Source organism: Gossypium raimondii, chromosome 1 (genome assembly GCF_025698545.1).
Source record: "Gossypium raimondii isolate GPD5lz chromosome 1, ASM2569854v1, whole genome shotgun sequence".
Classification (NCBI taxonomy): Eukaryota; Viridiplantae; Streptophyta; class Magnoliopsida; order Malvales; family Malvaceae; genus Gossypium; species Gossypium raimondii.
Genome location: NC_068565.1, coordinates 14048422 through 14120510, shown reverse-complemented (window position 1 = coordinate 14120510; position 72089 = coordinate 14048422). Strand labels below are relative to the sequence as shown.

General features: G+C 33.6%; 4 protein-coding genes and 2 long non-coding RNA genes across 11 annotated transcripts; 2 read left to right on the top strand and 4 right to left on the bottom strand.

The window, feature by feature from the left end:
• Positions 1-18786: 18786 nt before the first annotated feature.
• LOC105783349 (RING-H2 finger protein ATL80) lies at positions 18787-19670 on the top strand. The gene has a single exon (XM_012608756.2). The coding sequence runs from the start codon at positions 18887-18889 to the stop codon at positions 19454-19456; it is 570 nt and encodes a 189-aa protein (XP_012464210.1). The 5' UTR covers positions 18787-18886; the 3' UTR covers positions 19457-19670.
• A 1369-nt stretch (positions 19671-21039) lies between these two features.
• Positions 21040-25304, bottom strand: LOC105783324 (monosaccharide-sensing protein 2). 5 transcript variants are annotated; one of them, XM_052632009.1, is made up of 6 exons: positions 25286-25304; positions 24413-24532; positions 23735-24295; positions 22120-23066; positions 21729-21916; positions 21040-21635 (listed from the first exon to the last, which is right to left on the bottom strand). In XM_052632009.1, exons 2-6 carry the CDS (start codon positions 24489-24491, stop codon positions 21191-21193), a joined length of 2220 nt encoding a protein of 739 aa, XP_052487969.1. In that variant the 5' UTR covers positions 24492-24532; positions 25286-25304; the 3' UTR covers positions 21040-21190. The 5 variants fall into 5 exon arrangements, with proteins under 5 accessions (XP_052487969.1, XP_012464166.1, XP_012464183.1 ...); XM_012608712.2 differs by lacking the exon at positions 25286-25304 and adding an exon at positions 24751-25184; XM_012608729.2 differs by lacking the exon at positions 25286-25304 and adding an exon at positions 24862-25184.
• Positions 25305-36620: 11316 nt separating this feature from the next.
• Positions 36621-38497, top strand: LOC105783313 (uncharacterized). Its single transcript, XR_001130046.2, has 2 exons — positions 36621-36937; positions 38238-38497. It is a non-coding gene; the product is annotated as an uncharacterized LOC105783313 (long non-coding RNA).
• Positions 38498-41262: 2765 nt separating this feature from the next.
• Positions 41263-43199, bottom strand: LOC105783296 (protein CUP-SHAPED COTYLEDON 3). Its single transcript, XM_012608690.2, has 3 exons — positions 42810-43199; positions 42424-42698; positions 41263-42120 (listed from the first exon to the last, which is right to left on the bottom strand). The coding sequence occupies exons 1-3, from the start codon at positions 43060-43062 to the stop codon at positions 41548-41550; spliced, it is 1101 nt and encodes a 366-aa protein (XP_012464144.2). The 5' UTR covers positions 43063-43199; the 3' UTR covers positions 41263-41547.
• Positions 43200-53269: 10070 nt separating this feature from the next.
• On the bottom strand, positions 53270-55877 carry LOC128041695 (uncharacterized). The gene is made up of 3 exons (XR_008196629.1): positions 54867-55877; positions 53899-54775; positions 53270-53789 (listed from the first exon to the last, which is right to left on the bottom strand). It is a non-coding gene; the product is annotated as an uncharacterized LOC128041695 (long non-coding RNA).
• Positions 55878-56350: 473 nt separating this feature from the next.
• LOC105783274 (increased DNA methylation 3) lies at positions 56351-58789 on the bottom strand. Of its 2 annotated transcripts, none has more exons than XM_012608636.2 (3): positions 58636-58789; positions 57164-57372; positions 56351-56947 (listed from the first exon to the last, which is right to left on the bottom strand). In XM_012608636.2, exons 2-3 carry the CDS (start codon positions 57327-57329, stop codon positions 56670-56672), a joined length of 444 nt encoding a protein of 147 aa, XP_012464090.1. In that variant the 5' UTR covers positions 57330-57372; positions 58636-58789; the 3' UTR covers positions 56351-56669. The 2 variants fall into 2 exon arrangements, with proteins under 2 accessions (XP_012464090.1, XP_012464098.1); XM_012608644.2 differs by having other exon boundaries at positions 57164-57399; positions 58636-58775.
• Between the last annotated feature and the right edge of the window lie 13300 nt (positions 58790-72089).

The window sequence follows — 72089 nt, the reverse complement described above, 5'->3', positions numbered from 1 at the left end:
GAATTAATTGAAATTGGAGATCATATGAGAAAGTAGTATGCAATTATAACTAAAATTGGATGTTTTGTTTATGATAATTGTAGTGAAATTAGATGTTTTGTTTATAATTAAAATTGGAGATCAAATGTTGATCTCATGCACTTGCTATGAAACCAAGCAACCATGAATGGAAACAAAATCCTTGGAAAAGTTTTCAATAACATGGGCCATTGACTCGTTTATAAACAAGTAAGAACCAATAATGTTAATTAGGACTGATATTGACCCCTTAATTATAAAGAATCAAGAAGCAAATCAAAATTCACAACATTTCACCTTTGGAATTGCTAAATTCATCAAAGGCGAAGTTGATAAAATCCTCTCAAATGGATTTTAATCCAAATTCAAAGTTGTTCAAAGTTACAAAACAAGGCCACATGCCTTTTTAAAAGAAAAATATGGATACAAGCCTAACTTAATAAAACATAAGTAAACTAAAGATTTTTAATTAAAAATAATAATATAATTGAAATATTGGTCTCACTAAAGCAAACATCTTATTCTAATGTACTGATAATTTGTAACACCCCTAACCCGTATCCGTCGCCGGAATGGGTTACGAGGCATTAACGGACAATACACATCTTTCATACATTTCACTAATCACCTTATAAAATTTGAATATTACATTATAATCCTGCATTTATTACCATTTAATATAGCATATATCAAAACACATTGATTAATAGTATAAGCGGCAAAGATGCTAGAAAACATGGTCTATTAAATAGCATTACTCACTGTATATATTAATACCTCAAAACATAATTACCAATTTCCTTAACTTGCTTGCAAAATAATAATACTAAATAAAAACATTACATGTCATTAAATAATAAATCAAACACATCACCATAATATCATACGATTTGACCGAATATAAGCATGTACTCAAATTACTCATTATCAATAATTAACATATGTTACTATTCATTTGGTAATTTTCCCAAAGCTTGAGCCAAATGCAAGTGTATTTAATATTTATGCTTTAACAATGTCCACTATCAACTTAACTCAAACATTTAAGAAGCCAAAACATTTTAAAGAACCAAACCCATATATCAAACATAATTTGCCTTTCTCATTAACTCATCACAAATGTACATATAAGCATAATACAAAACAACCATGTTGATTAACACTTTAACTAGCCAAAATCGAATCCATAAATGATAATATTGCCTATAATGAACTATAAAACAAAGGTCATATAGAAGACTAATTCAATGATTTCATATTCGACTATTACATAATTAAACATATAACCAAATTTTTATCAATTCCTTCTATTAAATTTTTAAATTCAAATACTACATTTCAATCAATTTATATTTTATTTAACCATGCTAAACACGAACCACCTAACAAACCATTTATCAAACTCATAAATACCTATGCGAATCACAACTAGCTCATAACCACCACACATAAATTATTTATCCAAATCATTTATTACAACACATTTATTTATTACATTATATTCACTTATATCATTTAATACTCTTATCAAAATGAACATCAACTAAGTCAACAAAATAAATCTTAAGGATTTCCAAAACATATCATGCACATATCATTAATATAGACCATGACCGAATAATTCAAAGTCATTGACAATTACATTAAACACTTCAAGCATGCTTACCAATACTAAACTATCATAACTTAAACATTATAATCCACACATCAAAATAATAAGCCATTTTCGCATGGCATATTATATACACAACATTCAAACATAAATCCAAAAGGTAGTATAGCCTATACATGCCATAGCTTCGAAATTTAACTTTTTATAGTACCGATAAGCAAACGATAGTGTAATAGACTTCACTGAAGATTCCTGATCCCGTAACTAGCTTCCAAAATCTATAATACATAGGCAAACCATATACACACAGTAAGCTACCATAGCTTAGTAAATCATAAGCAAATAAACACTTCAATAACATAAACAAATTTAATTAACCAAACCAATTTATACTATTTTAATCACATTTAAATTCAAGCTTATAGTTTCATAACTCACATATTTCATTCATATGTAAACTTTAACTTGTCCAATATACCTATATACTTTATCAATTTATCATCAAATTCGAAAGTCATACTATCATATATATATATATATATATATATATATATATATATATATATATATATATAATATACAAATGCCTTCATTTACCTATACTCATTAATCAAGCTTAATCTCACATATTTATACATATCATAAGGCCGAATATACTTCTCATAAACACATACATTTTCAATAGTATCATGAATATTTTTTATCACATATTAATAAAGCAAATTTACATTATTACCAATTAGGTAAACCACTATCACATACCTGATCATTTTAGCTCGTTTAACATATTTGATCACAACTTATCATTTCTCGTTGAATCATTCAGAATTAAATAGAGTGCTTGAATAATCACATTTATCGTACAATGCCAACGTCCCACACGTGGTCTTACACGTATTCACGTAGTGATGCCACTGTCCCACACAGGATCTTATTTGCAATTACAAACCGATTGCCACTGTCCCACATAGGGTCACAGGGTCTTACTCGAAAACACTTATCGAAATTCCTTTGGTTCGTACAGGACTTTCATACGTCGTATTTCAGTCGAATCAAACTTATACATATTGTTTCCATATACATATACATTCGGCTATTTCATATTTATATGCACATAAATTCAATTCAACATTTCAGATTCACAAATATTTAAATTTAACAACATTTATGTGCTTATAGACTTACCTCGAACGAAGACGAACGAACCAGGACTAGTATTCAACAACTTGAGATTTCTCCCGATCCAATTCCGTTTTCCCCTTTTCTTGATCTAAATTAGTAACATTTAAACTTATTTAATCACATATTCAATTAAATTCATCCAAAAATACATATATAGGCAAATTACACTTTTTCCCCTAACATTTCATATTTTCACAAATTAGTCCCTATTTCACAAAATACAAAATAAACAAAATTTCATCACACCATACTTGGCGAATATTCACTAGGCTTATATAAGTCCTCACATTTCATTTATTTCACATTTTAGTCCCTCAATTTATTATTTTTACAATTTAACCTAAATTACTCAAATTTGCAAAATATTCAAATACAAAACATATTAATCTAACAACATATATTTATTTATTTTCTATCATCAAACACAAGATTCGTCAAGCTTTCAACAATTGCAAAACACAAAATAATTATCAAATTCAAAATTTGAAACATGGGCTTGCTAGTTTACATAACAACGATCTCAAAAACGTAAAAATCATCAAAAACCGAGCTAATTACATACCTTAATTGAACTTAGATAAGGCCGAACCTAATAACTCTCTTTTCTTTTCTTTTTCTTTCAACATTCGGCTAAGATGAACACAATTGCATGGCTATTTTATGTTTGTTTTTATTTAATTACATATTATTATATTTTTTACCATTTTAACCTTATTAACATAATATAAAATTCACCTAACCTTGTCCAGTATTGTCCGCCACTAATAGAAATGGTATAATTGACATGCAAGTGCCCCACATTTTCATTTAGTAGCCATTAAACACCTTTAACAATTAGAAAGCCATTTTTACATTTTATGCGATTTAATTCTTTTATTAAATCGGGCATCCAACCGATGAAATTTTTAAACGAAAATTTAACAAACACAAATTCACACAGTAAAAACCCAAAAAATAATTTTAAAATATTTTTCTGACTCGGATTCGTGATCCCGAAACTACCATTGCGAATAGGGTCAAAATCGGGTTGTTACATAATTAAAATGTCGGATCGCTATAGTGGAGATCTGTAACACCCCTCACCCGACCTAATCATCGAGTCCGAGCTACAAGATGCAATATTCGTTGTCGGAGCAAATACAGTTAATTACACAGTAAATCAATCATTCAAACATACAATTATATGTTAAACACATTTACATTATGATACACAAGCAAATCTGAGTCTTAATTGAGCTCACGAAAGCTTTTTTGTTGACCCAAGCACAAAATTGCAAAGTTTCAAAATCTCAAGACCGATGTCGTAATGTCACTTCTTCCACATCGTGACGTAGCCAAACAATTTATCACATCGTGACCTCAAGCCACTCGATATTACAACGTAACTCACTGTCGGTCCATATTACAATGAGGAAGATTGCTCGTCAGGACGTCGACTCTATTTTTGGTAAAATTTGAGCCATTTGGTATTTATTTCAAAATTACCATATAACCTTCACATTTTGAGCTCAATTGGCTAGTTTTCCTACATTCAAACATTCCTTACACATGCCGGAACAAGTACACATAGCCACATTCACCCTCACATCACTTTATAACATCTAAACAACCTTTAGACATATCATTCCTTTATCAAGATATACATATTAAACCATTAGCCAAATACCATCTTTATTACTATAAATTCATATCAACAATACATTTCAATTTTCATAAACATAGATAAAACCATTTACCAAAAGCATACCATCTCAATAAGCATTACCATTATTCATAGTTATGCATAAAATTTCAAGCTATGTCATCATTCAAGATTAACAAGTACATAACACCTATATACATGCCAAAAAATCAAGTTCTAAAACAATTGAAAAACTACCAAACAAATAACGAGATAGTGAGAGCTTCTCGGTGATCCGCTTGACACGTTCCGTAAGTTGGCAATCTATAAGGAAAAAGGAAGGCAATAGAGTAAGCATATTGAGCGTTTAGTAAGTCAATATAAAATTTACTTAACTTACCTTGAAAATTTAAATAAGTAAATATTTAACACCTAACAATCAATTTGGCATCCTTTAGCCTATGTTAAGATAACTATCAAACAACATCATGTATATACATCATAAATCAATTAGTTCATAACTTTGCATATCATGATCATTAAAAAGAAATCATATTCAAATAGGAAACATATATATAGTTCAATTCAGATTCAATCCATTCCAATAATTCCATTTCCATTAAGTTACATTTTCTCCCGAAAGAACCTTAGTAAATCAAACTTGGATACATGAGACTATATTGCTCACACAAGTTGATATTTATAAATTTGCTCACACAAGTTGACATCGTATTGAGGTTACCAGTCTAGGCTAAACCAATGATACATATAGATTGAGAATCCGTAACAAATGTTAGATCTCATATAACCATGTAAATCCCTAATTGTTTTCATATTTGACCCTAACGATATGCCATACATATCCTAACCATTTCCTAAGTTCACACGGGCATTATTACTGTAATCATATCATTTTAATCCCTATAAAAACATATACATGTTATACCAATCTTATAAACATTTCATTTCCATTTTGGTACCTTGTGCGTACTCATAAATATCATATTTTCATACTTTGAAATTTTGTCCAATTGATGCCAAAAATCACCAAATCACATTTATACAAACTAATAAGCAAAATAAATACAATTCAATCATAACATGAAATAAAATAGAAATTTTAATATGAACTTACGGAAAAACAAAAAACGAACAAGTATTTAAGGACTAATCAATAATTTTGCCTTTTCCTTGATTATCTTCGTTAGGTTCAATTCTCGATTTATACAATAATTTGGTTCAATTTATCAAGTCCAAACATTTTATAACATCCTATTATATGTATGAATCAATTCAACATCATTTTCCAAATGCCCTTAAAGTTTTGCATTTTATTTAATTTATTCAGAAACCGAAATTGCTATAACTTTCAATTTTGAGCTTCAATTTTGAAATCGATTTCAATCACATCCTTCTATGACCCTCTATTATCTATTATTATAGAAATTTTATATAAAATTCAAAATTTATACATATTAGACCCTTTGAACAAAACTAACAATTAAAATTTATAATCTAGTCCTTTTCACTTCTAAGCTTAAAATATATCAATTTAACACCAATTTCTTTAAAAATTCATTAATGGAAACTTTCACAAACTTTAAAAGTTTTGAAAATTGGTACATGGGCTAACTAAATCAAGCTCTCATTACCTCAAAAACATAACCATTACAAGAAAATGACTTAATTGAACATACCAATTCGTTGCCAAAATTTTGAAAACTTTAAACCCTATTTTATTATTTTAGAATTAGTTAAGATGAATAGAAGAAAATGTGATTTGTTTTTCTTTAGTTTTTGTTTATATACTTTAATTATAACTTAATTAACCATAATTAATTAATTAAAACTATAATTAATTAATCTTAATCAAGATTAACCAAATTAGTGAATTTTCACTAACATCCACCACCATTTGAAGCAATTAAAATGGTTCAATTGCTCATGTATTCCTTCAGTCATTTAAAAACCTATAGTGATTAACTTTTACAATTTAGTCCATGTACATTAATTAACTATCAATTCAACAAAATTTATGGACCAAACTTTAATATTTACAAACTCAGACTACAGAAATGGGGTTCCCAAACTGTTATTTTCGACACCATTGAAAATCGGGTTGTTACAACTCTCTCTTTCTTACGAAATTTTGTCCTCAAAATTTACCTGAAAAAAAGATGTGAGTATTGAGATCTCATTGTTTCTTCCGGATCCCATGTAGCTTCTTATGTACCATGTCTATATCACATCATTTTCACTGAAGTCAGCCGTTTGTTTCTTAACTTTTTTACTTCCCACGCTACAATCTTTACTGGTTCTTCACTATACGTCAAACCTGGTTGTAATTCTATTCATCAGGAGATATCATGTAAGAATGATCGATTTTATATCGACGTAATAGTGACACATGAAAAATGCTGTGAATATTTTCAAGTTTCAGAGGTTGAGCTAATCAATAGGCTATTGAACCAATCTTTTCAAGAATCTTATATGGTTCTATAAATCTCAAGTTGAGCTTTCTTTTTCTACCGAAATGCAGAACTTTCTTCCAATGTGAAACTTTCAAAAATACATTATCACCGATTTGAAATTCATTGTCTTTTCTTTTTAAATCAGCAGAATATTTTTATTGATCTAAGGCACCTTTCAAACAATCTCGTATAACTCAAACTTTTCATTTGGTTTCACGAATTAAATCTGTCCCTGCCAGTTTTCTTTTTCTCAACTCTTACCATCATAGAGGAGTTCTGTATTTACGTTTGTATGGTGCAATTTTGATACTTGACTGGTAGCTGTTGTTATTATACGCAAACTCAACTAACAATAGAAATTTCTCCCAACTAACTTCACATTAAATGACACATCACAACATGTCTTAAAGTTTTTGAATCACCTATTCTAGTTGTCTGCCAATTTGAGGATGGAATCTTGTACTGAAATTTAGTTTCGTGCCCAGACCTTCGTGTAATTTACCTCAAAATCTGGAGGAAAATCTGAGATATCGATATGATATGATAGAAAATGGTATGTCATGTAATGCCATAATCTTGGAAATGTACATCTCAACTAATTTCTCAAGTGAATAATCAATTCCCACAGGAACGAAGTATGCTGATTTAGTTAATCTGTCAACTATTACCCATATCGCATCTTTCTTTTTCGGTGACAAAGGCACTTAATACGAAATCCATAGTAAATAATACTCATTTCCATTTCAGAATCATTATAGCTATAACAAGCTTGATAGATCTTGATATTCTGCTATATCTTGCTGGCATACCAGACACTTTTCCACATAACCAGTGATCTCTCCTTTCATTCTCAGCCACCAGTATACCTGTTTCAAGTCATTATACATTTTATTACTGCCTAAATGTATCGTTTACGCGCTATTGTGAGCCTTGTGTAAAATGTCTCATCTAAACTCTGAATCTTTCAATACATATAAACGATTGTGAATATAGAAACTCTCATTATCATCAACACTGAACTTAGAAGTTTGATCATTTTCAACAAGTTTCTGTTTCGTTTGCAACTCAAGATCATCATTCTGCAATACCTTGATTCTTTGAGGAAAATAGTTTTAGCTCTCAACTCGGCTAAAATAGAACCATCACACTTTAGAGTTAAATGAGTATTTATTGCTTTCATAACAAACAAAGATTTCAGACTTAGGGTGTCAGCTACCACATTAGCTTTACTTGGATGATAGTCGATAATTAGATCATGATATTTTAGCAATTCAAGCCATCTACATTGTCTCATATTCAACTTTTTTTTGTGTCAATAAGTATTTTAGGCTTTTATAATTTGTGAAGATATGACATTTCTCCTCGAATAAATAATGTCTCCAAATCTTTAGGGCAAAAACTACTGAACCAATTCTAGATCATGCATAGGGTAATTCTTCTCGTATGGCTTAGGCTAACGACAAGCATAGACAATTGCTTTTCCTTCATGCATCAATACACAACCTAGACCATTAAGCGAAACATCACTGAGAACAACAAATTCCTTTCCTGATTCATATTGAGTCAAAATCGGAGCTTCTGTTAACATTGCTTCCAACGATTCGAAACTCTATTGGCATTTATCTGACCAAATAAAGTTGACATTCTTCTGTAGCAATTTTGTTAACGACAAAGCTATCATCAAGAAGCCTTTTACAAACCGTCGATAATATTCATCAAGTCCCAAAAAAATTTTCACCTCTATGATATTTTTTTTGGAGGTTTCCAGTTCACAATCACTGAGATTTTATTTAGATCAACTCACATACCTTTAGCCAATATTAGGTGGCACAAAAATCCCACTTCTCGTAGCTAGAACTCACATTTGTGAAATTTTGAAAACAATTATTTTTCTTGCAAGGTTTGTAGTAAAATTCTCAGATGTTAATCATGATCATTTTCATTTTTCGAGTAGATCAATAGATCATCTATGAAAACAACAACAAACCAATCCAGATATAAATTAAAAATTATGTTCATCAGATCCATAAAAGTAGATGGGGAGTTGGTTAGTCCAAATGATATTACTAGAAACTCATAGTGTCGATGTTGATGATGATCATTTTCATTTTTTGAGTAGATCAATATATCATCTATGAACACAACAAATTCCTACAAATATAAATGAAAATTTATGTTCATCAGATCCATAAAAGCAGATGGGGCATTGGTTAGCCCAAACGACATTACTAGAAACTCGTAGTGTCTGTGTCAATTTTGAAAAGTGATTTTTGACACATTTGGCTCTTTGACTCTAAGTTGATAAAACCTTATTGGAGATCAATTTTCAAAAACATGGTAGCTCCTTTCAACTGATCAAATAAATCATTGATATTAGGAAATGAATACTTGTTCTTTATATTCAATTTATTCAGCTACCGATAGTTGATACACAATCTCATATTTTCGTATTTCTTTCTCACAAATAACACTGGCGCACCCCAAGGTGACAAGCTCAGTCGAATAAATCCCCAGTCGAACAATTCTTGCAACTAAGCCTTCAATTCTTTCAATTCCATAATAGTCGTTCTATACGGTGCTATAGAGATAAGAGTAGCTCCCAGTACTACTTCAATAACAAATTCAACCTTTCTCTTAGGCAGTAACCTTAGAAATTCTTCAAGAAACATATCAATGACTTCTTAAGCTATCGAAACGTGTTCTACTTTGATTCTGACACTCTAGTATCTAAAATGTAGGCTAGATATGCTTCAGAACCTTTTCTAATTAGTTCTCGAGTAGATATTGTTGAAATAATATTGGCTGAACAATCAGATTTGTTTGCCACAACATTTATCAATTAACCATCCTAACATCTTAGTAATATTTTTTCTATCTACAATTGACTAAAGAATCATGCAGAGTTAACTGATCTACCATAGTTTGATATGGCAAATTAGGCTTTCCCAGTATACTTAAGGAGCTTATTCTCAAGCAAAGTAGTGTCTTTTCTGTGGTTTTTTGTAATTTTTAGATTTTAGGTTAATAAGTTTAAATGCCTTATTTTTACTCATTTTGAGACCCAAATTGGCCAATAGTGTAATTGGGGGCCTTAACGCATGGTTGAGTGATGTAGGGAAGTGTTGGATGTTAAAATTGAGCGAGAACGTCACCAAAGGAGAGGGTATTGCGATATCCAAACCTTGGAATCACAATACCTCCAACAGAGTTGAAATTGGAGGCCACCCTTCATTGGTATCACGATAGCCACTTTGGGTATCGTGACCCACAAGTTCAAAATTATTCGAGGTATCGCGATATCTTCTTCCTTAGTATCGTGATACCGATATCATGAGGGGACAAAATTGGATAAAAAGAATAGCCTTTGCCCACTCGAAGAGCCCATTAAAGGGTATTTTGGGTATACAAATTGGGCCATAATAAATGTTATATTAGCCAAAATTTGGCTAAAAGAAAAGAGGAAGTCACATTACCTTACTTTAGGCTTAGTTTTTCTTAGGTTTTCTTATTTTCATTTCCTTAGTTGTAGATTTTACATTTCCCTACAATTTTTCTTCTTGTTTTAGTTGTTCTTAAAGTTAGTTATCACTAAAGCTTGGATTTATTTGTACTTTTAACCCATGTACCTTGGTTGTAAGACATTTTTAGATTTAGTTTAATGCATTTCAGTTTCTTTTACTTTGATTTTGTTAAAGTTTGTTCCTTTTATGCTTCTTGCTTTTGATTTTCTTGTTAAGTGCTTCTTTTTGCCTGTCCTTTTAGTTTTCTTGCATAAAAATCTCAACTTTTATATATTTTTCTCAAGCTTTGCTTTAATGGTTTCTTTCATTTTCATTTTTATGGTTGTTAGTTTTATTTCCAGCATCAGTAGCTAAACTTTTAAGAGGGTTGGTTGATAGAGATGTGGTGAGCTGACTTTTGGATGAATGACTAAATTGTAATAAATTGGAATAAATTGAATGAACTTAAGGACTTAAGATTGATGACCCTAAGGAAATATTTTGGCAAGTGATACCAAGAGGAGATCTTGTTAGGAACCAATTCATTAGTCCTGGGTTAATCGATGATATCAAGAGATAATCCGAATTAATTTGTCAAACTTAGTAAAATGGAGACTAAAAGGTAAAATAGAGCCATTTTGGGAGTTTAAGCGATTCAAAAACCTAATTCAAGGATTAGTGAACCATATCAATGTCAACCAACCACCATTTGTTTTTTAATTGTTAGTTTTACAACTTTGCATGTTTTACAATTTAGTCATTTCTAGTTAGATAGTAAATTAGATTAATTTATCTTGATTTCATGATTTTCCGTAATATAATTTTTGCAATTAGTTGGTTAGACTCTTTATTTTACATGTTTATTTAAAAATTGTTCAATCCATGATTCTCTTGGGTTTGATCCTTGGAATACTTCAATATTTCATTGTAACACTACAAGTATTATAACTGACATGTTACACTTGCAGTAAAGTCGTAATTTTTATATTGTTTTTTAATTCCCGAGTGTCAATTTTCTACTCTTTTCCGTCGTTCGCGAGATCAATGGAGATAGGTGGTCATTAACAAGTCCATATCAAGAATAATATCAAACTTGTCAAACGTCAATAACATTAGATTAGCTTGAAACTCACGAGCTTGAATACTCAGTGGACAGCATATTTTATTAACAGTGACACACTGACCTAACGAGTTTGATACTCTAACATCAAATTCAGTCAACTCTACAAACATATTTCTTTTGATTACTAATGTAGTGTAAATATATGAATATGTTGACCCAGGGTCAATCAAAGCATGTACGGTAACATCGAAAAAAGAAAAAGCACCAGCTATGGCGTTAGGAGCTATAACCTCTTCTTTGGCTCATATGGCATAAGCTATGGCAAGTGCACGAGCTTTAAATTTCGTCATTGTATCTCTAGTTCTGCCTCAATTAGCTCAACCATTACTACCAGTTCCTGGGCTTCCACTCCACTGCGAGACCAACAGATGAAGTCGATAGTGAAGTTCAAGGAATTCTCGGACAAGTCCGATAGCACAATGTAGATTTTAAACCATCGAACTTAATTGATTTGTAAATATTATATATTAGTTTGTTTTTTATTTTCTAGAATTAGGAATTTAATTTGTTATTTTATGTTAGAATTAGAAGGAAATAAGTTTTCTATGGTAATAGAGGAGCTAGACATTAGTAGGGTGCATGTACAAACAATCGAAGGCCTTTTACAAGTCTCGAAGAAGCCAAATCGAAGCCATGTCATCCCATAACAATCTCATGGCAAGACAAAACCTTTGTGAACTTGAAAACGCAAGACGTTGTCATCATAGCGCGACATAGAAACTCTATGGCATGGCACACCTTCATTGGAAGCAAGAACAAGGGTAAAATATGTGTCATGTTGCACCATGCCCTCTCTAAGGTTTGACGCGATCTTCAGAGATATTCACCAAGTTTTTACAGCAAGTAAAGCCCTAGATAGCTTTTATATGTGGCCATTACCAGCTGCTACACCTTTCAAGCCACTCAAACCCAGGTTCTCTTGTATTGACAACAATATCCATGCCAATCAAGCTAAAATTCAATTGATTTGCTTACTTCTAGTTTTATTATAATAAGGTTATATTTATTTAAACTAGGTTTTAAAATACTTCTATTTTTATTAAAAGGTTATATTTATTTAAAATAATATTTTTACTAAATTTTAACAAAACCTGGCTATATATTTATTAACATATATTTTAAAATTATAACAAAATTTTTAACAAAATTTGATAGAAATATGATAAACTTTAAAATTTTTATCTAGTTTAGCGTTTCTCAATTTAAAATGTAATAACCTCAAAACATACAATATTAATTAATTATTAATGTAACTTTTAAAAATATTAACCTAATTTAGCATTAAATAGATAAATATATATTTTGGAAAGTTAAATTGATAAAAGAATATATATAATTTCTTAATAAGGTACTAATTAAAAGTAATTTTGCAAAGATATTACAATCAATCTTTTTTTTTCCAAATAAGTGCTAATTTCTTTTTATATATACTAAAAGGAGAAAAAGTCGATTAGGTGAACACCACCTCGGCTTGCAATCGTAATTATTACTAATTTCTATTCTTAAAATGTAATAATTATTTTTACTAAATAGGTGAATATAAAATCAAAATAATAAACATCTTTAAACTTTTATTATTAATAAATCTTTATTTTTTCCTATGTCAAATTTATTAATATTAAACAACAGTTTAATAAATAGAATAAACCCACGAGATAAAAGAAATTATATTTTATAAATAGAATAAACCCACGACATAAAACAATTTAATAATTAGTTGAACAGCTCTACTAGATGATACATCATTAATAGGTTTAAAAGAAACTCTTTTATGCTTACCCTCAATACATGCATGACAAACTTTATCTAGTTCAAAATCAATTTTAGGCAAACCTCTTACTAAGTCATTTTAGCTCATTTACACAATATGCTCATGCTAGCATGTCCTAGTTTATATGTCATAACAAAGAGTTATTCTCATTTTTAGCAACAAGGCATAAGTTAGAGTTATGCATATCATCTAAATGCACATATATATATATATATATATATATATATATATATATTCTATCCTATGTCCTACAAGCACAATCTTATTAGAGGCAATGTCAATAAATTTACAACATTTAGACTCAAATATGACATTGAAACCTTTATCACATAATTGACTAATACTTAGAAGATTATGCTTAAGACCGTTGACATATAAGACATTCTCAATAATAGTTGAAGAGTTTTTACCAATAGAGTTTATTCTTTCAATTTGTTTTGTAGAGTTGTCACCAAACGTAACTTCTCTTCCACTTTTTTTGCTTCAAATTGATAAAGTGACTCTTGTCATCGATCATGTGTCTTGAGCATCCACTATTGAGGTACTATAAGTTTTTCCTTGAATAATTCATCTCAAATAAATGCTCCTTTACAAATATAGAATTAAAGTTTGATTTTTGGTACCCAAATTCTTTTGGGTCCATAAGCATTAGTTCCTATAATTTTAGTCCTTTTAGGTATCCATTTTGAAATCAAGTTCTTATCTTGTGAAGTTTTAAGTCCTTTAGGGACTCATATACTTTTAATGATTTTTCTATTGTAAAAGTTTTAGGAACCTCTATATTTATAGAAATTAAAATTATTTTTAACAAAGTTTTGTTTTGAATTTTCTCCTTTTCTAAAACTTTGTTAGAGTGAGCTATTCCACTCTTAAGCAACTCAAGTTGCTTTTGATGACCATTATGAACTTTAGAAAATAAATTATGCAAGTCTAAATTCTTTTCTCAAGCACATTAATTATTTCTTGCATCTTGTTTACTTTCTCTTCAAGTTTATGATTGGTTTTGGAAAGCAATTCATTTTCATTTTTCAAATTTGAAATATTTTTATTATGTTTTGAATTCATGACTTCAAATTCCAAACCCAATTCATCATAATCATCTTACAACTCATCAAAAGAATAATAATTTGAAATAGATGAGTTAGAAGTTACCTTAGAATCATCGATGACCATGAGACACAAGTTGGATACTTCTTGAGTTTCTTCATTGGATGAGTCATCATCACTCCAAGTAGCAACATTGGCCTTGTGTTTTTGTTTGTTAGACCCCTTCTTTTTCCATAGAGAACAATCAAACTTGATGTGTCCTGGTTTCTTGAACTCATAACAAATGATGGGATCTTTCTCCTTGGTTGATTTAATTTTGAGTCCTTCCTTCTTTTAAAATTGTTTTCCTTTATTGGACCTCATGAACCTTTTGAATTTTCTTGCAACCATTGTCATCTCTACATCATCATCATAATTACTAAAGTCTTTATCATTCTCACAAGTTGTTGATTTGAAGGCAACTCCTACTTTCTTTGGAGCTTCTTTGATTTCTTGTGCATTATGGTTGATCTTCATTTCATATGTCAACAAGAAACCAATGAGCTCATCAAGGTAGAGTGAGTTGAGATATTTTGATTATTCTATTGCCATCATTTTAGCTTCCCAATACATTGGGAGACTATTCAACATCTTATTCACCATCTCATTGTTGGGATAGGTCTTCCCAAGGGTTTTGAGACTATTGATGATGTGGGTAAATTGATCAGACATCTCCTTGATTCTTTTTTTCAAGTTTTGCCTTAAACAACTCATAATCAATGGTGAGAAGACTTATCTTGGACTCCTTGACTCTACTTATCCGTTCATGGGTGACTTCAAGCTTGTCCCAATATTTCTTTTGCATTGTCACATAATGAGACTCTATTGTACTAATTTGAACCAAGAGCACAAAATAGAGTGTGCATAGCTTTTGCATTTAATTGTACCTTATTGATATCATTATCATCACATTCACTCTCTTCCTTTGAGACAATAACACCTCTAACCCTCTTTATTGGAATGGATGACCCATTAGTAGTTATCCTCCAAACTTCATTGACATTAGCTTAGATGAATATCTTCATTCTTATTCTCCAATATGAGTAGTTAGTGTCATTGAATAAAAAAGGCCTTATGGTGGAATGCCCTTCGCCCAATATGGCGGAATTTTGCTCCAATGTCATGAAGTAAATTTCTTTACTTGTGGCTTCTATCTTGGATATCTTAAGGATCTTCTCTCTTGGTTGTAAAACTATCTCTAGAGTTCTAACTCTGATACCAATTGTTAGCTCGATGAAACAAACTGAAAATGCCAAGAGAGGGTGAATTGGCCTTCAAAAATTTTGGCGAAAGCAAAGACAAAAATGAAACAATGAACACAAAGAATTTAGAGTGGTTTGCCCCCAATTGCCTACTCCACTACATTAGCTTTTCACTACTAAAGATTTTTCCAAACTCACTAATTTGTTCAACCTTTGAGGACGATTTTTAACCTTACAACTCCTTAAGATTTCTACCCCAAATCTTAAGTTACAAACCCTCTCAAAGAGATACAAATAATAAGAAAACAAAGAAACGATTCTTACAAAATTAAGTTGTTTACAAAATGAAGCTCAAATACAATAAAATACACTTGAGAAAGAGAATAGAGATAAAGCTCACAAGTGTATGTAAGAAGAATGTGAAAGCATTAAACTCTAAGGTTGTTTGATTGATGATTTTTGCTTGAAAGTGATTTTCTTGATGTTGTAAGTCTTTAGAGGATAGTATTTATACCCTCTAATAGATTTCCAACCATTGAGGTTGTTGGTGTAGTGAATATGACCATTGGGGATTTAAAACCAAAGTATTTATTTCACCTGCAACTACGAGTATTGATACCAAAAAATATTTTATCGATACTTTTAGAAATAGGTATCAACATCGAATCAATACTTTGTAGGGTTTATAAGAAAAAAATGTTATTTTAGAATCGTTTTTAAGAAAGGTATCGATTATTTTCAGAAATTATCGATATCGGTAAAACGGTATTGATAACTTTTAAGGTTCCTGAAAAAAATGCATGTTTGGTCTCGATTTTTCCTAGGGTATCGATAATTCCAAAAATATTGATACTTTGCCAAATGATATCGATACTTTTTGGCCTGGAGCAATTCTGGCTTGTTTGAAAATCATTTTGATGTGTTAAAATGATTTTAACTTGATGGAAATCATTTTGACTTGGTTAAAATCATTTTCACTTAATTTTAAAATTGTTTCAAAATTTTCTAGAAGTTTAATATAAATATTCAAAGTTTTGTTTCTTTGACTTCAAGTTTAAAAATCATTTTGTCAATTTTAACTTATATTAAAAAAATACTTTAATTTGTTATATCAAAATCTTTTATCAAATAAAGTTTGGTTTAACAATAGTAACTAACTATAGTTGAGGACAAACAGTTGGACTATGACCATAACTTTAATAATAGAAATATTTTTGATAACACTGGACAGCACACTCACACTTATGAGATAGCTTAAATGGTACACACTCATTTTACAAACTATTAAGGCATTAGTTATTTTTTTTTTAGTATTTTCAATCAAACATTCGCATTGTTGTAGGATAGACTCCAACAAGGAATGATCAATTTTCCCCTTTCCTACTTTGTCTCGATATGATGCAAATCTATAAAAATACCAAACTCCGAAGCGATTTTGGTTCCAATCCTACCAAGCTTTCTTTTTTCCCTTCTCTTTTCTTTCTTTTACATGATGGTTTGTTTGTTTTTTGGTCTGAACAAAAATCAAAACACTAAAATAAGACAAAAATGAATAAGGACTCACGAAGATATTCAAATACACTTAAATAAACTTTAAAAAAGAACAAAAGCAAAATGTGAATGCTAAAATGAATAACAACAATGAAGACAAGAATAAAAGTGAAGAACATTAAGACGTAACAACACAAACAAAATAAAAAATGCAATTGACACCAAAATTACAATAATAGGTTATCTTAAATTGGGAAAAAAACTCTAAAGCTTTAATACCAAATGGTGTGAACATCACACAATTGCCATGAAATCCAACAACAATAAATGGAAATAGAATCCCTAAATTGTCAAAGAACGTGTTTTTAATAACATATACTATTAATTTGTTTATAGAGAAGCAAGAGCCAATATTATTAGTTGAAATGGAATATTAACTCGTTGATTATATTAAATTAGGAATCAATATTATGTTGCAATTAGGATTCACAGTATCTCGTCTTTAAAATTGTTGGAAGTCATCGAGTAGATCCTCTCAATTTGATTTGTATACAAATTCAAAAAGATTCAAGATTACAAAGAGAGACTTTATGCCTATTTTTTAAAAAAAATTAGGGTTTCACCTAAAAGTTCTCCAAGCCTAACTTAAAAACAAATTAAAAACATCAACAATGCTAGAGCAGAGATCTTAATCCACTTCACTATGCAACAAAAATAATAAACGTTTTTGGCTTACTGGACCATATATACTTTTATCTCTAAGAATCCGTAACATTAAGTTAGAAATTGCTTCTTATACCTTCCTAGCTTGTACTTTCGTATTTGAACTCATTGGCACACAAGTTCTTTTTTTATCATTATCGCTTAATTGTATGGGATGTTTTATTGATGACGAAATTGTTTATATCACCAAATATACTTTTATTCTAGATTTTAAGTTTTACCATAAAACTCGTATATTCTATGAAACATATTCTATGGATAATTACATACTCGATTTTGAGTTAATTGCACTTGACATCTCAAACTACGACCCTCATTCTAAATTGGTCCTCATACTTTAAGATGTTCTAAGTACACTAAAACTGTTAAATGACATGTTAAATATAAAATAATGTTTTTAAGAAAATAAAATGTTATCGTATAACTTTTAAAAGTTATTGTTAATTAGTTAAAACCATATGTTTCGTTATCTATAGTATGTTATTTATAGTCTAAATTAGTGATTTTTATATGGATTTGTAACATGAGTAAATTTTGTTTACATATATTAATTTTTAGGAATGACACGTATTTTGGAAGTCTAAAAAACATTTAAGATGTTGTCATTGGCTTGGTTTGATTGGTTAAAATAGGTGATAGCTAAGTTAGAAATTGAAGGAACAAAATGTTAAAATCAAACCGGGGAATAAATTCACACCATTTAAGCTTCTTAGTGGACTCCCAATAGTCAACAGCCTTGTTGACCCAACCCGGCAAATGGGTCCCACTTAAACTCTTGGTTTTTTTATATAATGGGTGAGTATTTGGATACTGTTTATACATTTTATAGAACATTTGCATAATCTAAAGACTCGTATCAAATATTTTTATTATATAATGTATTTTTAGTGAAATCAAAATATAATTGAAGTAATTTAATGAGCATTCACAAAACAAAACAAAAAAAAAAAAAAAAGGGAGATTTATTATAAATCATGACATCGACGGAGAAAAAGGTTGGAACTAACACAAGACAAACGCAGTCTTTGATACATTTTACATTCACTTCAACCAAAACCACTTCTCTCTCTCTCTCTCTCTCTTCACATGACTCGTCCTTTTAGGCTCCTTGGCGCCGCCAACTCCTCGGCCACTACTGAGCCGCCACCTGAACAAGCGGCAACCGTCGACTCCGACTTCGTCGTTATCCTTGCAGCCCTCCTATGTGCCCTTATTTGCGTCCTCGGTCTCATTGCTGTCGCTCGTTGCGCCTGGCTTCGCCGTCTCTCCGGTGCCTTTGCTCCCAATCCCTCTGCTTCATCCCGTCCCACCCCTCCTGCTAACAAGGGCCTTAAGAAGAAGATCCTCAAGTCCCTCCCTAAGGCTACCTTCTCACCTGATTTCTCCGCGAAATTCTCCGATTGCGCGATTTGCCTCACGGAGTTCGCCGCAGGGGACGAAATCCGGGTTCTTCCACAGTGCGGCCATGGCTTCCACGTCGTCTGCATCGACACCTGGCTGGGCTCCCATTCTTCATGCCCTTCCTGCCGTCAGATTCTGGTTGCCAGGTGCCAAAAGTGTGGGGGTTTACCCGGCCCGGGGGCTTCAACTTCCGGAACTAACACTGAGGCTAGATTGAAAGAGCGTGAAGATGATGTGAATAGATTCCTGCCCTAGCCAACCCAAGCCACCTTCTGGGCTCCTCCATTTTTTTTCTTTCTTTTCCAAGTGAAATCATGTTAGGTTAGGTTTTTCATTAGCTAATTACCTCCGCCAATGATTATTATTAATACCACTACTATTCCTAATAGGAACATTTAGGTTTTGATTGATTTGAATTGTATGTAATAGTATTTGATTTGGTGTATTTATGTATGTAAAGTTGAACAGATATATATATATATATATATATATATATATATTTGTGAAATATAATTATAGGCAGAAAATCAGAATATGAAATTCCTGTAAGACGAACTCCTCTCTGTTCCCTTTACCTGAATCATACCCACCATCAAAACATTGCAATTTAGTAATATATAGATGTTATCTGGGCTCATCCATGATATTTTCTTCACTTGTAAAGTATGCATTGTTCTTTGCTTTGATGTGGTCCTCCCAAGTGAATCCGGTTTCAGGCTGGGATTTGATTTAAATATATTCCGATGAAATGAGGGTTGGAAATTTTACCTGTAATAGAAATAATAAAAGGTAAAAAGGGGCATGTGATGAAGAGAAAATATTTGGAAACAGTAGGTGATAAGAGTCCATCTCTTTTGTTTTTCTTCATCACTTTTAGGCTATCTGATTAGCAAAGTATAAAGTGGGTAGCTCAACGTTAAACAAGTGGTTTATGCTTTATTTTTGGCTTTTGGGGAAGGGGGGGTCTTTTATCCTCCCCTTGTTTGGTGGCTGTGGGGCTGGGCAGGGGCATCAAGATTCTTGTTCCACCTCCACTTACTCTTCACTCACTACAGGTTAAAAAGTACCTAAAAATAAAATCATTCCTCTTGGGTTGGATATGTTATTATATTCAGCATTGAAAAAAGCTTTCACTTTCTACATGGGTTAAAAATAGGTCAAAATTAATGAAAACCCAACTTCTTCCCAAGTCCATTGAGTGCAATCCAAGAGATATGATGATGGTGAGCAAAAGGTTTCATTAATTTATTAATTCCAGGATTTAGGAAGATGGAAGGAAAGCAGGCATTTGTTTCCATTCTGAGTAAATGTAACTGATTTTGGCAACTTGTGAAATGGAATTTGTGATTGAAAGGTGGGGGTGGGGTGGGGTGGGTGGTGCTAAAAATTGAATGCATCACTAACGATCATACTTGTATTTATTATTATACACAGGGTGATAGGAACAAAAGTGTATATAACCCACTAACTGGGAATTTTTAAACTAGTAATTAACTCTTCTCTTGACCTAACAAAGATGGTATATTCCAGTCCACTCTTCTTTATGCCTGTTACTATGAAATTTTACTGCATTGGTAAAACATATAATATATGCCTTTGATTTCAAGCCGTCCATTAAAATAAGGTGGATGGTCCACTAATGGAGCAGAATAACCCATCAACTGAGATACGATGGGATTGGAAGTCCTGCCTCTCTCTGACCGTCTTTTATTTTATTATCATAAGAGAACCCTAGTCGTCTAGGCGGCAGGACCTATAAACCACCACATACCTTGTTGATGCAATTATTGTTTATGAAATCCAAGTTAAAAAGGGTGGTTCACCATGTAAAATACACGTAAACTCAATTTCTAGTGGGAAAATTTTATAATTTTAATGTTTGAATAAGAGGATCCCTAATTTTCAAAGCAACAAGAAGGAACAAAAATGATGAAAGCTTAACGGCCGAAATAGAAAAAAGAATTTGACACCATTGAAAGCAGTGTGACTTCACTCATTCTTTGTAGCACCAGCTTGTCTTGCACCAACAGCAAAGAACTCGGTAATGACTTCAAGTGGCATTCCTTTGGTCTCTGGTACTTTCAAGAACACAAACACCCACGATATCAGACATACAACAGCATATATCCCGAAGATGCCCGCTAGGCCTATAGAACTCAGCATCACTGGCAGTGTGTAAGTAACAATGATGTCTCCGATCCAATAAACCAAAGCACAGATTGCAATACAAAGCCCCCGGACCCTTGTTGGAAAGATCTCAGAGCAGAGGATATTTGGTATTGGTCCATAGCCCATCACAAAGCAGCAGAAGTAAACAATAACACATGCAGTTGAGATGGCAGCATTCACAACCGTGCCCAAATCCACAAGTTCACTAAAAACTAGAATGATCAGTGACACTATAAGCACCGGGATCGTCGTGAGTAGCAGCCGCCTGCAAACGATACAAGTATTAGTTTCTTTCCATTTTTAAGGATAAAAAAAGGGAAGGGGTGTTAAGGAGAATATTAAGAGAAACTGAGATTACCTCCTGCCTGATATATCCATGAGTTTCATGGCTACACCTATACAGGGCAGCATCAGCAAGGTTGTAAATGCACTAATAAGAAATGATGCAGAATCTGAACCAAGGCCCAAGTTTGAAAGAAGCACTTCAACACCTGCCTCTTCAAGAATTTGAGGAGTGTAGTAGAGAACTCCATTAATGCCGGAAAACTACATGTGAAGTTCGAAAATTAGTTTAACTTACCATGGGAATCATAATGCAATTAGCCTCAACTGATAAATACAAGATTCAAACTTCTCTGTTTAAAGTACAAATTCACAAACATTGTTATGTAACAAGCTGCCACTGCTGTTTAAAATCTATAAACTTTGTAGAGAAAATGAAGAAGTCCAAAAATATAACTGCTGAGTACCTGCTGAAGAATCTGAATCCCAATCCCAACTAATAAAGCACGTTTGACTCCCGGGTCAAGGAGGGCAGTCCAAACTGGTCCTTCTGAGGCAGTTTCAGCTGGATGAACCATTGCTGGTCCAACAGGATGCTGATCCATAAGCTCCTTGGAATAAAGAGCAGGTTGGCTCACTAGTGCAGCTGCCTGGATAAACTCACCTTCTGCGGGCATATCATTACCTGGAAGTGATACAAGAGAGCCACGTCGAGATCCTGGGATTCCCTCCTCATGCAAATAAATCCTTTTAAACCCTCCTTCCTTCTTTCCATCCTCACCTTCTCGCTCAGACCATTTCCATGCCAACTGCCAACCACCTCCAATCCCTGTACCACCAACTGATTCTGTAACATCTTGCACAAGAGTGCTATGGCGTCTCATGCTTAGAGAACTGATATGGGAAGCTGGGGGAACCATGTCCTTTTCCAAGCTTGTTGTTTGACGTGAGATTAATGGGCTATGCAAATTGTCATCCGATTCTCCTCCTGCAGCATCTGACGCATAGTCCTCACCTTCTCTCTGCAAGCTCTCCTCATCCCATTGTTCATTTCTAGCATGAGGCTCTGCTGTACTAAACATGCTTCCAAAATTCGGAAAAAGCATACTACGCGTGCTCCCTGTCTCGGGAAGCTTTTCATGAACACTACCAAATAATGTCACAAGAGGGTCCATAAGGGGCATACTTTGGTTCACCATGCTTCCGGGGCGAGAGGCAATACTAAGAATGCTTTGTCCAGCGACAGGCTTGGCAACCCAAGACAGGCCCTCTTCCGGTCCATATAGTCTGATTTTGTCTTTATCAGCACCGGGTTCCTGACTTTCATCAAGTTCATCAGCTGGACCTATTATGTACTCTTCTATAGAGGTTTCACCTCCAATGCCAAGGCCCTCAACCAGCAAAGCCATCTCTCCTGTAGACCAAAGAAGTCTCAGTAAGCTCCACACCTTCAATTAGTCTAAAACGAGTTAAATAGGAGGACACAGGAATTTCTGTCATTTTCAATAAACCAAAAAAGAAATGCTAGGGAGGCTTCTTTGTTATTACTTATCAGGCATAAAGATTAGGCAAGTGCGTGCCGTGAAAGGACTTAATAGACAGGAATGGAGAAGATTTTCCTCTCTTTCTTGCCCCCAACATCTATTCTGCACATGATGCCTACCTCGCTAATACTCATGAAAAGGATGCCAACAAAATTAGGAGAAAAGCACTCAAAAATTATTATATTGATGTGAACACCCCAAGGTCAGAAACCCTTCCCAAAAATACAGATAAAACCAACTAACTTTCCAATCCCTTGTATAGTCTACCAATATATAAATCAGACCTGTTCAAGTTTCCGATGACCTACATGCATGCATCATGCCTTTTTGTTTATATCTTAAAGAATAAAAAGATAAATAACAAATGGAGCTTATGCTCATTCATGATTTATGTAACACCTCTCAGTGGATCCAGTAGAGCAAGCAAACAAGTCATACTATTAGCTCCTAGTAGTGTATCTAACCATTCAACAGCCAAGTCCCCTATATTTTCAACATGTTCAAAGGAAAGGGGAGAAAAATGAGGAAAAAAAAAAACCTGAAACATCTTCCCTGCCACGTAATCTCTGAAGAACCTGTTTAGCTTCAAGCATTCTTCCTTTACTCACAAGCCACCGAGGAGATTCAGGCAAATAAAAAACCGTAAAGGCAAAATAGAGGAGAGAAGGGATGGATAGAACCCCAAGCATCAACCTCCAACTTGGTGAGTCCATCAATGACATCCCAAAAACCATACAATAAGATAGAAACATTCCCCCGGAACCAGTGAATTGTGGTAACGTATTTAACAATCCCCTTATCTCAGATGGGGCAGTCTCAGATATATAGACTGGGACAAGAGTCACGGCTAAACCAATTCCAAATCCATCTAATAGCCTGGCTAGGCACAAAATATAGACATTAGGTGACCACAACATTACCAAACCACTGACAAAATAAAGCATTGAAGACATTATCAGCATTGGACGCCGACCAATCCAATCTGATATAGCCCCTGAGCATGTTGTAATAGCTGTTGCTCCTATCAGTGACATAGCCACCACTAGACCTTCAACGCTAGTTCCTAGATTGAGGTCATTCTTAATGTACACAATTGCTCCTGAAAGCACAAATGAATGAAACAAGTACTAGATATTGTTTGTTGGAAGCATGGAAACACCATGATGCTGAGAAGAAATAAGCAGGTAACAAATATAAATGTGAAAGAAGGAAGTACCAGCAATGGTAGCATTATCCCATCCCTGCAAAAAGTTACCAATTGTAGCAGCAATGGCTACAAAAGCAGCACCCCTCATCTCTTTTCAACAATGAATCAAACACCTTGCCTGGAACTTATCTGCAAGCAGAGAAGAAACCTGGATCACAAATCAACCATTCCTCCATCTTTATTTGAAAGACACCAAACATTGATTGCATTTAATCAACCCACCTAGACTCTACCCCAAAATCATCGCAATAGCACATCAACCGCCCCGCCCCCCCAAATACTCAAAAATAAAACAAAACTATTCATTGCACCAAAAATATTTATATCTTTTAGTAGCTGTGAGTAACCTTGTATTGTATGATCCAAAAAGGAGAAGTGAACCTTTTGAGACAGAATTTAAAGTACAGAAGATGGAAATCTATATATTAGAGAGAGAGTTTGAAAAAGAAAACTTTTACTTAAAATTATTGTGAGACAGAGGAAGGGATGGCTGTTGTAACTAGATACTAGCACTAGTACCAGAGAAGAGAAGAAAAGAGTCCTTCCTGTAGTAGCAAGTAAATGAGATTTTGGGGTCTTGAAGTCAAATGCACAACCACCATTCTTCACCATATTGTCAAACAGAAACCACTCAGCCAGTCACTACAAGAGAATCATATAGTACTATGCATACTATATTCTTAATACTTAATCTAGGCTACCCAACCTGAAGGAGCTGGCCAGCTGGGTGAAGGTGGAGAAGAGGGATAAGGATTATCTTGTGCCTAATAGATAGCATATGTGAGATATTATTTTAATAATAACAAAAAACTTATTATATTCCATGCTAACACCAAGACAGTAACAGTGGTAACTTGGTTGTGAATATTTATTGGTTCTCACCCGCTCCACCTTTAAGTGATAATAATTGATAAAGATGCTGCTGCTTCTGCTCAGACTCAGTGGACCTCAGCTAGTACAGATGGATTGCTAAGTTTTGGCTACTGTCTTTTGGATAGAACGGTAATAATGGGGGAAAAGGCAACCTGAACATCAAACTCTGACATATATCTATATAAACTAATAATAAAATGAGTAGGATGGGAATAATAAGAGTGCAAATTAAGATGTATGAAAAGAAGAACGTAGGTTGGGAGTAAGGACGGAAGGTGCAAGACTCTTGGAATAGAAAGTAGAAAGACTATTAGTTATCTGTTTAGTAGTAAATCAATAGTAGAGTGAGACTTTGGAGGGTGCACATGTTTGCCATGTGGATGTCCGCCTTTAGTCACGTTGAGTCTAGAGCTGCCAGATATTACTACTTGTTTGGTTGCCATTTTCTAGTCCTAATTGCACCAAATGTTGTTAAACTACCCATATGTTCATCCCTAAAACTTTTAACATGTTTTTACTTTTTCTGACCGCTTCTTAGTTACTTTATTAATAATTTTAATACTCTTAATTTTATAAAATTATTTTTTAACTCTCCCTTTTGTTTTATGCAAATGTGACCAAAACTCGATTCGACTCGAAAAAATTGAAAAAACAAATCGAATTTCGAGTTAAACGAATCGAGTTATTCGAGTCAACTCGAATTTTTTTTTAAATTTCGAGTTCGAATCGAGTTGAGTTTTCGAATTCGAACAAATCGAATATAAAACTATAATATTTTACATTTTTACCTCAAACTCCCAAACCTTTTTATTTTTCCTTCAAAACTTTTACTCCTTCCCATTCTCCCTCAAAACTTTCACTCTCCTCCCATCCCCCCATCCACCCAAATTTCATTTATCACCAAAATTTTACTCTCCCATTTACTTTTTCTCAAAATTTTACTTCCAAAAACCCTCAAAACTTTTTATTTTCCCCTAAAATTCTTACTCCCTCCCACTATCCCCCTGAAGCTTTTACTCCCTTCCCATCCCACCCCCCATCTACCCCAAACCCATCCCCAGCCCCCAATTTTTTTAATATTTTCCCTCCAAAATTCTACTTCCCCTATTTACTTTCCCTCAAACTTTTACTCCCCAAAACATTTTATTTTCCCCCTAAATTTTTATTTCTCACCCTCTACTCCCAAATAAAAAATCAAAATTATCCAAAAAAACCCCTAAACATAAATGGTAATAATTTTTTTTATATCTACTATTTATATTATTAAATTAAATTTCACATTTTATATTATTTATATTATTGAATTGTTTAGTCATATTAAATAGTTATATTAAAATTGAATTATTAATGATGTCATACAATATTCAGTATTAAAATTTTATATTGGTATCAATTTTAAATTTTATCTTTAAAATAACTTTTATTAAAAACCACATTTTACATTTAATATATTTTTTAATTCCAAAATACATAGTGACAAGAATCTGCAGATAATTGAAACAACTAAGCAAGCAAAGAAGCTAACCCGTATATAAAAGATTAATAAATAAATTATGAGGTGATGAGAGTTAATAAAAAATTTGATTACGGTGGACAAATTTTATTACGGTGGGTGACAGTGGTTACAAGGACCCAAAATTATTTTTTAAAAATTTAACTTGAACAAATATAATCTATTCGATTTGATTCGAACTTCATCTCACTCGACTCGATTCGAGAATTTTAAATCAAATTAGGATGATAAAATATGATTTGTCAACTCAATTAACTCGAAATTTTTTCATTTGATTCGATCGAACGCTCACCACTAGTTTTATGCATTTAATATTTAATTAGTTTTTAAAAATAATGTATTTTTAATTACAATAATTAATGCAAAATAATATTTTTTTATTTGAATCATTAAATATAATAAAATATATAATTTTTTAATTAAAATATTATAATTAAAAATGTAAATAATAATTAAAGCATTTTAACATATTCAACATACAATATGCAAATTTAGTTTCTATAATTAATGCAAAGTAGCATTACTCTGAATAATAACTAATCAACATAATTAATTCTAATATTAATTAAGTGATAATCAATATGCTTAAAATCATATTCAAATAATAACTCTATTTTACATCAAAAAATTTGCACAACTTTTGTTTATATCAATTAATAATTCTAGATTAAATATTATGGTTATTTTTAAATGTAAATTTAGTAATATGATGAAAAAGAAAGGGTATTCTCATTAGTTTAAAAGTTTATTCAAACTTGTGTTTTTATATTTTATATTTATTCAATTTAAATAAATAATTTATTAGAATATATTTTTTACATTACTTAATTAAGAGTATTTTATCTTATATTTTCATTTAATATTTTTGTTTTAGAATTAAATTAGTGAAAATAAAATTTATACTTACTAATTTAAAATATTACCTAATTCTCTTTGTATTTATTTATAAACCAATAAAAGGAAAATATAATAAATATTAAATGTTTTAGGAGTCAATAAAATTTTGTTGTTTTTATTTGTATTTTAGAGAATGAAAACAAATTGCCAAAAGAATGCGAAGAAAGAAACAAAAGAATGCGAAGAAAGAAAAATATTATTAAAATATAAATGTCAATTAATTCAATAATTTATAAAATATATTATTTAATTATATAAAACAAAAATGAAAAGTTGAAATATGTTGGGTAAACTGTATCATTAGTTACTAAACTATAGGTAAATTTTTATTTTGGTCACTTAATTAAAAATAATTATAATTTAATCACTGAATTATTCAAAAATTTATCTCGATCTAATTGTTCACGTATATTATCCTTAGGAACTCTACCTTGCTCCCAAGTCAATCATAGTCCTTAGAAACCCAAATCACTTAAATCAAAATCCCCCAAGCCAGTGGCGTATCTAAGGGAGCTGGCATGGCCCCCAGCCCCCCCTAAAATGGAAAATTAGGTCCTAACTTCTTAAAAATTATAAAAAAATAAACTATTAAAAGTTACAGTCTAATTTCGATTCGCTGATGAAAGATGTTGTATTTTGTAATTAACCACTAACCAAACTATTTAGCCATACGATCTAAACACAGAAATAGGTCCTCTCTAAATCAACAAAAAATTATTATTAAAAATCCAAGGCCCTCATCCTCATAAATTGAAAATGAGATAGATTCATAGCATTGATGTGCCGTGCCTCCTCTTTCTCATCATCAATTATCAAACAAAAAGAAATAATATATACTATAAAACTCCATTTTCGACTACAATCTATATTAATTAAAGGCATTAAGAACTTTCATTTTTAATATTCATTCATGATTCATTGAGTTCAAATCAAGAAATAATTCCATTAATGTTTCGTTTGAATTTTGAAAGATATTAAACATTTATATTTCATTTAAATATTTAAAATATGACAACAAAATTGATAAGACCATGTGGGGACCACTGTCCCCTTTGCATTTAACCCAACTCTCGGATTCAATAATAATAACTACGATGTTCAGAACGCGCTCGATTGATCGACTGGGGTGGACATAGATGGAAATATTAAAATTTAAGCTTGACTCATTTTATTTTTTATATAAAAATTTAAAAATAGAATTCATCAAAATATTAATATTATTAAAATAAATGTTTCTCAACAAATTGAAAATAAATTAAAAAAATAGTAAAATTAAGAATAAAACAAGAGTTATACAATATCCAAATAATAATAACAAAATAGTAGCAACATAATAGTCAAATGACAGCAAAATAATAGAAAAACAACAACAAAATAGCAGGGATTCTTTTTTTGCAAATTCAGGTCAGGCCAGGCTGGTCCTGAGCCAAAAAATCTTACCCGAGGCCTAACATGTTTCCTAAATGGGCTTTTTTTTCTCAAACACAATTTTTAAACTTATATTTTTTGCTCAAACTCTTCCACTTTTTAAGTGGGCCACTGACCCATGGACAAGTCTGACTACAACTATGGTAATCTCATGCTTTGCATTGGATGAATTAATTGTTTGTATTAAATTATAGAGTAAAAAAAAATTTAAAGATTAAATTATGTTCTAAGTTTCTATACGCTTCGTATATTTGTAATTTAGTCTCCTACTTTTATTTTCAGGATTTTTATCTCTCTACTTTCGATATTTAAAATTCAAGTCTAGTAGTCATCGTCATTAAAATTCCTTTTCGGATTTACTAGCGTGTCATTTTGAAAGAAAAATATTTATTTGATAATCGTGTAACAATAAAAATAATGTTGAAAATGTTGATTAATGGCTAGTTCTACATCATTGATACGATTGAAAAATGCTTTTAGAAAAAAGTGTTTTAAAGAGTATGGTAAAAAGTGTTGTAAAAGTGTGATTTGTAAATTTTATTATTCTTCATTGAAGGTTAAAATATCTCTTTTGGACATATTAGTGAAAAATTAAAATTATTTAAGTTATATGATATTTAAATAATTTAATATAATAGTACATGAAGTATAAATTTTACATACCTTTTAATTAATCAATATAAATTATTTATAAAATTAATCATACATAAAAAATTTAAAACTTAAATCTAATAATAAATTATTTTTAAAACATTAATATACTGATACATTAAATACAATTTAATTTAATTTTTATATGTCTTTTAAATAAATAATATAATTAAGGGTATTTTAATAATTTTCACTTCCAAACTATTAAGAAAAGAAGCTTAAAGAGTTGAATGAATAACTGTTAATTCCTTTGAGTAAAAATGCAAGAAATATATACGAAAATATAACTAACACTATAACTAATTACATACTGTTACTTAATTTCTAACTAACTATACAAATGTTGGTACAACAGCTTTACACTCTCAACATGCCCCTCAAGTTGGAGGATGAAAATGTCTTTCATTCCCAACTTGGTACTAAGTATTTGTGCCGAGGAATGCTTAATCCTTTAGTGAGTAAATCGCCATTTGTTCATTTGTTGAGATGTGCTTTGTTTCCACGTCACCTTTTGAATTTTCTCTCGAATAAAATGACAATCTATCTCAATGTGCTTTGTTCTTTCATGGAAGACCGGATTTGAAGCTATTTGAAGGGCAGCTTGATTGTCACAATGTAACAACATTGGTTTTGAAATTTTAACTCCCAACTCAGCTAATAAACCTTTCAACCAGACTAGCTCTGAATCTGTGGTAGCCATATTTCGTATTCGCGCTTCGCAGATGATCTAGATACCGTGATTACATTTCTTGGATTTCCGTGAAATCAAAGAATTTCCAGCTTGACACAATATCCTCAGAATCGACTTTCTAGTCATGTTGCATGAAGCCCAATCGAGTCACAATATACATGTATATCTGCTGCTCCTTCGCTTGTGAGAAAATACCTTGACCAGATTCTTCTTGAGGTATCTCACAATCACGCAGCGACCTCATAATGTTCCTTCTTCGGTTTCGCATAAACCGACTAAGGTGTCTGACTCCAAATGCAATATCTGGTCTAGTATTGGTGAGATATAGGAGTCTTCCTATTAATCTTTGATATATGCTTGCATCTTCTAATTTCAGATTCAGATCGTGTATGTCTAGTCTCGCATCATATTCCAGACTTGTCATTTTTAGATTCTGCTCCAAGGGTGTATTTGCAGGCTTTGCATTTGTCAAACCAAGATCATTAATAAGTTCAAGAACATATTTTCTCTGATTCATAATGATACCCTCTTTAGATCTTGCTATTTCTATGCCAAGGAAATACTTGAGAGTACCCAAATTCTTCATTTTGAAATTCTGATGAAGAGTTGCTTGTAAGTCTTCAATTAAGGATTTGTCATTCCCAGTGATCAAGAGATCATCAACATAAATGAGCAAAATAACAACTTTGCTACCAGACGATTTGATGAACATAGAGTAGTCATGCTTACTTTGAACATAACCGGTGTTGATGAGAGCCTCACTGAGCTTCAAATTCCATTGCCTTGAGGCTGTTTTAATCCATAAAGGATTTGAGCGGTCTACATACATGATTGCCCCCTGGAGTGCCAAATCCCTGAGGTAAGTGCATGTAAACTTCTTCATGAAGGTCACCTTGAAGAAATGCATTATAGACATCCATTTGAATGAGAGGCCAGTCAAATAAAGCATCAAGAGCAATAACAATTCGGACTGTAACCTGCTTAACAACTGGGGAAAACGTGTCCTGAAAATCAATACCTTCCTTTTGACTATAGCCTTTAGCCACTAATCTGGCTTTATAGCGTTCAATAGTGCCATCTGAATGGTATTTGATTCGAAAAACCCATTTGCAGCCAATGGGACGTTTTCCTGGTGGGAGTGGAACAACCTCCCAAGTTGAGTTTGCTTCTAAAGCTTGAATTTCTGTTGCATCATGACTTTCCAACAATCATGTTGAATGGCCTCTTGGTAGGTTCGAGGTTCAGAGGTGGTAGAGATGGAAGCAACGAAACATTGAGTGTGTAAAGGTAAGTGATGACATGTTATAAAGTTGGAGATTGAATACTGACCTTGTGCAGTAGTAGAAGATGATGAAGAAGTAGGACAAATGTAATCTTGCATCCAGACAGGTGGTTTGGTGTTTCGAGTGCTTCTTCGAGAAGGATAAGAGGGTAAGGAAGATGTTGGTAGGGTAGAAGAAAAAGAGGAAGTAGGGAGGGAAGGTGGTGGTGGTGGTGTTGAAGTGGTTAAAAGAAAATCAGGATCATGCAAAGAACCAAATGTAAGGTGACAGACTACGTTCATTGGAACTTAGTGAGTTCCCAATAGACATAACATGATTATCAAGTTACCCCTGATCAAATCGAAGATAAAGACATTTATTGGACTCCGCCCTATAGTAACATTACGCCAATTTACCAATACATTTCTCTAGCGCACACCCCATAATTATAACACACAAACCCTTCAGCTGACACATGCCAATAACGTATATACAGTTTTCTTAATCATGTATGTTTACTTGTGATCCAACATTGTACCAGCCTCAAACTCATAATTCAGAAATCAAAATCGCATATCAATCATAATCATAGTATTATTCATATTCTTATCATATTAAACACGTGTTCTTCCTCAAGGTCGGGCTGTGATCTGCCAGTTCAGTTTAGAATAAAGCTGCTCCACCAAAGGCATCACAAATAAAGCTTTTTTTCCATATTTTCACATTTCACAGATAGTTTGGTACTGGTCTAGCACACAAGTTGGGTATTAACCGTGACCATGACCATGTACACACAACACTAACTCATCAATACACAACACATCGACATATATTCCGCTGAGACAACTTACCTTACACAACTCTATACCAAAGAGTTTTTAAAACCCAAAGGAAGCAAAAGGAACTCACCAAAACCTTCAGGATAGAATCTACTCTATTGGTCATTTGCCTCGATCCCTTGGACCTTATCTAGCTTCTTGAGCTAAATAAGAAATAATCATAGTTATCATACCATTCTACTATAAATTGATCATGCATGTACTAGAGTAAAGACGTAAATCTCATTGACAACAACCTAAGGGTTTCCCAGAAATTACCAGTCTGTTGGTACTTATCAATGACGTTTGATAAGCTTCTAGAAATTTTCCTCGTCTCCTCTAAAGAAGATAACTTAAAAGAAATTTCTTAAGGATGTAGGAGAGAACATAGAGAGAAAAACAAAAAAGTAAAACATGTTAATTATAAACACCCTTTTATAGCACAAACAACAGTGATAAGCTTAGTGGAAAGGTCTGAGACCCCATTATCGACCTTGAATTCAGAGACTAAGTTTGCCTAATAACATTTGAAATTTAACCCTTGCCAAAAGTAACTACCACCACTAATCAGAGTGGTAAAACATTGCTTGCACACTTAGGCAACCAACTAAACAGGTCATTCGGTTACCTAAACATATCAAGTTGTCATCTACAGTATTCTAGTTCAATTCCAACTAGGTTTGAAATGAACTCTAAATATGCTCACCGAGCTATCGTTTCTACATAAAACAATCTTATCACTTCGCAGACTAACAAATTTGCTCAGAACATCTGGGGTTGGCAGACAGCCTTATAAAAGAGTCCGTCAAACCCTAGAGTTTGCCAACCTTAGAGTTCACCAAATGGTGAATTCCACCAAGGTGAACCTCACAATGGCGTACTGAAGAATTCAAGAAACACGCCAGCCCAACTCTTAAGCCAATAATTCACCCCAATACCACTCTGACTTATTCAATTATACGCCAAAAGAATATTGGTATGATCTATGCCATGCAGGCGGTTATAGCTCACTTCAATTAAGGCTTTTTTTTTATTCCTACAATCCTTGTTGATATTAAAGAAGTATCAAAGGCCCTAAGGAACATATTGAGTACGGACAGATAAAATTTCTAAGGCTTTAATAGTAAAATGGTTCTTGAACCTTGAAATATTTTTGGTCAAAAGTAATCCCTAAAATTTGATTTTGTCAAATGCTTTAGCCCAAAATGTAGCACCATTAAAAAAAAAATACATTTTGCACTTAACAATAATTAAATCATCATTATCACTCATACAACAAGTTGAAAATGAATAAAATTAAACTTACCCACCCAAATTCATCATGATAATTTCTTCCTTATACATATCAACAAAAGCAAACAAGATTTGTTCTCAGTCCATTGCTATTACCATCATGTTAAGCCACAGATTTATTGGAAGATGAATAGTTTTATACCCTCAATTGACTCTCATTTTTGTGTCACAAAGATATTCTAAGTTTAATTGACAGCTAGTTCTTAAATCTTAGTTCCTATTCAAGACTTGTTGGAAGTTGAGTTCCTTATTAATAGGAGCTAGAGTCACTTGGGATTATATTAATAAGATACTTGGAGAGAGAGCACAAAATGGGTAGGTGGTGATTGATAGTTTCATTTTTTTCTCCTGTGAGATAGCAAGTTGATTGTTTCAGATAGGGTTTGCATACCACCTACTTCTGTATCTCTTCATCATCCTATTCGTTTGCACCACCAATGTCTTCAGCACTGACCAACCTTTGTTCTTTCTACATTCCTAGCCCTCCAGCAGTTGCCTTCTTCATTTTACACTCTGGTAAAGAGAATGACTAAAGCAAAACAACTTCACTAACTCCGATCACACCCAACACCCACAATAATTTGCCTTGGGAAAAAGACTTGCACACTCCCAAAGTTGACATCTTCCATTGGTTTCAATGAAACCCAAGTCGTACTGGGCGGGTGTTTGTCTTTGTATTGGGTGAAATGTCATCTAAATGATCATATTTTTAGATGTTTATTGTAAGGGTTTAATGAAATTTTAAAGACGTATGGGGTCAGAGGCCCCTGTTAGGTCTCTTAACTTCCTCCCTGTACATAATATATAAATTTTATTATAAAGTTAAATTTAATGTAATAACACTTTATATATCTATTAAATTATGTAACAGGGTGAACAGTAACAAACATATTTATAAAAAGGTATAATAATTTATTTGGCCCTCTAATTTTACAAAAAAAATTATTTTAGCCTTCATTTATTTTTTTTTTCGCTTTTTTTTAGTATTTGTTAACTTTTTTGACATGGCATACACGTAAATTGCCACGTGGATGCCACGCCATGAATTAATTAATTTTTTTAAAATTTTAAAAAATTAAAAAATATATTTTAAAATTTTAAAATTAATTATTAATTTTTTATATTTTTAATTTTTAAAAGAAGTAATTAATTGTTAATGTAGCATACACGTGGTTGCCACATCAGCAAAATTAAATGATGTAAAATGATAATTCAGTCATTATCTAATTGCATGGTGTCTCGACATCTCTACATGGCTAATGCAAAATTGTAAAGTGAGGCTTTTTTAAATTATTTATGGAATTATTAGAAAACTATAAATTTTATTTTTCGATTCAAAATTATCTAACTACTATAATTAATCTCTTTTAATTGAAAAATAGCTAATCCAATTAAATTTTTGAGACATTGTTAATTTTAAGTAAGATTTTATCATGCAACAGAAACTGGAATAGTTAACATTATTTTACAAGCAATATACACATTTGGAAAGGAATCAAGTCTTTTATATAATTTATGTTAACTGGGGTGTCATTTTTAATTTGATAATTTCTTTCCAAATTTTCAATTCTAAAACAAATCCAATCCATAAATATCTGTGTGACTTCCATGTTTTAAAACTTTAATTTCTCTACATTGAATAAAAACAAACCAAAAAAATCATATATTTTAAATTATTCAAATCTTTTTGGAGAGAAAAGTTGTTTGGTCTACTATGTATAAAAAATAATCGATTCTAAAATATTCTTGAGGAGATTTTATTGTTTCATTATAAACATTTTTCATCTACATTTTCACGAAATTTAGGCTTTATTTCCATCTCAATAGCTATTTCCGTCTTCCTTATATTTTTCGAAAAAAATGAAAGAAGAACTTTTAATTATTTTATAGCTACATCAATTTGCATATATTTCGATTCTAAATTTTTGCTAACAAATATGACTGCCCGACAAAAACTCAAAATTTTCAAGCTCATTTGTTGTTAAACATTCAACTTCACTTTTGACTTAAAGATCATCACTAACTTCAACTAATTCCAATAAAATATCCCTTATTTGTGGAGCTTGAAATCTTTAACTTCAACACTTTTAATATGGATTTCTCAACATGTTCATGATAATAATTTAAAAGTTAGGCTTGATATATGATCTTATAGAATTTTTCATCTTTTCGTTGAAGAAGGAAATAATTAGTATATTCATTGTAGTACTCCAAAAAACTATGCAGCTTTAGAACAAGAACTAAGCCATATCACAAAGTACTGAATTTAGATGATGACGACATGGAGTGTAAAATGATCCAGGATTAATATCGAAAAATCTTTTTTGCACTCCTTAATATTTTCCTTTCATATTAGATCTGTTATGTATGTAAAATCATAAATTTAGTTCAACTTTCAATCAAAAAAAGTTTAAACTTTTTACTTCTATTTAACAATTAGTTATGAGTTATGCATATAATATATAATTATATTACGTAGGGCTTATGTTTTCGGCTGCCTATTTGCTTTACCTTTGATACACTCTTATTTAATTGAATTGGTACTTGATTAATTCATCTCACTAATTTAATTAAAAGCTTAATATATAACTAAATTTTATCACTAACACAATACGAAATATAGCAATTTTATAATAAATTAATAATAAAATTAATTGAAATTGGAAATTTTAATAAAATGCATGACATCATGAGCTCATTATATATTTTTTTAAATTTATAAAAAATTAAAATGATACATAATATTTTTTTTACTTGTAAATGACACAGACGCTGAGGTGGGGAGCAAAATGGGAGGCCCACATGAAAGTGGAGGGAGGAGAAACTTGGAATAGATAAAAGCCCAATCCAAAACTAGATTGAAGTGATATCACTTGTCATCACAAAACATTCACAACATCAGCCAGCCGCCGGAGAAACTTAAACAACCCAAAAACAAACAGAAAAACAAAATGGTGCTGCTGAAGGGACAGCCTTTGGTCGCAAGACTGGCTGCTTTTTCCAAATACGTAGTCCTTCCTGGATCCATGGTTGCTGCTATTATTTACTCCCCTCCCAACTATGATTCTCCCAAGAAGGGCGAATCCCCCAATTAATTTTTCTCTCCTGGTTTGTATTTTTACCCCCCCCCCTTCTTTTTTCTGGAAAAGCAAAAAGTCGATTCTGCTTTGGTTAGGGTTTTACCTATTGTATTTATGATCACTTGCGTTTCGGCTCTTAATTACTGTCTTTGATTATTGTGAAAAACGGATCTGATTGCGATTTGATAACAGTTATATCGCCCCGCTTGCTCTGCAAATTCAATTTGCATATCGCCTTTCCTTAATCTGTTTTCCTTTTAGCCTAGGTCTGCGACGGCAAAGACCCCCTCTTCTAATCTGAAATATTGACCATCCAAAAGTGTCATAAAACTTTGTTGACTGGATTGATTTTCCCTACTCCTTATCATTGGTTGATTATTGGGTGCTAAGTCAGCCTGCCTGCCATTCGTGAGGCTTTAATCTCTTTCCTCTGGATTTTTTTTGGGGGGGGGGGGATCCTTTCCTTAGGAAGTTACTATATGGTTTCTGCCTATGTTCCCGGGAACGTGAATCAATATGAAACCTAATTCGATAGGAACTAAAAACAATTTATTGGAATCTAAAACGTTTTCTGGAATTTATGTATAGTTTTCGTGTTTATATAAATATATAATTCTAAATAAATTCTTAAGTGTGTTTTATTCAATAATCTTATAATAAACCATATATGCTAATTGGACTGCTAGGCTTTTTGATTGGGATCATGCATACCAATTAGAAAATTGCTAGGTAGAAAGCGATTTCTGGTGACAAAGTTTCTGTTGAGTGATTCATTTCTTTCAAAGACTCTGATATGCTCTATAGAATAACACATGTACCAGAGATCAGATTCAGACATATTCCTTATGTTTTATGCATTTTGCAACTGGGATTTTACCATACCTTCTAGTTGGTTAACTCATGCTGCAATTCTAATGGTTTGCCCTACCGATAGCTGGGTAGGCAGTATTTAAGGAAGCATGATCTAGATTTATTCATTATTGACAACACATTTTGTAAACAGGCCATTGCTTTTATTTATCTGATTGTTGTTGCTTTTAGCCGAATTTGTTGTTTCCTCCTTTGGAACAACTGTAAGGTCGTCCAACCTGTAGGTATATATATAGAAGGCTATTTCAGTGAATTTTGAAATGCATCTAGGACTAATTTGTTTTTATTACAAGCTTAATGAATAGAAGTTATTTTGGGAAGAAAACTTTGAAACATTAGGTTTTGCTCATTGTAGTACTGTGCGAAGTGCTATGTTTTCAAGGGATAAGTAAAACATGCAGCTAACTGAATATACTGTTGGATTCTCACTGACTATTTACGTAATTTTCTTGATGCAGGTATCTCTTTCCATTAATGGGGTTTTCTGCAAGATGTCTGCATACTGTTTCTAGGTTTGTAGAGGGTTGAACGCATTTTATTTGCCTTTAGAAGAACTTTTCTGTTATGAATCTTCCCTTCTTCTCAGACTTTGTCAAAAGAATAAGATATTATGTAATGAATACAAGAATGCCCCATTCGTAACCCTGCCGAATAATTTGGATTATTATGTTGTTATTTGGTCCTCTGTGCTATACTATGGATTCAGCTTGCCTTAGAATTCAGATTGTTGAGCATGAAATTTGCTATTATATGCTCACATTCAGCTGGAAATTGCGAATTATCTGCAATGTTGCTCTTTTATTATGTGAAGAGCACAAAAGAATTTGGTAAAACGCGGCTTCTAATTTAACTAGCTCTCATCGATATAGATCATGTAAAGTTTGACTTAGGGTCTGTTTGATTGACGGAATTGATTTTTCGGAAAATCATTTCCAACTTTTCCAGCGTTTGATTGGCGGAAAACATTTTCTATTTGGAAAATGAACTCCAAAACAAGGGAAAATGGGTTACATTTTAGGGAAAATGTCTTACCCTTTCAATTTCCGTAAGACATTTTCCATGCTTTTCTCTCTATCGCCTCCTTCATTCCTTCCTTCATTTCCGGTAGAAAATTGTTTATGTTTATCGATTTTCCAGTAACTTGTTTTTTTAATTATTCAATACTTATTTTTTTAATACAATTACAAATAATTTATTTGATATTAGTTTTTTCAATTTATAACGATTAATATTGTAGCTTAATAATTGAGTATTATTATAAATAAATCATTGCAATATATGTAAAAATAATTTAAAATATAAAATTTATTAATATATATTAATATATGTAAAATAATTTTTCAAAAATATTTTTAAAAATCGCCAAGCAGCAGAAAATATTTTACATGATTCAACCAAACACCGTAAAATATTTTTCAGAAATCATTTTTAGAAAAGTAAAATATTTTCCAGAAATCATTTTACGGAAAATATTTTACTGACAATCAAATAGACCCTTAATGTAAAAAAAAAGGATAAAATACACCATTAGTTACTAAACTATGGTTATGTTCTTGTTTTGGCTTCTAATTTAACTAGCTCTTATCAATATGAGCTGTGACTTTGAGAGTGGATCCTTACTAAGTCTTGAACAGACTGAATGTGTCAACCGAAATAAACCATTTTCTCGTAATGTAAAACGCTATACTTGCAGTCTCTGTTCAAGTTGTTGGTATATTTGGGTGTTCTCCGTAGGTGAGTAGAGGTGCTCATGGGCCAGGCCGGGTTCGGGCCGGGCCCATAAAAAATTTTGGCCCAAGTCCTAGGCCCGGGCCCGGCCTGGCCCGAAATATGGGCCTAAGATTTTGCCCAGGCCCGGCCCGGGAAAAAAATCATAAGCCCGGGCTCGGCCCGGCCCGGCTCATTTTTATTTTAAAAATTTTAAAAATATTTTAAAAATAAAAAAATAAAAAAAAAGTATTTTAAAAATATTTTAAAATTAAAAAAATTTAAAAAAGTATTTTAAAAATATTTTAAAATTAAAAAAAATTAAAAAAGTATGTAAAAAATATTTTAAAATTAAAAAAATTAATATATTTATTAAATCGGGCCGGGCTCGGGCCGAAAAAGTGGTGCCCGAGGCCCGGCCCGTTTTCTAAACGGGCCTCGTTTTTTTCCTAAACCCATATTTCGGGCCTATATTTTTACCCAAACCCTCCCATATTTCGGGCGGGCCGTCGGGCCGGGCCGGGCCGCCCGGCCCATGAGCACCTCTATAGGTGAGGGATCAAAGAAGTTTTACATATATTTATGTAAATTTTTTTTTACTATTTATTGTCATATTTCATGTTCTAATTAATATAGATCACGTAAAGTTTGACTTAATGTAAAAAAAAAAGGATAAAATACACCATTAGTTACTAAATTATGGTTAAGTTCTTGTTTTGGCCACTTAATTAAAAAAAGTTACAATTTTGTTATTGAAGTATTTGAAAGTTTTCATTTAAGTCATTAAACTATTTTAAAGTTTTTATTTAAAATAATTGGGTTAAGCTTTTTTATTCTTAAAAGTTCCACCAGTGAGCTTCAACAATGATTCGACCGATGGATCAATATCCTATTGATAAGTAGAACATACCTTATATTTAAGTCAATATGATGATTAGCATTCGAGATTGAATAAAAAAGCAAACATTAGTGCAGAGGGGATCCTCTTGAGGCTTCCCAAAATTTTGAGAAATTTTGATTTGTCATTTGAAATTTTTAGAAAATTCTAATTAGACCCTTAAATTTTTGGAAAGCTTTATTTCTCCTTAAAGCTTTTAAAAGTTCTAATTAGACCCTCTCAAATTTTTTAAAATTCTAATTATACCTTTTAATTCTTTTTGAAAATTTTAATTATGTTCTCTTAAAATTTTTAAAATTCTCATTAATCTCAGAAAAATAAATTAGATTCCTTTTTTTAATTCTCATAAAACTCCTAAAATTTTTGAAAATTTTAATAGGTCCCCAAAACTTTAACCCAAGATTCACTACACGCAGGTAATGCAAACAGACAAAGATATATAGCATCAATTTTAATAATTCAATAAATTAAATGAAAATTTTGAATGGTTTGATGACTAAATTGTAATTTTTTAATTAAATGATCAAAACAAAAACTTTCTATAGTTTAATGACTAATGATGCAGTTTACCAAAAAAACAGTTTAATATATCCAAAAGAATATAAAACTGATGACTAAGATATTTTAACATTGAACATCCCAAATATATAGTTTTATGATGGTATTCGGTAGAACATTGAAATGGCGCAAATGCAATGCAACTTACCTCACCTCACACTCCATTCCAATATTCCTCGCATCAAAGCAGCCAAACGTATATCGAAGAAAGGCAGGCTTTATTTTCAGTACGGTCTGGCCTGGCTTGGCTTTGGACGAGAATTTCAAGAAAAACAGTTGACAGAGGTGTGGGAAGAAGTTTTTGTAATTACAAATAAATATATACATAAGGCCCATAAATATTATAATAATAATACACAATCACTTGAATTAGGTGCAGGAATTTCTCCAATCCTACAAAGTTACGTGCATGGATTGGGTTCAGAGTTTTTGTAGGATACTCATTTACATTTTACACCAACAAGCCAGCACAAACACTTAAGATAAAAAGAAAGTCATGGACATAGGGATAGGGTCCTAACGCTAACAATATGATATCTTAACTAACAATCTTAATCTAGAAAGCAATTGAAGTGACCCCAGGCCTCAGTCGCAACACCTGACCTTCAGAGTTCAGCGAACCCCAACACACTATTATTATAATCCATGTCGAAAAACATGGGATCTTGACAAGGGTTGGGATGCATCTTCTCCGTCCAACTCAAGGTGGAATCAGGCAGTTGGAAATTGGAAAAGTTAGCTTCTGTCTTGCACTGTTTGGGAATAGTAGCAGCTGCTTGTTCCCTCAAAACGCATTCTTGATGTGAGAGGAGGGACTTGAAGAGCATCGATGCGGCTGCTGATGAGTTGCTGCTGGCGTTCTTGTCGGGTGTGCTACTAAAGGTGGTGGGAGTGGCTGTAAAGGAGGGTTGGAACCCATTAGCTGGATACACAACCGGGTTTATTAAGCTTTTCAGGTCATTTTCCAGAAAAGAGTTATGGGCAGCCTGCATTGAAATTTGGGTTTGAGATTCTAACAAAGGAGTTGGGGTTTCAAGCAGTGGACGGAGGCAATTTGTTGTTTTTGTTGTTGAAGATAATGAAGAAAGTTCCAAGATATAGCCTAGCCCTTGCGCAGCAGCTACCCCATTTTTCTTCTCACCTGTTTTGTGCATTATTCTGCAAATCACCCATTCTTCCTGCAAAAAATAACACCATTTCAATATTATACCATGAGTAGTATTTGACAATTCAGTGTTACATACTCATGCTTTTAGCCTTTTCCAAATCTTATTTGAACTGTGCATGAACAACAAACATGTAACTAGTAAGTGAAATGAAGGCAATCACATCAGAAATTACCCTACAGTTTCATCATATCATTGTTATTATTAGCATTCAGCTGAGCAGAATATGTCAACCCAGAAAACGACAAAAAGGAAAAAATGAAAAAGAGGGGAGGGGGTGTCTGGTGGGATTCCCACCGGTGCACATGTACCAACCTTGCACGTGTGGCGGCAGGAGAAGTCACCGTCTAAACGGTACTCATGCATGACCCACATGGTCTTCACTCCACGGGGTGCTCTGCCATTGTAGAAAACAAGGGTTTTTTTCATGCCAAGTAAAGCTCCAGTGGAGGCACTGTACACTTCCCTATCTTTTCCGGTGGCTTTCCAGTACCCAGCTCCGGTAGCTCTATTTGTTCTCACTCCCGTCGGGTATTTCCTGTCCCTCAGGCTGAAGAAGTACCACTCCCTTGCCCCCATTTTCGCCACATCTTATCCATTTACCATCATCAACAGTACACTAAATAGTTAGACCCACCATACACATGTAACATGTTAACAATGACACACTAATAAGTATTGAGTGTTAATTTATTATATACCTGGAAGCTCCCAAGGTTCACATCGGTTAAGGTCAACCTCAGCAATGTCCACTCCACAGAAGCTTCCATTGAATACCTTTGAAGCCAAATAAAATGTTATGAGTTCTTCATCAGTGGGGTGAAACCTAAACCCCGGCGGCAACCCTTGCTCGTTCACTTCTTCCCCGCCAAGTTCACTTAAAACTTCCTCCACTGCTAACATCTTGTTGAGAGTAAAGGCTAGTTGTTGTGACTGGAATGAATGGAGGAACATGCAAATATTTGAACAAGATAAAAAGGTATTTGGGGAGGGTTGAACCGAGGCCTTGAAAGGCTAGAGAAGAGCTACCAAAAAAGAAAACAGAGCGATTGGAATATGTAAATGTAATAGAGAGAATTGGGGGGGGGGGTAGTAAATGCAAAGTCGGTTGCAGAGGACAGAGATTTATGCGTGCGTATGTGAGCATATTGAAAAAGAGAGAGAAAAGAGAGATGAGTCAGTAAGGTACGTTCTATGATGGATGGATAACCACGGGAGGGAGGGATAGCTCACTCACAGGACACAACACTACAGTGAGATCATCATCATCACTCAATTCTTCTCTTCTTTTTTTCTAGACAAAATTTAACGTTAGTTTAGTTTGTACAATAATTAGATCGCCAAATCTGGAATACGGGTAGTTCTTTCCCTTTCCCTTTCTTTTCATTTTCTTTATATTTCTTTATATATATAATATAATACATACGTAATCTTGGTCCATTTAATGTTAGATATAACAACCTTATACAAATAACACGAGCTCTACTTGTTTGAGATTAACAAGACTAAACGTATGTAATAATTCAAATAAGTTGGAAATAGAAAATTAGTATAGTAGTTAAAATGGAGGTGATACCTGGGAATGGGAGCCGGGCCCTGTTACCCGCAAACCTAGCTACCTGATGATTGATGAAGGTGTTTTAATTGATTAATTAATGGGCGGGGGGTGCAGCTGAGCTCTAGAAAATGTCGGCGTTGCACGTGTAGCATGAGCAGGTAATTTAAAGGGTATCGTAGGCTGCTATTCTCTCTCTCTCTCTCTCTCTATTACTCTCTAGTAACTACGTATGCATAACATAAACATAGATCATGGTGAGTAGGCCAAGTAAAAGATAACACCACCCAGCAACAGGATATCCTTCCTGACTCCTGACTTTTGCACGTATATCGTAGTAATTAGGCCTTAATCAGCTTCTTTATATTCTATACATTACATCTATGCATATACATTCATAGGAATACAAGAAGTTTGGTTTACTTTAGGTTATGTATATCTAAGATACATAAACGATAAAACACCTCCTCTCCTTCACATGGTGGTGCTACCCAGCTATGTAGGTAGCTAGCTAGATCCCTAGTGAGTAGGTGTTAGTGCTACTTTTTCAACGTGTTTTCTTTTTCGTTTCTCTCTGGTCTAGCCAGCTAAGCTAGCTCTGATTATTGAGCACCTTTTTTGCTCCTCGTGGGGGGAAAAATAAGAGGAAACATGTAGGGTCGAATTTATACTAACCAATCAAAGGAGAGTGGCCCAGTCAACTCTGCTAGGCCTGGCCATCAATTTAAGACTTAAAACACTCCCATGTCCGTTAACAACTGTATTATGAAGAATAACCAAGAAAGAAGAATGAACACGTTTAATCTCTTCTGATATTATTTGCTTACCTTGAATAATACATTAATACAATTTATACTTGAATGACTAATTGCTATATATGATTAACTGCTGCTACTATTTGCTAACAATATTCAAACCTATATAATAAAATGGTAACAGACTAATAGAGTCTATACTCTAATATTCATCCGGCTTCACCCAGTTTCGCAAGAGGTAAGACTTGAAGTAAACTATGAAACCTAGCAAAAGTAGAGATGGATAGTGGTTTTGTGAGAATGTCAGTGACCTGATCACATGCGAGAACCTCACCGACAACGAGAGAACCATCAATGACCTTTTCGCGAACAAAAAATAGAATAAGCTCGACATGTTTAAATTCGGAGTGTAAGACCAGATTAGCAACGATCGCTACTACACTAGAGTTGCCACACCAAACAGTAGGTGGATCTACAGAATGAATTTGTAATTCCGTTATCAGAGAGACTAACCAAGTAACATCACTGGTAGCTGCTGCTAGACTCGGATACTCCGCCTCAGCCGTGGAGCAAGAAACAACTTGTAGTTTCTTAGAACACCAAGAGACAATCATCAAAATCCAGTCCCCAGATGGCATCAGCATAGCCAACTAAAGACAATCTGTCGGACGGACGAAAAATTAACCCATGATCAATAGTGCCATGTAAATATTGCAAGATTCTTTTCAAAGCCACCAAATGTACCGTAGTAGGTGCATGCATGAATTGACAGACACGATTTATCGCATAAGCTATTTCAGGCTGAGTCAAAACAACATATTGTAATGCACCGGTAAGGCTTCTATATTCAGTAGGATAATCGAGGCGATCTACCTCATCTTTAGATAAAGTAGAAAAACTAACCATCGATGTGTGAATACTCTTCGCGTTAGCCAAGGAACTCCTGTCAAGCAGATCCTGGATGTATTTGCGTTGGCACAAATAGAGACTCCCAGTGGACGATCGAGTGACTTCAATGCCTAAGAAGTAGTGAAGATCTCCCATGTCTGTAAGGGAAAACTCATTATGTAACTGTTGAATAAAGTCATTTATACCGTCGGTCATACTTCCAGTAACGATAATATCATCCACATAGACTAGAACATAAATAGTAACAATAATAGACTAACAAAATGGTATAAAATGGTATAAAATGATAACAATATTCCAGCCTATATAACAAAATGGTAACAGACTAACAAGTCTATACTCTAATAATGTCCATCCATCCCCTACATTACATCTACAAATCACATTTACATCTACATCTACATCTACATCTACATCTACATCTACATCTATGTACCAAAAGAAAACATCTACATCTACATTTACAGACATGTTTTTATTTTATTTTAAGATCGACCGGAGCCTGCTGTGGTGCATTTTGCTTCTTTCTCTGCTAAAGTAGCTCAGCTATCAATACCAATATATGGAATAATTTCTTTGCAACGGCCTCCACAAGTAGCCAAATGCATTACCTATAGATGAATACTACTGAAGTTCAAAAATTATTTCCGAAGAATATGCATGCATGGGTATTTATTAGAGGTGTGCATGAGTCATATTGGTTCAGTTTCGAGTCAGATTTAAGCATCATATTAACACATTTAGATTTGTCCAGACTCATTTTAAGTTTGTCTATGTTATTTTTAAATATATATATTTTTATATTTTTTAATTCAATATTTAATAATTTTAGATATTTTTTATTTATTAAAATTTTATGTATAGTCAATCTTAACATTTATTAATGTCTACATTATATTAGTATTATATATTACTATACATTTAATTTTTATGTGTTATAAATTATATAATATATAAAAATAACACGACATAAAACATTATAAATTTAAAAAATGAGTCAAACTGGGCTCAAGCCTTGAAGCCCGACTCATATTTTAAATGAGTCTAATTCTTTGTCCAAACCTTCCCAAATTTTGGGCAAGCTTTAGAGGTTAGATAAATAGCATGAGCTATAAACAATATAGTATATTGACAGTTATATTATTTTAGCTAAAGATCCTACAATCAAGTTCCTAACTAACCATTTCCTATTTTATGAAGAGTCTAAAACGAAATCATGCAATTGAATCTATGGAATCAAGCCTCAAATATTTCAATACCCCTTAAGTTGGTGCATGGAATCACAGATGGCTAAGTTACCTATAAACTTGGAGAAATTTTGACTTGACACTACCTTAGTAAGAACAACGGCGAATTGATCCTTTGACTTAATTTTTGGCAACTCTAGTATTGTTTTCATCCAATTTCTTTTTGATGAAGAATCTATCAACTTCCATATGCATGGTTGCATCGAATTATGAGAAATATCATAGGTAGCCTTGCTATCACAATGTAGTTGAATTGGTTGTATTGGAGGATATCCCAAATATAACTTTGAGCCATAAAACTTCAATAATCCAAGTGCCATGCCTCTAAATTCAGCCTCCGCACTCGACCATGCAACAACATATGTTTCTTGATTCTCTAAGTGACAAGATTGCCTGCTACAAGGGTAAAATAACCAGAAGTGGACCTTCTATCATCTATTACTCGGCATCAATATATGCTTTTACACTCGAACCATTTGCACTTTTCGTGAACAAACTTTCTTCCCCTAGAGCATATTCAAATACCTCAAAATCGCATAGCTATCTTCAAGTGTTGCTCTCCAAGATTATGGCTTACAATACTTAATGCATAAGCAAGGTCTAGGCTGCATGTGTGTGTGCTACATATATCAAACTTCCTACAAGTCTTTTGTATCTCCTTTTGTCGACTGAAACTTGGTTTTCAATAAAAGTATCAATTGGCTGATAAGTTGCCATATATACCAGTTTCTTGAAACGAGTATATTTTCTGAGATAAAAGATTCCCTTTAGTTTATCTAAAACCTTCAAAGGACCAAAGTCCTTCATTTCAATATCTTGAAACAATTAGTTTTGAAGTGCTTCCCTTTCATCGAGATCATTTCCTATTGCCACCATGTCATCAATGTATACAATAAGTGCAGTAATTTTACCTTGTCGTTTCTTTATGAATAGAGTGTGATCAGCGGTTGCTTTGATTATAACTGAAAGCCTTCATAGATTGCTCTCTTGGAGATTGCTTCCACCCATACAATGACTAGCTTAACAAAGAATAACAAAATAGACGAATACGTTTATAATTTTTTTTTAAAAAAATTAAAATAATATTGAACTTAATTTTTTTAGTTAAAAATTGTGAAGTGCCTTAAAATGATTTGTTAAGAGATTTTGTTTAACAACTGGGATAATGTGATTAACGGAGAAAATGGATATAATTTATGTACCACTTGGGACAAAGGAAACGTTTAAATACATACTTGAGAAAATGGACATAATTTTGATACCATTTTGTAATTTAAGATTATATTATATGAAACAATAAAAGGCAACAAGGATAACAAGGAGAAATAAAACTTTCTAAAGCCTAAAAGACTAGCCTTAGCTTTGGAATTGGAGATGGCAAAGGAGCGGTATGGGGAAGATGTTGCTAAATTCACCATCTCTTCACAGTTGGCACACTTTGCTTTACCATCCGTTCCACTCTATTGCGGATGTACAATCTTGAAATCCACTACCATCTCCATGGATGTTGGATGCATCCATCCCTTCTCCACCTTACTCTACTTCAATTTAATTTTTGCCCCTTATTTTTAATATTTTTAAAGTCAAGTAAATATTTAAATATATTCTTTAGAAATATATTTGAACATAAAATATATCAAGCTTTTATAATACATTTTTATATTACCCTTTTAATAGTTATATAAACAAGGATAAAAATGGTAATTATATATAATGGATTGGGGTAGGACATGATAAGCAATTATCATAACCACTCTATTTCTATTGTTTAAAAAACAAATTTATCCGCCCCGCTTCACATCCACTCTAAAAAAATTCATTTCGAATAAAACAATTCAATCCAAAAATCATGAAAAAAATTCAAATTTTATCATTCCTACTGAAATATATATTCTTTGGGGTAAAATACCAAAAAAAGCCCCCTTTTTTTTAAATTTACCGAAATGGACCCGATATTTTATTATTTACCGGAATGGGCCCTTTTCCCCGAAAACGCATCCCCGTCAACGCGATGTCAGGGGACGTGTCAGCAAAACGTGTCCCTAGGGGCGCGTTTTGCTTGCGTGGACACAAAGCGCGCTTACGAGGATGCGCATTGCTGCCACATAGGCAAAGTGCACCCCCGGGGATGCGTTTTGTTGCCACGTAGCGTGCCCCTAGGGACGCGTTTTTGCCGCTATTATGTTTTGGGTTTTTAGGGTTAAGGTTTAAGGTTTTTAGGGTTTTAGATAAAAAAAATTAAACAAATAAGGGATTAGGGTTTAGGGTTTCTTAATTAAATTAATTATAATTTTTTAAAAATTATATTAGGTTTCGTGTTTGTGGGTTTTTAAGATAAAATCAAAGTAGGATGCTTTATCAGAAGAATTTCTGAAATCGCGCCCACGTGGACGAGCTTTTGCTATAGTTGGTCCTGAAAAAATAATTTCGAGTTGACGTTTCTGAGAAAATAGTATAAAAAACGCTTCAAGCAGGATGCTTAATCAGAAGAATTTCTAAAATCGCGCCCACGTGGACGTGCTTTTGCTATAGTTGGTCCTAAAAAAATAATTTCAAGTTGACGTTTCTGAGCGAATAGTATAAAAAACGCTTCAAGCAGGATGCTTTATCAGAAGAATTTCTGAAATCGCGCCTACGTAGACGCGCTTTTGCTACAGTTGGTCCTGAAAAATAATTTCGAGTTCACGTTTCTGAGCGAATAGTATAAAAAACGCTTCAAGTATGATGCTTTATCAGAAGAATTTATGAAATCGCGCCCTCGTGGACGCCCTTTTGCTACAGTAGCATGTTTGGGGTGAGGCTATAAATGAGACAAAAAATATTCTCAGATTGCATAAGTTACAAAGCAAAAAAATTTAGAGAGGCTAAGAAGGTTAGAAATTAAATAGGAGTGAACGTATTAGTGTTGTTATTTACTATGATGGTGAGGTTTGCTACACCGAGAACGGTGTTGTTGTTTTTTCGGAGAATACGCTGCAACTGGTTTTTAACCAGAACATAGATTTGACAGAACTTCGTAAAAAAATTAGGCGTAAAATTTTCGGAACGACGCCAATGAAAGTTCTGTCTATTACATATCAATTTTGTTCTTCTGTTGATCCGATGACATATGACTCGTTCGACATAAAAGGTGCTCGTAGCTTGGAGGCAATGGTGCAGACTCATCTTACTAGTGGAGCACCTTATATTAAGTTATATATACAATTTACATCGTCAAATGATGTACTTGCGACCGGTGTTCGAGATGTATACATGACCCCTAGCCGACACTCGGTTAGCGGGTTACAAAACACGGAATAGCCTATGTTTGGTAGCGGTGTAGAATGCACATCCCCTACAAGACACTTTGTCGGTGGATGGGACATGTATGTCGGTGGCTCGATGTTTGATGTTGGAAACACGTACTGGGGAACGACATCAAGTTCTAGTGGTTGACAATCTACATCCAATTGAGTACGTTATGAAATGCCCAGAAGAAGGGATGATGTACTCCCTACGACGTCCACCTGTGAGGGGACCTCGTACGCTGCAGATGATGGTGGGTTAGAAGATGACTCTGATGTGGATCCACCTCAAGAGCCCGGGCCCGATGGTGCAGAAGTTGGCTTATTTTCTAAATCGGAGCCTATTCCAACAGAACCTGAAGATGCTGAAAGGAGTTCAGATGAAGAAGAAAATCCACGACTCAGAGCATACTCACCTCCAGCCCACATGCATAATGTCGATCTGTTTGCAGATGATGCGTTGGAGTTTCCAGATCTACCACACCGGTTGCGCTATCGTACAAGTTCGGGGCTAGATTTGGGTGAATTTGAAGTTGGTAATCAGTTTTCCAACAAGGATAGTTTTATTGGTGCATTGAAACAACATAGCATCAAAAACGGCGTTAACTACCACGTCATTAAATCCAAATCTGATAAGTTTGAGGCGAAGTGTGTCGTGCAAGACGACACATGTTCATGGAAAATCTACGCCTCGTTAAGGAAAATGACAAGTTTATGGGAGATAAAAAAGTACAAAGGTCCACATACATATGCTGCAGGTACAGTATTGATGGTTTCTGAATAATACTGTTATTATGTAATGTTGCATTATTTAATGTACTCCGTTTATAGGTGTTTCATAAGATCATCCCAAGATGGATTCAGCTATATTAGCTAGTTTGATACTGCTCACGGTGAAAGTAGATCCCAGAACTTCAGTACCGGTGTTAATTGTTAATATTCGTAGCTAAATAGGATACACGCCCTCTTACCGGAAGGCTTGGATAGCTAAGTAAAAGGCGTTGGAGAAGATGCATAGTGGGTGGGACGCCTCATATAATGAAATATGGCAGTGGTGTCAAGTGCTAGAGAGATACGTCCTAATTGCCATCACAGACCTTGAAACGGAACATGCGTACTACAACGACTGATTGCTACGTGGAATCCAAATGTTCAAACGCCTGTTTTGGACCTTTAAGCAATACCGAGACGCATTTCTATACTGTAAGCCATTGGTACAAATTGACGGTACCTTTATGTTTGGTAGGTATACTCATCGGCTATTACTTGCAATGACACAAGATGGCAGTGGGAGAATTCTTCCAATTGCGTTTGCAATAACACCGAGGGAGTCATCTGATGATTGGGATTTCTTTCTATCTAGGTTAAGGAGGCATATGTACCCTTAACCTGATATTTGTGTTATTTCAGATCGGGGTACAGGTATACTAGCTGCATTTGATCGACAGGGAAGCTTATACCAGCGCACACACCATCAATATTGCCTAAGGCACATTGCTTCCAACTACTACAGGCAATATCCATCTAAGAGCAAACGTCGACAAGTGACCAACATGGGTATTCAGTCTCTATCTGTGTTATTTCGTTTGTCAATTTGAATTAGTTGTAAATGAAGAAGTGGTATGTAATATTCGCTATGAACTTATATTGGCAGGGTATAAAATAAATAAAAATCGTTTTTACGAGATGTTGGTAATTTTACGTTCAATTAACAGAGAAGGGGTGGACTACCTTTGTAACATACGTTTCAAACAGTGGGCACAAGCATACGACGATGGCCAACGATATGGTCATATGACCCCAAACCTGACTGAATGCTTAAATTCTGTTCTAAAAGGAACGTGCTATCTACCGATAACATCGATTGTGCGAGAGACATATTTTTGTTTGGAGGTGCTATTTCCAAAGTGAGCAACGATTTATGTAGGCCAGATGCAGGGGGCCATGTATGGTGCAGTAAGGTAGTACAAGAAATTAATAAGGCCAAGACGCGAGCGAACACTATGCACACAGTGTGTCATGATCGAGACAACTTATGGTTTCGCGTGACAGAGTTTGACAGACCGTACCAAGGTGTTGTTGGGGGAAATATCATGTACACTTGCGAAACAGGACTTGTGATTGTGAGATGCTTGATGCACTTCGTTATCCATGCGCTCATGTTATTGCAGCTTGTCAGAATCTCCGTCTGGATCCGATGAGCTATGTGGACGAAGTGTAGAAATTAGAAAACATGTACAACGTCTAGAGACACGTTTTCTCACCGGTCCTAGATAAACGTAAGTGGCCGCCCGTATCTCTTACTCCTTTTAAGCTGTTACCGGATAGAGAATTGCGTCGCAAACCAAAGGGCCAACCTTGCTCGACTAGAATACGTAACAATATGGATATCCGAGAAACAGCCAATCAACAGAAGTTGTGCGGATGGTGTATGAATCCAGGCCATACAAGTCGATCATGCCCAAATCGCAATAGTTAAATGTCATTGTAAACAAATTATATTTTTTTGTACCAATCAAAACATTTTGTAACATCTAACATTTTGTTAGTAAAATTATTAATTGTTAATTGTATTAATTGTTAGTAAATTTATCAAATTATATCATATTAGGGTTAGGTTTAGGGTTAGAGTTTTTGTTAAGATTAGGATTATGGGGTTTTTATGTTAAGGGTTGGGGTTTTTAAGTTAAGGGTTTAGGGTTAAGGTTTGTCAAATAAATTATAAATTTAATTATAATTTATAAATTTATAAATTTTTAATAAATTAGTTTAGGGTTTTTAAGTTAAGGGTTAGGGTTTTTGTATTTGTCAATTAATATCAAAATTTAATTATAAATTATAAATTTATAAATTTCTATTTTATTACATCAAATAATATCAAAATATTCAAAATGTTTGTACAAATATATTAAAATACAAATCAATCTCCGTGCCCGCCGGATTCAGTGCCACATGGCGACCGTTGATGGTTACGCGCTGGATTCCTCCTTTGTCCAGCTTCCGGCGGGGATTCTGGTTCCTCCGGTAGGGCATCTGGTTGTCGGTGTGGGACGATGAGCCACATTGATAGAATAGTGAATGTGGAGGTCTTTGCATCACCAACAACGACGGTGTTTGAAACCCATACGGTGATGGAGATTGGTAATAAGAAGAGCTCCCCGACGGCCCCTCTTGCGATCCCTCGTGCGACGCTGTCCTATACATCGGCAGTCCACTCGGCATAACAGAAAATGGAGATGAACCGGGCCATTGACTCCAACCTGCCATGGGATTCAAAAAAGGAAACATATAAGGGTTAATATACATTAAGGGGCTAGGATACGCACCTGGCATCATCTGAAAAGGTTGTGCCGTAGGTATCGCTTGTTGAATTGTCGGGTCGTGACCGTGGTTTGCATCGCTGTCGGGCTCGATGAAGTTATGGGCGCTGATGATGGGCCAGGTGAATTTCTGGGCCTTGTTGATGGGTCTGCGTTGTCGTCCTTTCGTCTTGGATTTAAAGGCCCACGTCGTTCCCTTTGGACACGCAATTACCGCTGCCTTTCTTCTGCCGACAGTAAATATAACTTGCCATGGATCCTAAACCATGGCATGTATTCCGGTACGCACGCTAACTCCGAAACGATGATCGGTTCTATAGTAGGTATATACTCATACCAATCTTCCCCATTTCGATGTAGTGGGACCAGAATCTCGGCCAATCCGTATGCAGTTACCGTAGGTCAATTTTGTGTTGATCATCAAACACCTCAGGTGCCACAGGAATTGTTTGTCTATATCTAAATTACCGTAACACTCTGTCTGACTGGTGCATCTCCACAGTCGCATAGCTGATCAACGCGACTTTCGCGTGCCAAGCGTTTGGATTTTATAAGAACTCATCCGGAATTACTGCCCGAATTGTCGGATCCTCGTATGGTGTCCATTGAAACTATATGAACATGATAGAAATATTAGTTATATACGTAATACTAAATACTAAATACTAAATACCAATCGACTAGCTCATGATGGAAATATAAATTTTATTTAATACTTACATGTGCTTCCGACTATTGGTCTAATAGAAGCCGTATATCTTCAAGAGAGGTAGGTAATCGAGCATAACTTGCTGGATAGTTCCACTTAATTAAAGAAATTTTTAGCATACTATTATTTTTAAAAATCTACATAATAATTGTAAAAAATCTAATATAAAATTTACCTCCTTATTAATGGGAATGTATATGAGTGGTCCACTCGAGGACGTAGAAATGGAAAGCGAAACCGTGCCTATGACTGCAGTAGTGATAGGCAACCTCCGATTTTCGCTTTACTTGGTCGCGTCGCCCTGCACATTTGCCGATATAATGTTGTCAAGACGGTAGACCCCCAACTCAATTCACTAGTTACTTTAAAATTAACGAGTTTCAGCAGCCATCTTAGATGTACGAGGTTCCGTGACAAGTCCGGCATCAGACAACCTCTAATTATCTGAAGAATGTATGCCCGAGCATATCGAATTATTTCTACTTCAGTTGAATCATCATCCGGCTCCGGGAATGTGTCTCGTAGTCAACCCATCTCGATCCGACCTCCGTTAATTTTCTCCAGAATAGCGCCCAAAAGCTCGTAGCACACCGCTCCCCAATCGCCAGATTGAACAGACCCGGTGATTGGGTACCCGTCCACCGACAATCCCAATTGCAGATTTACATCTTCCAAAGTGATAGTGCACTCTCCACATGGAAGATGGAATGTGTGCATGTCGGGTCTCCACCTCTCGATCAACGCACTGATAAGTTTCAGGTCCAACTTGCATCCCCGGCCTACCGTCGTCACGTGCCAAAAACCTGCTTCCCGCAGGTAATTCTCTACCAACGGTGATGGAGGACCATGCATATTCCGGATATAGCATTCTAATATCCGATCTACAGACTTTTATAACAAATAATAAATTAATACTTATCTAAAAATGCATAAATAAAAAAATCTTAAATAATATTTAAAAAATAAATTTAACACTTACCATTTTCATTTGTTCGATGGATATGTGCTAGTTATCAAGACGAATCAATTCTCCGGCCATTGCTAAATTCATACAAATTTTTACGATTTAAAATTTTTTTTAAAATAATTAAAAATAGGGATTTAAGAGAAATTTAAGATGAAATTGAGAGCAAAATAAAATTAAATATGAATTTGAGAGAAATTTAGAAGGAAATTGAGAGCAACTTGAAAGCAAATTGAGAGAAAATTGAGAAAATAATTGAAAGGGGATTAGTTTGTGAAAAAAAATGAAAGGGTAAGGGGTTTTATAGGGTTTTTTTTACCGTTGGGGGGGCAACGGTAAAAAAAATGACCGTTGCACTGTTTACGCGCGGGGAAAACGCGTCCCCAGGGGCGCGCTTTGCCTACATGGCAGCAAAGCGCGTCCTCGTAAGCGCGCTTTGTGTCCATGCAAGCAAAGCGCGCCCCCAGGGACGCGTTTTGCTGACACGTCCCATGACATCGCTCTGACGGGGACGCGTTTTCGGGAAAAAGGGCCCATTCCTATAAATAATAAAATACCGAACCCATTTCGATAAATTTAAAAAAAAATGGGCCTTTAATGTTATTTTGCCCTATTCTTTGACTGCATGACCTATGCCATTATTATTATTATTCAAAAGAGTGAATGTGATTGCGTTCATATGAACCCAATAAAAGAAAAGGAGATAGCATTTTCATTTATATATATTTATATTACAATAATGTACGTAACACAGATGCAAATGTGCACTTGGTTTGGTGTAGTCAAACTAGAGCAGCCCCAATGCAACGCAGAGCAGAGCAGACTACACATGACACTGTGATTGGACTTTGGAGTGAGACCCTCTCATGCTCGCTTTTCCACTAATTTCTTTATATAATTAATTAAATTTAATTCCATGTCCTTCAATCCATGTGAATCTATCGTCTTATTTATATTAAATATAATAATTTATTTTACTCTTCAATATTATAAAAAGAATCATTTTAATTTTTAATTTTTTTCTATCTTTTTAATTTTTAAATTTAAATCTTTATCAAATCATCCTAAAATAAATTTTTTAATATTTTTAATTTTACTAATGCAAAATACATATAAATTAACATAAATTATCACATAGATAAAAGTCATCATTTAATTAAATTTTAAAGTCTAAAAATTCAAGAAATATATAAAAAATATTTTCAAAAGTTAAAACCATTAAAATTATTAAAAGATGTAATAATATTTTACAATAGTTTTTAAATGTTAAAAATTAATTAAAACTAGTATATCATCTACATAATAATCCATGTGTATACATACCACATTAATAAAATTAACAAATGTTAACTTTTTCATCTATTTAAAATGATTTGACAAAGGTTAAAAGAAGTTAAAAATAATTTTTTTTTTTAAATTGAAGAAAATCATTATGCCTAAGTAACGGTCATACATGCTGACCAATTTTCCAATCTATGCTGTACTATAAGGCAGGCATCCAAGATGAAAGTTGTCTTGTTAATAATAAAGTCAAGTTGGTCTTTTAATATAATTTTCAGGGAGTAGTAGTCGCTTCACTGGAGAATCTGGAATGTTAATTCACTTGTACTGTCATCTACTTCTCTATAAGGTTTGTTTCTTGACTAATCCTTAATCTCATTTCTCCTATCAATGTCTGGTTATTAAAAGATAAAAACAAGTTGGGAGAGAGTAATGTCCATACCATTCAACCACTTGATTCTATGACTCAAAACAAACTTCAAACCCAACTTTAAACATGATGCCTTTTCCTGAACTTGATAATTTGATGCAAGGATCTCAAGAAGGTGGAGCCCAGGCATCCACTGGATCACTTGGCCTCCTGTATCTCATGACCACCACTTCCAGAATGCCATCAGGACGGAACTTGGGAGAAAACAATCGCGGATCAACTGGTCCAGGCAGATTAAATGAAATGGTGAATGGCCCAGGAGAGCATAACTTCTCAACTGTCATCTGGCACACACTCGATAATCCCTGCAGCACTTCACTGCCTTGTGTTACTATACCCTGTATCAGAACCTTTCCATCACGTTGGATCTCACATTTTAACTTACCTGGTGGAACCAACATTACATACTCAGTCATCTACTCATCATTTATTTATATTTTCTGTTCAACAGGATAGCAAGGGTTCATACCACATGGCTATTCTGATTGCACCAGCCTAATATTGTCATTACTAGTTAAAGAAAAGAAACTCTAAACAAACTACACAGGTTCATTGCATTTTACATGCCATTAATAACATAGTAAGAGACAAGGGAACTTACTTTGATCGCTCCTGATGCCCGGCAATGCAACTCGGAAAAGGAAGGCACTTTGACTGACACCGATGTCTATAACACCAATGGATGGCCCGTTACTACATTCTTTTGCAGATCCAGTTAAATCAACAGATGGCTTCAACTTTGACTCTGCATAATCTTGAACACCCATGGCAGCAACTTCCCTTTATCCACGTCAGCCACAAGATTTTTACCTAAAAGTCCAGATTGGAATTGATGAACTGAAATGCAAAAAGTCTCTTTCATTTGTTTATTTTTCCTCACAATTAAAGACTAGTATTTCGAAAAATAATGAGGAGCTCCACAGTTGTGAAAGAGCTTTATTTTACTAATACCTACAGCTAATGAAGAATGGCAAGAAATGGTGTAATTTATTTGTTTAAGAGCTGCGAATTGCAATCTTAATCAACCTCAGGTTCTGCAAAAGTGCAAATAATTTCTTTCTAAAATGAGAAAAAAAAAGTTAATACAAAATCTTTATTGACCAACTAGCATCAGCATCCTCAATAAAAGGACTTGTCAATTATTAGACCCTTAAAACATTGACAAGAGATATGCTTCCGGAAACTTAGTACTTTAGTTTTAACATCTATAAACTGCTTTAAATCTAGTTAGATCAAGAAAATGCATGGCATAGAACACAAAAGAAGGGCCAAGTAGAAAAAGGAAGCCAACCTACCTCCTCTGATCAGAGTAATCCATATATCTTTAGATACCAGAGCTGGCTGCGTGTGTGCACACACACATACGTATTTGAAAGGAAAAAGAGAACAATATAGCTCATGGTGAATAAATAAAAAACAGGGAAAGTTTAACATAAGTACTCGACGCATGATATAAAAAGGAAAAGTTCAAATCATTTTTATGAGTTCCCATTGTGAACAAAATTCGACTTTTCCCCAGCTGTCAACAGATCCATTCGAAAGTCTTTTGGGGGAAAAAATCATCCATATTAAACTCAGCAAAGGTTTGCAAAACTCTAAAGTTGAATAATATGGCAAGCTTAATGAACGAACCACGGCAAAGATAATTCTATACAAGTAGATGGGGAAAGCCAAACGATTCGAAGCTAAAATTGTTAAGAGCATGAAAAACATATCATAAAAACCGCTTAGAAAGAAGGGCAATTGAGAAAATAGGGAAGGATTAGAGGCAGACGGGCTTAAACCCTATACCTATCCCAAACTAGAGGTGTAGATAAAGGAAACGCAGGAATCCTGGGGCGGGGTTAGTCATAAACTGATTAGAGATCAAAACAAGGTTAAGCTTTGAACATAAAGCGATAGCAGCAACAGAAAGCGAAAAGAGACGGCCCAAGAAAATGCAGAAAGTATATCAAACCAATTAATTATACAAGGAACCGAATCAAGCAAGTCAACAACGAACAAGAACAGCATAAAAGAAGAAGAAAAATTAAATGCAAGTAAAATAGAGAGATTTAGAAGCAAAAATGATACCTTTAGAAGCAAACTGCGGAGGAGGAAGGGACGGTGCGTCGGCTAGCTCGCAAACAAAGCGCTTCTAATGAAATCACTTCTCTCTCTGACCGTTTCGTTTCATACTTTTATTATCAGCTCAATGACAGATTTATCCTTGTAATTCCGATGAAATTAATCTTCTATTATTAAATAATTTAAAGGCTTAAAAGGTAAAGAAAAATAGTAAAAATGAAAAAAGAAATTCAATTAAGCACTAAAAAAAAGTACACCAATTTTTATTCACCTAAAAAAATATATAGTATCTCTTCCATTAACAGAAATCAGAATTGACCGTAATTTCTGATGTTGTAGCTAACTGAATAAATGCGCGCACATCATGTGTAAAATTGCTGACATGGAAAAAATTGAAGGTTAATCGATACATCATATCGAATCTGGACACGGTCTTCAAACTTGTGAAAAATTCTCAAAATTTTGAAATCCTTCGGAAACAATCTGGCAAAATATAACTTGCTTAATCCTTCGGAATAGTAGAAATATAAAATTTTCTAAATCATTAGAGTTTTGGTATTTGGCGAACACTAAGGGTCTGTTTGATAGGGGAAAATATTTATCGGAATTGGTTTTCTCCATTTTCCAGTGTTTGATTGGAGGAAAATATTTTCCTTTTGGAAAATCAATTCCGCAACACGGGAAAATCAACCCATATTTTCGGAAAATGTCTTACCCCTTAGAAATCGGTAAGACATTTTCCATAGCTCATCTATTCACCCTTGAAACCATTTCCACAGCTCCTCACCATCTTTGCCTCATCTTCTCTGCTATTGTTGCTAATTTTTAAGCTGTATCCACAACATTTGCGTTTTGTTTTACTGCCGACAGTCTTCCCTAACCCTATCTCCCCTCCTCCCTTTTTTTTTCCCAAATCCAAAATCAAGGCATCAAGCTACCTCCGTCTTCCACCGATCCACCTCCACCGGTCCACCTCCGGTCCTCCACCCAGTTCCAGAATCAAGCATTTAAGGTTTGTTTATTCTCGAATCGCCAACAAATTCGTATTTAAGGTAAACCGTTTGTTTACTCGTTGATGTTCATAATTTGTTTGCGTTGTATTTTGATTTTTTGGGTAATAATGTTGCTAATTTTAACTTTTGCTTTACTGCCCTACAGTCTTCCAAATCTCTAACCCTATCGTGCCCTCCTCCCTTTTTTTCCCAATTCCAAAATCAAGGTAATGTCTATGCCCTGAGAATGGTTTTTCGTTGTGTTTTTAAGTTGTTTTATTCGCGTTGTATTTTGCATAAGGTAATGTCTGTGATGTTTAATTCTATTCTCTGTTTGTCCTTTATATTGTATTTTTTCGTAATGCAAGTCTTGGTGTTTTGCTTAAGCTTGGTAAGTTGGAAATGAATTGAAAATGTGAGTCTTTTGACAATGCTTCAGCTTAGTAAGTGAGAAATTAATGGAAAATGTTGCATTTTAGTATAGTTTTTAAGTTATTCAATGTGATTTAGGAACTTCATTGCATTGGTCTCCTGGTTCTCTATGAGTAATATTATTGAGATTGTATTTTAAGATTGAGATATCTTTGAATGTTGTTGCTAAAGAATCTAAATGCACATACTATTAGAATACTTTGTTATCACAACAGGATTATTTGCTTTGTTAGTTGTAGCTGTCTAGGCTTAGATTATTTTCAAAAGTTTGAGAGTCCTATTCTTGCTGTTGTTATCAGCTAGACCTTTGAATTTATCTCCGAAACCCTAAACTGGCTTGGACCCAATATGATCGAACTTGTATTGACCTGGTATAAAAAAACCTCAGCCTCCCAAACCTTAAATGAAGACCTGGAGTAGAAATAATCCAAAAATTTTAAAACTCGAGTTGATCTAATCTAAAACAAATCTGATCCATTCAAAAATATGAGCAACATATTATTGATTTGATGACATATAGAGTATAAGCAACATGGTAAAGATCAAGCTGACAGTAGACCAGGATAATCCAAAAATATGAGGCATTAGCATATAGAAATCATGCTCATTCCTTGATGTTACTTAAAAAAACATATTATTTATCACTAAGCAAAACAATACATGTTGACTTGTCACATTGTCTGAAAACAAAGTTTCAAGCGAGCAAATCACTCAAAATCGTCTTGCGGCATATGTAAAGTTTATCTTGCCAAAAGAATTGTTGCGAGAGGAGACCAAAGTCCGAAACTCTTTTTCTTTTGTGCTTCCACAACCGATTTCTCCATTACCTCAACTTTCACTTCAAATCTTGAGCTCTGTCTCTTTCTGTTATTGATTGTCTGAGGAAAGAAAAAGTCAAGGTAACGAATACTTGAATTTTTGTTTTGTTTTTATTATGTAAACGGTGTATCTTGAGCTGCTGCGTTTGTTTAATTGGATGTTAAATTTGGAACTTTTAAAGAAGCTATGACTTCTTTTTTTTTGCTTCGATTTACTTGTAAAAGTTAAAATTTGATGTAGATTAGCTTTTAGGCCTTTGTAAAAGCTTACAATTCAATTTTTGAGACAGCTATGCATTAATGATTGTTTTAAAGGAAAGGATCAAACAAATTATACCAAATGATATAACCCCTAAATGATATAATCCAGTTTGAAATGTATGTAACATACTCTGTCAAAAGTTCTAAGAGCAAGATTGTGAGGTTCAATGAGCCTAAGTGGACAATACCTCTGTCAAAACTTCTAAGAGCAAGTTTGCAGCCTCTTTCTTCTACAGAAGGAGGAGCGCAGTTAAAATTGTGAATGAGAGGTTTATATTTGATCGATTTCTGTCTTTTTCTTCTATAATTTCCTGGGCTTATGATGCGGGGAACCTTATTGAACCCCATATTCTTTTAGGGAAATATAGTCATTTTTCTCATGTTGTACTAGTTGAATCTGTATTGTTCTTTTATATATGTCTTGCTATAATTCTACCGGGTTGTTATACATTATCTTAACTCACACGACTTGTACACGATGCAAATGTCTATATATACATGACAAACACATTGTAAACATGAAAATATGAGTTGCATTTACTAATATCTCTTGCATTTGGTGCCTAATGTGATGTCCATATATCCAAACATGAAAATGTTGGTTCCAATTTACATATCATGAAGATGGTAGTTATATAATTTTACATTCATGTGTTTTGGTGTGATTGCGATCAAGGATGGTTTTTTGAGGGAAAGACACGGTTGTATCTCATTATATACGCAATGGGGAAGAGCGATCTGTGCTCTCAAAGACATTGGTCCTAAGTAGTTTCAAATTCATTTATTGCAAATCTTAGATGGAACCATAAAAGACTTTGGCAGTACTAAATGCGGTTTTGATGTTTTGTTTTGGGTTTGGATAGAAAAAGAGAACAACAATATAACTAGTTTCTTGTTGTGCTATGGATTCTTGTTTTGCTTTTCTTTTCAATAATTTTATTATCTCGTCTTTATTTTTTGTGTTGGTAACATTTAAATTCTAGCTTTTAATTGCATATTACACTTGCATTAGTTACCCAATATATATTAATGTAGCAATTTTAAGTTTGACATATCATTTAGTACGAGTTAATACAATATACTAGTTTTTAAAAAAATGAAATTTTCTAATAATTACAGTATTTTTATTTTAATTTAAATCCCATGTTAAATATATGTATCACAAGAATCAGATTGGATAAAAGTAGAATCAAATTAATATAAATTTTAAATACAAATAAATGTTTTAATAATGAAGAAGTAAAATCAAATCGGTATAATTTACAAATAGATGAACATTTGGAATTTAATTAGATAAAACTTTTATTAATAAAAATTTATTTATAAATAAATCATTGCAATATGTGTAAAAATAATTTAAAATATAAAATTTATTAATATGTATATAAATTTATTAATATATGTAAAAACAACTTTTAGGAAAATATTTTGAAATCATCAACAATGAGAAAATATTTTACAGATTCAATCAAACACCGTAAAATATTTTCCAGTAAATCATTTTACAGAAAAGTAAAACATTTTCCAGAAATCATTTTAGGGAAAACATTTTACTACCAATCAAACAGACCCTAAGTGATTTTGCTTTGCTGGTTACAATTCAAAGTGCCTTTCATTTCAAAACATTATTTTTGAATTTCTGGGTTTTATTCTTTGGGTCATTGGGTTTTTGAATTTTTCATCTGAATTTTGGTTTTATTCCTCTATTTAGGGTTGGCGAAATGAATTCCTATTCTTCATCATTTCAAACCAGTTGTAATGATGTCTATTGTTGAATTTCTTAGGAGTATGAGGGAGAAGATGATTTTTGCTGTTGTGGTCAGATCTGTCCCTTATGGATGACATGGAAAAGGTCTAATAGTGGGGCATGATGAGGAATTAAGCAATAAAAAATGGAGAAGTAATTGAAGATGGTGATGAAGAATTTAGAATATTTGAAGAGGAAGAAGATTGTGCATCATACGAGAATGATAATTTCCTAGAGCAAAAGTGTCTAGTATGATTGGATTCACAAAAGCAAAAGTGTCTAGTATCACATCTTGAGTAATTAGCCTAAGTTTGGCTTCCTTGACTCTTTATGGTTTAGTTCTTTGGAGGCCTCCCCTTATTCCTCCTTCTTACATTTGTTTGTTGTTGTTGTTGTAGTTGTCTCCTTGTCAAAGCAGGATTCCCTTGCCACTTTAAGCCGTTGCCTTTTATGGAATGTTGGTACTGCGATGGAGCAGTAGCTCCAATCTTTCTTTTGATTGTGACTGTTGTCTCACTTGATGACCCAAGCTACAACATATATATTGAGTATCAGTAGCATGTGATAGGTTTAAGGATTTAGTATGTATAGGGACAAATATCATATACTTACATTCCATGTTTATTGAACAAATTCGCATATCAGTATACAAACCAATACCATAGGGCATTTTCCTTTTTCTTGATTGATCTGCAATGGTGGGATGAGATTCATATGTTGATTCCACAAGCTTTTGTTTCCCTTTGCTCCTAGTTGTTGGACCATGTTGCATTGGTGCACTCATTGCATTACTGGCAGGTGTTGTATATGAGCAAATATTTTGTGTATTAGGTGTTGCCTACAAAAAAATTGCATCAACTACAAGTATATAAAAACATTAATAAAGCATAGTATACAAGTTGAATAAAAATGCAATGTTATCCCGGTCATTATTAGAAGTTGATTTGGCATTCCTTAAACCGTTGGCAATTGTGGAACGTAATCCAATATTCTAGTTGACATGAAGACTATGTTAATATAAAACAAAATCAAGCTAGGAACACAAAAAATGGCATTATGTACAATAGGTATACCTAAGTTGTATTGGACCTAGATGTTAATCTGGATGGACAAGCTCGAATGTTGTGGCCAACCTCTCCACACGCTCTCAAGTGCCTACCTCCCCCTTTTTTTTTATCAATCTTGATCGTTTTTGGTTCATCTTTGCCCTTTATTCTTTTCTTCTTGGGCCTCCAAGCAATAACTCAACAACTAGAGGTTGAATTAACTCAATTGTCTTAGGCCAAAATATTTTCCCTCTAATAGGCGGCAACATATGCTCGTAAGCTACCATGTATATCTTTACTATTATAATCAGAGACAAAATCTTTTGGTTCCTTGTTGTCATGGTACATAGCAGAGATTGCATGGCAGCATGGAATCCTAGTTAGTTTCTATTGTAACAACCCGTTTTTTAATGGTACAAGAAACAGTAGTTCCAGAACCCCATTTTCTGATGATCGAGTATGTAAATATTGTTAATTAATAATTACGAGTCTATTATAGTATTATATTGAATTATAGTCTGATAATTTTATTGAACAGTTAGTAATTAAGGTAAATGACTAAATTGTAAAAACCATAAAAGTTAATTGCTATTGATTTTTATTAGTTAAAAGGCTTAAATAGAACTTGTTCAAGGCTTGTAGTGGCAATTAACCACTTTTTAAAAGTGGTGGACGGTTGGTGTTTGATATTTAGTAAATTATATGTTAAAACTAATGTAAAAATTTATTATTACAAAACATTAAAATATGAAAACAAAGGGTCATTTTTAACAATTTTTTCTTTCCCCAATCGTTTTCTCCTAGGAAAATAGAAGAAATTGTCTATTTTTGAATTTCAAGGTTCAGACTTAGCATGTAAGCGATTTTGAAGTCCGTTTTTCGTAAATTTTATATTTTTAAGATCTCGAGAGTTTATTTTAGCTAGCCCAAAGGTTAATTTGTGAAACTATTAAAGTTTATAAAAGTTACCATTGATGATTTTTGAAGCTTTTGGTGTTTAAATGTTAGCTTTTAAGCTTAAAAATGTAAAAAGACTAATTTGTAAAGTTTAAATACTAGTTTTGCACATAGGGACTAAAATGAATAATTTGTGAACTGACATGAGTTTTTTTATAAAATAGATAGTATAGAGTCATAGAAGGATATATTTGAAATTGGATTGTAAAACGTGCTCAAATGTGAAAGCTGTGATAGTTTCAGTTTTATTGACTAAATTGAATAAAATGTGAAATTTTAGGTAACTTTTTAAAAGTGAAATTAATATGTCATATACACGGAATGAGATAGTATAAAGTGATTGAAATTGATAATTTGAAATGAATTACCGTATAGATCAAGATTTGGACCAATCGGTAGATAATCGAGGAAAAAATATTACGGATTAGTCTTCGACATTTCGTTTGTTGCTGTTTTTGCCGGGTAAGTTCATATGGTGTAGTTATGTTTGTAAATGTATTAGATGTGTTTAAATTATGAAATTATATCTTGTGATTGTATTTTGAATTGGTTATAAAATGGTATAAAAAGGTGCGAAATGGACTGAATTGTAAAGAAAAGAACTAATATGTTAAATGTGTCCGGATGAACGTAAGAAAGGATAGGATACAATTGACATTCCAATAGGGTTATTTGCGTGTTGGACGATATATTGTATGAGATGATACTAATGTACAAAGAATTCATTGTGTAAACTGGAATCCAACATTTGTTGCGGATTACCGAGTTTTGTCTCTACGGAGACCATTATTACTGATTATCTCTACGAAGACCCTAGTGTGTTCTGAAAGGATGTAATCTTTTATGACATATGATGCCTATGGGCTTAGCACTTTGGTGCTCAGATGTTTATTGGAGTTAACGCTCGGATGAGCAATCTAGTGTGTTTTGGTGGTTACTTGTATATTCGTATTTGTTTATTATAGTTCATTGCTTAACGGTCAAGGTAACAAGGTAAATGAATGAATGTTAGTATGTATTGTGATAGAAATGAAAATATGAGACTGGAATGATGTAAATGATGTATGTGTTTGATGATCTTATAGAGTGACACTGATTGAGATTATGTTGTACTGATTGAAATGTTATAAGACTCATATGTGGTGAACTCACTTTACGGTTGTGAAATGTGATGATAGGAAAGTTGTGTAGTTAGCTAATGTTTTAAAACCTATGAACTTACTCTGTTTTGCTTTCTGTTTTTGTAGTGGTCATTTTGTGAAATGTGTCGATTGGATCATCTCGGAGCTCACACTATCTAGCTTTTAACTTAGTAAACTTTTAAATGTTCTGGACTCAATTATGTGGCATGTATATAGGCTTTATATATGTATGTGTACTTATTTTGAATGTTCATGATCTTGAAACTTAAATGATGCTTGGTTTGGATGGTCTTATGTTGAGTATCTATGTATGCATATTGGTTATATGTTAAGCTATAGTTGATGTGAATAGATAGCTGTTAGAATTAAGTGACCCAAATTCTTATTTAAATTAATATCGTGGTAAAATAAAATAAAAGTAAAATCCCTATAGAATTATACTTCTTTTATTTTATTTTAGAATAAGGTTTTTTAAACCTTATTAAACTCCATCTATTTGATATTATTAGAATAAGGAGTTTCACTCATATTAGAATAAGTTTTACAAGCCTATAAATAGGCATAGTCTACTCCTCTTATAATTAATTCGAATTTGACATAGTGAATTTTCTTCTCCTCTGCCCGTGATTTTTTCCCAAAAGGGTTTTCACGTAAAATCTGTGTGTACTTTATTTTTCTATTCTTTACGATATATTGTCATTACCGACATTATATTTTTCTCAAATTGGTATCAGAGCTTCCGGGTTGTTCATCTCAAATCACGGTAATGACGTCTTTGAAGTACGAAATTCTGCTGTTGGATCGCAACACCAAATTTGCGTTGTGGCAGATAAAGATACAGGTAGTTCTTGCACAGATGGTCTTAGAGGAAGCCCTGCTAGGGGTAGATAAGATGCCTTCAACATTGACGGAGGAAGAGAAGAAGCGCAAGGATCGAAAGGCGTTAACACAGTTATATCTGCATTTGTCTAACGAAATTTTGCAGGACGTGATGAAGGAGAAGACCGCCGCTGGATTATGGAAGAGGTTGGAACAAATATGTATTTTGAAAACTCTAACTAGCAAGCTGCATATGAAGCAGCGTCTTTATGCTCATCATTTGGAGGAAGGTGCATCTATGCACGAACACTTAACAGTGTTTAAAGAAATTCTCTCAAACTTGGAGGCCATAGATGTTCAATATGATAAGGAAGATCTAGGGCTGATTCTACTTTGTTCGTTGCCCCCGTCTTATTCAACCTTTAGAGATACGATTTTATATAGCCGCTAGTCTCTCACAGTTGATGAGGTTTATGATTATTTAAAACCGACTCTCAGGGAGAGGGTCTTATTATTCGTGGGAGACAAGATCGGAATGCTGATGATGATCGTGGAAGGACACAGGAATGGAATCCTCGCAGTAAATCTAAAGGTAGATCGAAGTCTTCAAACAGAGGTAAAACTTGTAACTTTTGCAAGAAGAAAGGGCACATTAAATTGAGTGCTATAAGCTACAGAATAAGATCAAAAGGGAAGCTGTGAATCAAAATGGAAAACAACTAGAAAATTTTGGTAAAGCTGATGTTGTAGAAGATTACGTCGATGGTGAACTTCTAGTCGCTTCTGTCAATAATTCTAAAGCGAGCGAGGAGTGGATCCTTGATTCGGGTTGCACCTTCCACATGAGTCCCAATCGGGATTGGTTTACAACTTACGAAACAGTGTCTGAAGGTATTGTGTTGATGGAAAATAATGCTTCATGTAGAATTGCAGGTGTTGGAACAATTAGAGTTAAGATATTTGATGGAGTTGTCAGAACACTTAGTGGCGTACGACATGTTCCAGAATTAAAGAGAAATTTAATTTCGTTGAGTACTCTTGATTCAAAAGGGTACAAATACACAGTTGAAAGTGGGGTTTTGAAGATTTCCAAAGGTTCCCTCATTGTGATGAAAGGGCAGAGAAAGACTGCCAAATTATATGTTTTTTGTGGTTCTCATCATTATCGGTGATGCGACTATCTCATCCTCTTCCTTGTCAGATGATGATATTACTAAACTTTGGCATATGCGCCTAGGGCATATGAGTGAGAATGGCATGGCAGGATTGAGCAAAAGAGGACTTCTTGATGGGCAAGGAATTTGCAAACTGAAGTTCTGTGAGCACTGGATTTTTGGGAAGCAAAAGAGAGTTCGATTCACCAGAGGAATTCATAACACGAAGAGAATATTGGAGTATATTCATTCTGATCTCTGGGGGCCATCCAAAGTGCCTTCGAGAGGTGGAGCTAATTATATGCTAACTTTTATTGATGATTTTTCCAGAAAAGTGTAGGCGTTCTTCCTGAAGCAGAAAAGCGATGTGTTTTTCGTATTTAAGTCTTGGAAAACCATGATTGAAAAATAGACAGGAAAGCAAATAAAATACCTCCACACAGACAATGGCTTAGAGTTCTGTTCTGATGAGTTTAATAAATTGTGCAAGTCAGAAGGGATCGTGAGACACTTGACTGTTCGTCATACTCTACAGCAAAATAGTGTTGCAGAACGAATGAACAGAACGATCATGGAGAAGGTTCGATGTATGTTGTCAAATGCCAACTTACCAAAGTCATTTTGGGTCGAAGCAGCCTCTACTGCATGTTTTTTTGATCAATCGATCTCCATCTGTTGCCATTGAGAAAAAGACTCGACAAGAGGTATGGTCTGGTAATCCTGCTGACTATTCTAATTTAAAGATTTTTTGTTGTCCTGCGTATGCTCATGTTGATAATGGAAAATTGGAACCAAGATCTATTAAATGTGTTTTTCTTGGTTATAAAGCTGGTGTAAAGGGTATAAGTTATGGTGTCCTGAAATAGAACAATTGTGATTAGCAGAGATGTTGTTTTTGATGAAACTGCTATGCTACCTAACTTAGCTCTTAAAGACTCTTCCAATAAAGAAAATCAAAAGCAGGTGGAGCATCAGATTAATCTAGAATCTACAAAACAATCGACTACTAAAGCCAGTACAAAAATTCAAAATAGAGTTATTTCTTCGCCACAATACTTTATTGCCAAAAATAGAATTAGAAAAGAAATTAAACCTCCAAAGAAGTATGCAGAGGCTATCTAGTTGCTTATGCTTTAAATATGGCTGAAGATATAGATGCAAACCAAGAGCCATCTAATTAGTCTGAGGCGGTTAGTTGTGAATACTCAGAAAAGTGGATGTTTGCTATGCAAGAGGAGATGGAATCACTACACAAAAATAAAACATGGGATCTTGTGAAACTTCCTAAAGGTAAAAAGGTTGTTCGTTGTAAATGGATGTTTAAGAAGAAAGAAGGGACTCCAATAGTTGAAGAACCCAGATATAAAGCAAAGCTTGTTGCAAAAGGTTACAGTCAAATTCCAGGAGGGGACTTCACAGATGTGTTCTCTCCAATTGTGAAGTATAGTTCAATTCGAGATTTTCTTGGTATTGTGGCCATGCATGATTTAGAGCTTGAGCAGTTAGATGTAAAAACTGCATTTTTGCATGGAGAACTTGAGGAGGATATTTACATGCAACAACCAAAGGGTTTTACAGTCTCAAAAAAAGAGGACTATGTTTGCTTGCTGAAAAAGTCCCTTTACGGTTTGAAACAGTCACCAAGACAGTGGTATAAGAGGTTTGATTCCTTTATGACTTCTCATAATTTTAAAAGAAGTAGCTTTGACAGTTGTGTTTACTTTAAGAAAAACAGTGATGGTTCTTTTGTGTATTTACTCCTTTATGTTGATGACATGTTGATAGCAGCGAAAAATAAATGAGAGATAAGAAAGGTCAAAGCCCAACTAAATGAAGAATTTGAGATGAAAGACTTGGGACTAGCAAAGAAGATACTTAGTATGGAGATTCTCAGAGATAGAAAAACAAGTAAATTGTACCTAAGTCAAAAGGGGTACATTGAGAAAGTTCTTTGCAGATTCAATATGCAGAATGCTAAGCCTGTTAGTACTCCTTTAGCAGCCTATTTCAGACTTTCATTAGCTTTGTCTCCACAATCAGATGATGAGATTGAGTACATGTCACATGTTCCATACTCTAGTGCAGTAGGATCTCTCATGTATGCCATGGTTTGTTCACGTCCAGATTTATCATGTGCAGTTAGTGCAGTTAGCAGATACATGGTGAATCCCGGTAAAGAACATTGGAAAGCAGTTCAGTGGGTTTTAAGATACTTACGAGGTACTACCGATGTTTGCTTACAGTTTGGAAGAACTAGAGATGGAGTCATTGGGTACGTTGATGCTGATTTTCTTTGGAGACCTCGATAGAAGAAGATCTCTCACAGTTATGTCTTTACAATCGGAGGTTGTGCAATCAGTTGGAAAGCCATTTTGCAAACTACAGTTGCTTTGTCTACCACTGAAGCTGAGTACATGGCGATTACTGAGGCTTGTAAAGAAGCTATTTGGTTGAAGGGACTCTTTAGTGAACTCAATGAAGACCTTCAAATCAATATAGTATTTTGTGACAGTCAGAGTGCCATCTTCCTTACAAAAGATTAAATGTTTCATGAGAGAACAAAACACATTGATGTTCGGTATCATTTTGTTCGTGATATTATTGCTCGTGGTGATATTGTTGTGAGCAAAATTAGTACTCATGAAAATCCTGCAGATGTGATAACTAAGTCACTTCCTATAACCAAGTTTGAGCACTGCTTAGACTTGGCTGGTGTTCATTGTTGAAAATAAACCCTTAAGGGGTTTTATGGAAGAGGTGGAGAAACTTGTTCGTTTAGAGTTCGTGATGAAGAACTTGTTTATTAAGAATTTGTGTCAAGATGGAGATTGTTAGAATTAAGTGACCCAAATCCTTATTTAAATTAAATATTGTGGTAAAATAAAATAAAAGTAAAATCCCTATAGAATTATACTTCTTTTATTTTATTTTAGAATAAGGTTTTTTAAACCTTATTAAACTCCACCTATTTGATATTATTAGAATAAAGAGTTTCACTCCTATTAGAATAAGGTTTACAAGCCTATAAATAGGCATAGTCTACTCCTCTTGTAATTAATTCGAATTTGACATAGTGAATTTTCTTCTCATCTGCCCGTGGTTTTTTTCCCGAAAGGGTTTCCACGTAAAATCTGTGTGTACTTTATTTTTCTATTTCTTTTTCTTTGCGATTTATTGTCATTACCGACATTATATTTTTTTTAAATAGCAATATTAATGATAGAATGCTTGAGTATAATGGTGATAGTAGATGATATCGAATGTTTGAGTATTTGGCATTACATAGGTTGATATGTTTAACAAAGTACTAAATGAATGTTTATTGGCTTGAGTAATGTTGTGAATGGCTATTGGTATAATTGAATGATGGATGGAAATAAGTATGCATTGAGTTATGCATGGTTTAGTTGGTTAAATTGTATGGGTAAAGGTACATGTTGATGACTAAATGAGACATGTTTGTTAGTGGATTGAAAATGGATGAATTATGGCATATTGGTATGGTTTTGGACTGGTTTTACGAAGGTTGGAAGTGTGCTTAAGTATAACACTCAAAACTCGACCTAGACGTTAAGGTCGAAGCTAGAGGAATTACATTAGTTTGTTTGAAAACCCAGAAATTTGAACCTAGCTTTAGAAATCGTGGATTCCAAAAAAAATATTACTTTCAGCAAAACACTTACAAGTTTTTTTATGAAATCACTCGCAGAATTTATTAATTTTACAGAAAACAGTTAACTAAATACTCAGATTTGTAGTGAAAATTTTGGAGTAGCTAATTCGAAAAAACCATGATTTAGGTTAGAGAAAACATATAATTACAAATTGTGCATATTCTAAAAATTTCGTTGTTAATTTACGCTAAGCGTATTTCAAATTTGCAGTTGTAAACTCATATTTTGTTTAATTTTAAAAACCAAGCTTTCTTTTAACTTAACAGAAAACATGTAGAAAACTTAAGCCAAATAAAAAAATCTAAAACCAAAATCAAATCCAAAAGCTTAGTCTAAAAATAAAAAATCCAGAAAACTTAGTTAAAAATAATTCAAACCATCTTATATGGAAAAATAATTCAAGCTCCCGCACATCGTC

Coding starts and splice junctions, on each gene's coding strand:
- LOC105783349 (XM_012608756.2), top strand. CDS start 18,887: ATGACTCGTCCTTTTAGGCTCCTTGGCGCCGCCAACTCCTCGGCCACT.
- LOC105783324 (XM_052632009.1), bottom strand. CDS start 24,491: ATGAGGGGTGCTGCTTTTGTAGCCATTGCTGCTACAATTGGTAACTTT. Junction 21,917..22,119: donor GGATTCAGATTCTTCAGCAG/GTACTCAGCAGT, acceptor CTTCACATGTAG/TTTTCCGGCATTAATGGAGT. Junction 21,636..21,728: donor ATGGATATATCAGGCAGGAG/GTAATCTCAGTT, acceptor TATCGTTTGCAG/GCGGCTGCTACTCACGACGA.
- LOC105783296 (XM_012608690.2), bottom strand. CDS start 43,062: ATGTTCCTCCATTCATTCCAGTCACAACAACTAGCCTTTACTCTCAAC. Junction 42,699..42,809: donor TGAACCTTGGGAGCTTCCAG/GTATATAATAAA, acceptor TAAATGGATAAG/ATGTGGCGAAAATGGGGGCA. Junction 42,121..42,423: donor CCTGCCGCCACACGTGCAAG/GTTGGTACATGT, acceptor TATTTTTTGCAG/GAAGAATGGGTGATTTGCAG.
- LOC105783274 (XM_012608636.2), bottom strand. CDS start 57,329: ATGGGTGTTCAAGATTATGCAGAGTCAAAGTTGAAGCCATCTGTTGAT. Junction 56,948..57,163: donor GGGCATCAGGAGCGATCAAA/GTAAGTTCCCTT, acceptor TGGTTCCACCAG/GTAAGTTAAAATGTGAGATC.